Genomic DNA, 72,089 nt, shown 5'->3' on the forward strand with positions numbered 1-72,089 from the left:
GTGGAACTTGAGCTGGACTACTCACGTACTTTTCGCTGGGCATCATGCGGCTGCCTGCTCTGTTGCCTCGTAGGAGGATCTCCTTGTGGGCCTAACTTTGCGTAGACACTTCTTCTGGAATATCTTGAGTGCTTGACGGAGTGTGGACCCAACCTCGAATGCACACTGACTTGTGAGCTGAGTCGAGAATAAACACTTCTCTGCGTATCTAGGCAGGAGAAGACGTTTCCCCGAGGACCCAAACGAGAGTGCACACTACTCGAATGCACAGTTCGTGACGGGCTAAGCTGCTCTTTGCCGGGACGCCGTTGGAATGAGTCACGTTCTTCTGCCATTGTCCTGCTTCGGGACACCTCGTATGGGGCGCGCTGCATCTCGATACGTTCAAGGAGTTGGTTCACCAAGGTGGTCTACTGCGTGAGGGCGTTTGTCAAATTGGTGACCTGTGAGGGCAGGTAATGCTCGTCATTTAGATTGGAAGAGTCTGGAAAATGGGCGTCTCTATGTGTGGTGGAAGTATAGTGGACTGCAGGTATAAAGCTTGAGCCCAAAACGGGTATTCTTGTAGAAAAATGGGGTGAAACTAACCTTGAATCGATCGTAGGACCAATGGTTAGAATTTGGATCACTGTAGGTGGCCTTAGAATGGACTGGGTTGCGGATAGGTCATCAGAGCGGGTCGTTGGGCATGTTGGACCTCCTCCTGCTCGCCTTGGGCCTACATAGCAGTGGGCTATCTTGGCCATTGGTTTGCCACATCATGGCCTACTGGCTAGGTGGCTTAGGCTTGGGCCCGTTGAGCTGCCTGGCTAGCAGCAGTTGCCACGTTTTAGGCTCAAGTTTGGGCCTGTTGTGCAGCAAGGCCTGTTGTTGCATTAGGCAGGGCTTTCTGCCCTAGGCCTGCTGTGGTAGCTGCCAAGTTTTGGGCCTCCTACCCATGGGCTTGGAAATGGACTTAGGCTTCCTGCCTAGGGCTTGGTTGGGTGCGGCGCTGCAAGGGTAACGGAGGTGGGAGTGGTGCCATGGCTTGGTGGCCTTGTCGTGGCTGATGGGTAACGATGGTGATGATAGTGGCATGGCTCCGTGGCGGTGGGGCTCCTCCTGCTGTCGCGTTGAGCCTTGAGGACCTCTGTCGTGGGGCTATATCCTCGTCTTCACTCTCCAGTCCAAATCTTGCACGTACGAGATTCCGTTCGTCGTAGTTTCTAAATTTCCTACCATTGTATCCTTTCTCCAAGGATTGATCAAGAAACTTTTCTAGGAAAAATTAATTGATACGACGTGTGGGAAATTCAACGTAACAGAAAATTCAAGAAACTAATGTGAGAGGCTTTTTCGAGTATTTGAATCAGCTCTTAATGAAAACACCAATTTGTTGATGTAAATTTCCGCCGTCTTCAGTCTTGATGAAAATGCACCTGCAAAACAATCAACACCTTTGATCAGAGACCTAAGCCTCACGCACCCATGAGGTGGGGAGGGGGGGTTAGGTCAATGGATCTCCGATGCCTAAGTTAGTTTATCTTAGAGAGTAAAGTGTTTAGGGTTTTTTTAGGGTTGCAAAAGCTTTGAAAATTTGATAAAATATGGGGTATTTATAGGGATAGGGCCGACCATAGTGTTTAATGGAGAGATATTCTCTAAATATTCTCAAGATATTAAATAGGAAATAATATCTTGAGATAATGATGTAATAATCCTAATTTATTACTTGATTGGAGTCAATCTTCAATTGAGAATGTATTAAATATAGGATTTGGGTAATTAATTCTTATCTTTAATTCCTTGCCAATGGCAGGTGAGTTGTGGGCAATCATATTCAGTTGCTGAGACCTCTAGAGGTGTGAGCTGCTCGTAGGAGTATCTGAGAAACCTGCCCATTTATTGAGGGCAATCTTGTTTTTTTTGAATAAAAGTTCACATGTCGCCTCTAGAATTTTTGGGATTATTTAGGCTCCACAGTTGAGATGTCCAAAAAAGTGTAGAGTATTGCTTTTAATTATTAGCATTTTCGTTCACCATTTTTTGTTTGAACAAACGATATTATCTACACTAAGGGAGAGAGAGAGTAAGCTTAGCCTCACAATGGCCTATCAATAATGTAAGTTTAAATTTGTCTTTGGAAAGAATCGAACATAATACCTCTCCCAAAATATATTGTTGTCTTGTCTTTAAAATGTTCAGAACTTTATGATTAATATCAACTAAACATACTTAGTAAGGACTCTAATTAAGTATGAAGAATATAGTTAGGAGGCGGTCTTGTTTAAGTCATCCTATCTAATTCAAGTCATAAACCAGTAAATTAAATTAGGTTCAAGCATCGTATACTGTTCTTTACAAAGTTGATAAAAGTTGAAAGAAATCGTAACCTAAAGTCAGCAAAATTGGATAAGTTAAGAAAGATGTGTTGTTAAGCCCTTGTCAGAATGCATGCATGGGTTTCGTTATGGGAATGCTAAAGGAACTTACTAGTTTGTTTTAGGTAGATAGGGTTGGTTGGTACAGTGACTGGTGAGGAATGAAATGGGGAAGCAAAACACATTGATTTTTCTTGGTGGGATGGCTGTGCTGGAATATGCTTGCAAAACAGATTGATTTTTCTTGATGGGATGGCTGTGCTAGATTGAATGCGTGATTTCAGACTTTTCTCTTTCAGTTTTTGTGCTGCTGCCAGCTTGCTGGGATTTAAGGTTGAAACGACAATGCATTATACAAAGTGTGAAGGGGAATTTGAAATTTGTATTCCGGATCATTATGATTTTCCTTTTTCCAGATCATATATATGCATGCTTTCTCTCCCCATATATATATTGTCATCTATGGAGAAATTTTTTAATATGTCCGAAATATGACTTGGTGCAGATGTTATAATACAATTGGTTGGATATTTGAATATTTTTTTTTTTAACCACTTGTTTTATAACATTTGGTGTACCTAGCCTATAGTATTCAAGGAACGCTGAACCAGAAGCAATCACTGCAAGCATTCATATCTATCGAAGTGTGAACCTAGAATATTTAATCAAGGTCAGACATGTTAGCAGCTCATATATTATTTTCTTCTAATGCTACAGTGATCCAACTATTTTCTCAACTTATTGCTTCCAACCACTTTTTCCTATCTTAATTACGTGTTTACGTACTGAGTGAGATAGGTGTAGAATTGGGACAAGGATGCTCTGCGGATCCTTTTTGTGAGTGAGACAGGTGTAGAATATGGATGAGGATGCCCTGCGGATGGACGAGGATACTCTGCGGATCCTTTTTGCGAGTGAGATAGGTGTAGAATATGGATGAGGATGCTTTGTGGATCCTTTTTGTAAGAATTATAGGAATCCTCACATTTTATCTATTTATTATATATCGTAGAATCAGTTTTTATTAAATATTATTTTTGTTTAATTTTAAATAAAGAAATTCACAATGATTTTTGAATCAAGATGAGATTCAAATCTGTAGAACATGAGCTCTCAGTACTGTCTTGTTTTCTTTTTCTTTTTCGTCGATTGATTTGTTCCTTTTTTATCTAGACATCCTCACATTCTATCATTTCCCAGTTTGATGAAGAAAATAGTTGTCGTGTAGGAGTTGCACATCTAAATTTAATTTCTCTGTTGTGCAATACTTTGTAATTAAGTTTCAATTTTGCAGGTATATCGATTAGTCAAATTCAGAGAAGTATCAAAGACAAATAGATATCAATAGAAATGTGGGTAAAGATTTAAAATGACAGAAGCTTGCCATGAAACATAGAGAGTTATGTTTCCAACTAGCCGCTTTTGGGTATCTATCGGTTTGGCCACTTAATTAGGAGGTGATTTATTTTGGGTTGAAACCCTTTATACATTTCTATTATTCACCGTTTTGAAATCTCTGCAGGAAGAAATAATTACTTATGCTTTGTTTGCTTCAGTGGCATTCTTTTCGTAGGCTGGTCCTTTCTAGGGTTCATTGTAAGTTGTTATATGTCTGTTTGGATTTTGTTTAATGAATTGCTCTACCTTTTAACAAAAAAAACCCCCAACTTCAACAACTAATGGATCAATATTTAATGTAACAGATAAAATTGGGTGAACTGCCAATTAATTTAGTTCTTAAATTATCACCTAAGTGAAAATTAGGTTTCTAACCTATTTTTTTTTCAGAAAAACTTAATTATAAAAATCTACTAATTACATTCCTAATATTAGATTCAAAATTACTATATTCAATTTCCGTCAATTTAAGTCACATTACCTGCATGTGAATTGTGATACATATTGGAGAGTAGATTGGTAATTTTTCATAAAGAAATAGAGTATGGAGTTAACTTTGGAGGGTAAATTAGATGTTATATTTGCAACCTATATAAAATTTTAAGGGGTTATAGGCAAGAAATGACGGTATTACACTATAAAGTGTGTCAAGTGACTTAAGTTGAGTAAAAATTAGATAAAATAACTTTGAATATAATAGTAGGGATGAAAATTAGCATTTTTAATGAATTTAGGAACTTATTTTACCAAAAAATTAATTTAAGGACCTAATTTTTACTGAGGTAATAGTTCAGGTAACAGTCCACTCTTAGTGAAAAAATTCATGCAACAAACCAACTGTTATTGCTCCACATAATTTCAAATTACAATTGTGAGATATTAATTAATGTTCAAAGTCCACACTATGAGTCTATGAGAGTACTTCATAGTATAAGATATTCATATTCAGAGTCCATAACTTTTACTATCCATGCATGGGAGGTTTTTGGATTGACTTTTTTGAATATCTACCCCTTTTTCTAGTTTTATTCTTGTAGGTCACATTTAGAATGATTCTTGAAAGTTTCTCAGTTGGGACACTTTTAATGTTCATCAAATTAGCTTAATTAACTAAGCTTTTTATTTTATTTGACAGACGATAGGATAATCTACATTAAAATTATAAAAATTACAAAAAGGACGGAGAGTTTGAATCTCGAGATACAATGGCATTTTGTGCCAATAATCTACCGCAAAGAAGTTTAATTATTTCATACAGTCGAGCAGTTTTTGTATTTTTGAACATTTGGTAGGGAGGTTTAGCAATGTGAACACATATAGAGGACTTTATCACGACAACATTTTGTGCCAAAAATATATCATCACGTGTAACAGTATAAGTTTCCTTTTATGTGACAAATGACGTCGTTTCATAAACATGAAACACCAGAATGACAGTGTATTTGTTCGATATAAGTTGCTCTCTCAGAGGATGAGAGTCAATAAAGGAAAGAGGGGCCGCATAGGGTTATGGTTATTTTTGGGGGTAACCAATTTCTTGATTTTGGCCCCCTACAAGCTAGTGGGATGGCTAATCAGTTGGTTAATAGGGGTTGAGATAATGATTTAGGGCGCTTTGCGGGCAAATGATGTAATGAAATTTGGTAATTATGTTTAGCTTAGTGACCTCTGGGTTGAGGGAAGGTCTTTTCTTTCACACTTGGGGTGCTGGGCTGAAGCTTTCTTCCGTTGATTGCATCATTCCTCCATGCGCACATTGGGATTGGGTGTTGTGTTTGGAGGAATAGGATTTAATTGGATGAATACTGATTAATGGTTGCATAGCCCTGATGAGTGATGGTTGGAGAAGTAATCTCAAGTGCCTAGATCTAAGTATGGGGAATTTAAATCGATGGTGTAAGAGTGGCCAGAACACTAAGCTTGAGGGTAATTATTATCTCGATATTGTCTTAATGTTTTTTAAAATTACTTTATCTTGTGAAATGTGGCTTGTTGAGTCGGTTGGGCTAGTCTAGCTCGTCAATCATTGCTGCTAATTACTTGTGCTTGGTTAAGAGTAGTGTAATTTGCGTTGTGTGTTGCTTCTCTTTATTTCTGACGTTTAATTTTCTCATTGGTTTGTATGCATGCCCATCTCTCATCTTGTTGTTTATAAATTAGTTGCTGTTAAAGGGTTTTCTTACCTTTGCTTTGTTTCTGAAAGCTGAGCCTTTAACGTTCCTCCCCAAAATGACTATTATCTCCCAACTTGAAGCTTCATCCTCTAGACACCTAGGATTCCCTCTAGTCCCAATTTACCTTCATGGGTTAATATATTCGTTTCTCCTCAACCTGGCCAACCCTCTGTGGTTGTTGAGGGTTCTAGGGGCACCTTTACTCTGGAGAGTGGAGTTACTAGGGTTTCGACTAGTTTCTACTTGAACCTCAATGTGGAACATATGGAGAGCAGGATACTCATAGAAAAGCTTGTGGGGAAGTAGATTGAAGCTAGAACCATTAAGTCGAAGTTAGGGCTTACTTGGGGTACAAGGGTCAAGAATCCCTTTTATCTTGACCACTTTGGTCACCATTAATATGCAGTGGAGTTTACTGACCAAAAGAGCTTGAGTATGTGTTAGACAACAAACCTTGGTATGTTAGGGATTAAATCTTCCATCTGGAGAAGTGGACCACTTTTTTTCGTGATGCGGAGATGATTTCTAGTCTTATAGTCTGGGTTCGGATTCTAAGACTTCCGGTGCAGTATCGGGATGCTAAAATCCTGGAGGTGATTATGCAACTTGTGGGCACTTTCATTAGGGTTGATGAGAATTCTCTGTCGGGTCTGAATGGTTTGTTTGTGAGCGTGTTGCTTGAGGTGGATCTGAGGCTACCTTTGAAGAAAGTGATGGTTATCATTGATGAGGAAGATACCCCGGTGTTGCTGAGTTATGAGAAGTTGTTCGAAGATTGTTTTTATTGTGGCCGTAGGAGGTCGGGGGGCCACAAACGCCCGACTATTGAGGATAGAGATGGGTGGTTGCTGATGGATAGGTTATTTGAGGATGAGCTGCTGGTTTATTCAGCTGATGTTGAAATTTCTGAGGAAACCAGGCAGGAGCTGCATGAAGGGGCTATGCTGGTATTTCCTCAATCGGTGTTAGAGGCGAGAGAACAAGTTAGAAACCGGGAAGAGAATATAAGTGAGGGTTGGAATACTGTGGTTTCTTGGAAGAATAGGTATACTGGCAGGGGTCGTAGTGGTGCACGAAGGGATGGTAGGACTTATGACAATATAGTAAGGGGCAACAAGACTTGGGTCTCGAAGGCAGACTTAATGTCCAAGTGGATGCCTAATTGTGCTTTGACCTCTGGTGCAATTGTGAGGGGTGGAGCTGAGATTGAGGCAGATGCTGACAAGGGTAAAAACACGATGGAGGAGGATGAGGAGTTCATGGAGGCTGAAAAGGAAAACAATGAGCATATGCAGTATCTAGGGAGTAGGAAGAGGGGTAGAAACAGTGGCAATGGTGATGTTGGGGCTAGCTATGTCGTTGAGGATGTTGATTGATGAATTGTCTTGTCTAGAATTACAGGGGATGGGGCAGACCTGATTTTGTCCCTCAGTTTAAATTTCTTTGTAGTTTAATTAAGCTTGATGTCTTTTGTGTTCTAGAACCTAGGTCTGGTCTTAGTAAAATTTCCAAGAATGTTTTTTTGTAAGTGGTTTAATGGAATGTTTTTTGCAGAGGGGAATGGGAAACCGGTGGGCTTTGCCTGTTCTGGCATGACCAGAACTTATCTATTAATGTAATTGCCTCCTGCCCTAGATTTATCCATTGTAGTATTAATATCTTAAAGTCGGGAGTTACTTTTTTATGCATTTTTACTTATGCCTTTCCACAAAAATGCATGCAATCTCAACTATAGGAGGATTTATTGAGCTTTTATGGTATCAATACTAACTTGCAACCCTGGATGTTGATTGGAGACTTTAATAACATTTTAAGTCTCAGTGAAAAGGTGGGGGTAGATAGAAATACAAATGTGCACATGGTTAACTTTGCTGAGTTTTGGAAAGATGGAGGCCTTGTTTCTTTCTCTGCTTTTGGGGTTCCATTTACTTGGACTAATGGGCACAAAGATAACACTTTAATTTTTGAAAGATTAGATAGGGTTCTTGTAAATGCAACCTGGTTGAACACATTTCCAAATGCTAATCTCCACAATTATCCGATTTTTTGCTCGAACCATAGTCCTATTATGTTAGATTGCCTTCCAAATAACCAGTGTATTGTCGTTGGAAGTTGTGACTTCAAGTTTATGGCTATGTGGTTGAATCACCCAGATTTTATTAATATTGTTAAAAAAGCTTGGAGTATGGATTTTAATGGCAACCCTAATGATAAGCTGAGGGGTTGTCTATGAGCTTTGAAATCTCTGGCTAGAGTTTGGAACAAAGAGGTCTTTGGTAATGTCCATGAAAGAGTGCGTGAACTTTTTTGAGCAAATTAATGTACTCCAAGCCTAGAGTATGAATGATCCGAACAACCTTCATTTACTAGCCGAAGAGGCAATGTTATGAAATGAGTTGAATAGAGCTCTTAGTAATGAGGAAATCCTTTGGGGTCAAAGACCTCGAGTCAACTAGCTCCAACTTGGTGATCAGAACACTAAATTTTTCCAAACGATGACGAATGTGTTAGACAAAAGAGGAATGAAACTTTGAAAATTAAGGATAATATAGGGTTGGTTGAAGGGGGAAGAAATGGAACAGGTTTTTGTGCATGATTTTAAATTGTGTTTCACTGGTTATCCTGGTTTGAATAATACTATGATTACAAGTTTCACTGACATAATTGATACTTGCATCATTGAAGACCAGAACAGGGCTTTGCTTAGCCCAGTTAGTGATGACGAGATTTGGAAGACTGTTAATGGCATTGGAGCTTTGAAGGCCCCAGGCCCTGATGGCTTCCGTGCCTTGTTTTACAATAAGTGCTGGGATGTTGTTGGTCCTTCAGTCATAAGTTTACTCAAAGATTTCTTTAAGAATGGATCAAGCCTAAGGTTAATTAACCATACGAACATTGCGCTCATTCGTAAAGTAGAAAATCCAGAAACAGTGGTTAATTTTAGACTTATTAGCTTCTGCAACGTGGCGTATAGAATAATTACGAAGTTGATGGTTAATAGACTTAAACCGATCCTAGAAACTTGCATTTCCAATAACAATGGGGCTTTTGCTTCTAATAGGTCCATTCATGATAGCATCCTCATTGCTTATGAAATCCTTTCGACGTTTAAACGTAAAAAAGGGAGAACGGGAGCGATGGCGGTTAAATTAGATGTTGAAAAGGCTTACGATATGCTGAGTTAGGATTTCATTAGGTTGGTGCTTGATAGATTTGGATTTAACAATCACTGGATCAATCTCATTATGGAGTGTATTACTTCCACCTCTTTGTCTATTTTGATTAATGGTAAGGCCCACGGGTATTTCTATCCTTCAAGGGGAATTAGGCAAGGGGATCCCTTGTCTCTGTATATTTTCATTTTATGCATGGAACCTTTAATCAGGCATTTTAATGCTCTGGCCTTCTCTCCTAGAACTAGCGTTGGGCTTTTGACTTCGCCTACAGGTTTTAAGGTTTCCAATTTAATGTTTGCTGACCTTTGTCTCATTTTTGCTAAAGCGTCAAAAGGTGTTGCTAGGATTATTTTGAATGTTTTAAATACGTTTGCGTCCGCTTCTGGACAAAAGATAAATTTTAATAAATCTTCTCTATATTTCTCGAAGAATACTACTAATCACATTCATAATGAGGTCGCTAATATTATCAAAATCCAACACAAAACTACAATTGGTAAATATTTGGGAATAAACAATATTATTTGTTGGAAAGACCTAGTATATACAAAGGATGCTTGATAAGGAGAATAGGAAGTTCCTTTGTGGGAGGGAAAGTAAAATGAACCTTGTGGCTTGGAATGAGGTGTGCCAGCCCAAATGCAAGAGGGGTTTGGGTATTAGGAAAAGTGATATCTTCAACAATACTTGTCTTACGAAGCTTGGTTGGAAGGTGCTCACAGATTATCAAAATTAGTGGGTTCAAGTAGTTAAACAAATATTTAAGGAGGGAGAATTTTATGGAGGCTAAGGCCGGACAAAATCAATTGGTGGCCTGGAAATGAATTTTTAACGCGAGATAAGTGATTGAAAAAGAATTACAATGGATTGTGGGAAATGGGAGGAACATTCTGTTCTGGACCCAAAACTCAGTTTTTCCTTTCCCTATCCTTAACCTTTTTCAGGAGAATCAATTAACTTATCTAGATTTAAGTCTTAAGGTGCGCCAGTTTATTATGAAGAATAAGCTTAAATGCAAATGGTGCTTTGAGCGTGAAGTCTGCAACTTGGATTCAAAACACCATGATCAATGATGATATGAAGAATAAGCTGCTAAAAAGAATGTGGAAGTTAAATATCCCTAATAAAATTAAAATCTTTAGTTGGCTCTTAATCCTAAATAAGCTTCAAACCAGGAGTAAAATTCATAAATTCATTAACACGATCTGTGATATTTGCTTGTTATGTAATGTGTGCCCTGAAGACCAAAATCAGGATTTATCCCTTGTGAGTGTACCAAGCAAGTTTGGACGTATAGTCCGAAAGTGAAACCTCCTGCTAATCAAAGTAATTGTAGCCTGTTTGAGTGGCTGCGTTCCCTTCATTACCAAGATAATGAGACCTTGTCAAGTCTTAGTTTAGCCCTCCTCATATGTTGGCAAATCTGGAAGATGAGGAATCGAGTTATTTTTAATAATGCCAAAGCGAATGACTACACGAATGCCAATAAGAAAAATCTTATAGCTAGCAGGAAGCAACGGGGGCTGATTAGATAGCAACCCCCTCGTGGTGATTTCTTCAACTGAACTTCGATGGCTCTGTTAAGAACTCTGCGGCGGCTGCGGGATTTATAACAAGAGACTGCAGCTTGGAAGTTCCATGCATCCACATTCTGGGCAATCAGAATGAGCTTCAAGTCTTCTGTCACATTATCTAAACAAGATTTATAACACGGTATTTTCGCTATCGAAGCACTTCTGAATCCTTGTGTGTGTAAAACTACGACAATAATATAACCCCCTCTTTGGGAAAGGGAGCTTACATCCAGCTACATAAAGTGAGAGGGTCAACGCGCAACAAAATTTTCCTCATGGTAACCAACATTATATAAGGTAGTTTATAACTTTAGAACCGAAAGTGACTGGAAACGTTCACGCTCAAAGTCCTGGCTCCTCTCCTCCACAGTGATCTACAAGTCAAAACAGTTTCATCAGATAAGCTACAAAACATGGGTTTGAAATGTAAAGATTCTTTTCGGTAAGAGTGTAATTCCAGGTTGTAGAAACCCTACCTTTGTGAATCAAGATGATTTGCATATGGAAAAATCTATGTGTAGGTAAGCTACACTGGCCATGAAAACGAAGAAAAACGTAGACACCAACATCAGTGGTTCTGCCAGCATAAAGACTGGGTTAAAGGTGTAGTAAACCTGCCAAATAAAGCAAAGGAGAGAGATAGGTTCAGCCACTAATATACATAATATTTTAAGGGTTGTGCAGAGCATACATGTATCGGGACAATATATAAAGAACACGAATCTAGGAAATTTAATTCTGTCACTACACAGCTTCAATACTAAACAACCTAGTGGTTCAGCACAAGTTGTATGGCCATTTCAAGGGTGAACATATATATACTAGGACCAATGCCCTAACCTTGCAAACTAAAATACATGCTAATCTATGAGGCATATTTCTATCATAGGATACTATTAGGTGAGCATAACTGATCCTAGATACGCTCCCACGAATGACACAGAGACAAAGTCAAGCCTTGAAAAGTCCTGCACACACTTTACATGAATTTAAAGGGCATTAAGTTCTCCAAGTGGTCAGATCAACCTCAAAACTTAATGCCAATATAAGGAGAGCCAAAATTATAATTTTAGAGTTCAGAGTAGCAAAATGCCTCAATAAGTAATTATAATACTTGGTAAACTCCAACCAAGTGAGTGATAGAATAGCCACCTGGAAATGAGAGTTGTGTTCTGGAACTACATTTCTCTTTTCAAGAACCACCACAGTCCTTCCAGCAACATCAAGGTATGAATATTTGGTCTGCAGATATAAGAATGAAAGATATGCACTTAATCACTATCATATAGAAAGAAAAATTATTTTACTTGCATCAAAAAACAAAATTGTTGTGCGATTTAGATAATTCCAAAAATAATTAAAAAAAAAAAAAACATTTTCTTGGCAACGAAAAATAGAGTTAAAATTGCTTCAATGCACTTTACAATTACTCAGCTGTATAGAGAAGGTTTAGAATTATATTATATAATGGTGTTTTTGGACATCAATAAAGGCCTACTATCGGATTACCTCTAGATGTTGCTCAACTGAAAAAGGAACCACAGCAGAAGGATTTTTTGATCCCTCTGGTAGCACAACCTGAAATACAACAGTTCCTGAATCAGTAAATTAATATTCCCACGTCTAAGGGCAAACAAAATGGAAAAAAGATCTGACAAATCTGCAAAATATAGAACATAAATGCAAAAACATAGTACTAAACCCACTTTTACAGTTAACTTGTCTACCACCGTCTCAGCAAGAGGACAACCAAAAGTGAAATTGAGGTATCGCCTGCCATCAGGTGACTCAAAAAGGAAGTCTTCCAGTGGTAACCCATACCCAATTACAAATGTAGCTTTCCAACCACCAAATAAAGGATAGCGTGGCTCAATTTCAAGATCCGACTGAAAAGAAGGTATTGAAATAGTCATGATTAATAGAACCAAAATCAGAGTTGTATATGCAAAACGTGGGGATATTATTCTGCATTGTTTTTCTGTGTGAACTTCCCCATCCATTTGCTATAAGGATATTATGCTTCCAATGGACAGATAAAGAGAGAGCCTACGAGTATGGCAACAAGCAAGTAAAACATATGTACAAGGATAGCATCATTGCATATATAAATTGTTTCATTGCTGTGGACCAAAGCTACCTTTAGATAATCTGTACGTAAATGTGAGGATGAGATGTTTCCGATTTCATCTCGGTAGTAGACAGAATGAACCCTAGGAGGTAGTCTGGCTAGAAGATGTTTGAATGAAGAGACGCCACCAGCATGTGGCCTAGATTGATAGTCAACCCTGCCAAAAGGAAGCCTTAGAAGATTAATTTTAAGAATGAACAAACATACAGTTTTTTTATGGGCATCAACATACATATTTATTTCTGTTATTCTTCCTAATAAGCATAAGACAAACTAAAGGCTGTTTTAACATTGGTCATCTATTACACAAAGTAATTGCTATCTTTTGCATTCTTCAAACTCAGGTGTCTAATGATAAGTCTCTAAAGTTCGCCTTTTGATATTCACTTGCATAGTCCTTACGATTTATGAATTATTTATTTTGCAAATATAAGTAGCTTATTCAAAATTTTAAAACCATTCACATACTGTTATGTCTTCCAGAAATTAAATGAGGATGACTTTCTTGTATGAGATTGGTTGTCTAGTAAGAGGCCCCTTTCAGTTTGTCTTAGGCCCCAAAAGGCTCAAGATCAACCTTGACCATATATTGGAGACTCAGTTTTTCTTTTAAGTAGGGTGTTTGTATTTATTTATATCCATGTCATACATGGATCCACATACTTGTACAGAAAGCAGGATTTGCAACTCATCAAATAATGAAGAAATAGAGACATTTATGATCAACTTATCCTACAAAAATTTTACTCATTCAATTTTATTGTATCAAACTTTTTTCACCGACTGCAACCCTTTACATTAAATACACAAGATACGACCAGCAGCAGAGCTTACCTCGAAAATATTCCTTTGTGTCGAGCACCAGCATGTGCCAACTTGTAATGCTCTGTGATCTGAAGATTGCCCCAGTGAGATACTTCCACTTCGCGTACAAGCTCCTCAACAACAGCAAAGGCATTGTTATTCTCAAAATGAACAATTATTGGAGAATAAGAGTATGCTGGACGATCCTTGTATGGCCCATACTTTATTTCGGAACCAGCACGGTTAGTGGACTCCACTCTTGTAAATGACTCCACCCTAGTACTAGGCGTTCTTATAAAAGTAGTCTGCTGCTTGATATAATACGGTGACAATATTATTGCACTATCGCGGTAATAGACCAACTGAGACTCTGATTGGCTTATCTCCGCTGGGAAAGGCTCCAGAGAATGTGTCAATATGTAAAGCACCTCTAGTGTTGCAGTTTCACCTGAATTTAGTGGGTTGAGCAACGAGATAGAAAACGATTTAGCCCCATTTGGTGCATCAGGTAGCTCAGTGGGATTGACTTCCAGGGGAACATAACTTTTCTTTTTCTTTTTTCCAACAGTGATAGCTGCTTTGAGCAATGCTAGGTGATCAACCTGTGTGGGTGGAAAAGCAAGAAGTACTTCTGAAACAGGAGATGTGCCAGTGTTTTCAACCTGAAAGACAACTCCATCAATTTAATAAAATATAAACATCCCAGTCGAGTACCATGAGAAAATTATTACTTTCAAAATGGCTAATCCGTATGATCATAAAGTATGCCTGTCTACAGTGTCAAGTTGGTTACCGTTACAAGCATAGTGTCCCAAACTCGTAGGTGGCATACCAATTAGTAAAGACTAAAACTCAAAACTCTCATATTGTAAATCTATTATCCACATTAAGCCATATTTGGGCCAAAAACAATGCAGTGGAGCATGACAACTTAAATCAAACCTTTATTTGTCAGAAAAATGCTTCTTAAGAGTTAAGACCATGGTTTATAAACATAACGACTCACATCTTCCGGTATTCAAAAAAAAAAAAAAAAAAAAAAGTAGTTTATAGTCATGTAGACAATAGACAGACAATCGTACAAAGTACATTTAGCATGCCAATTTGTAAACATAACGACCCACAGTTTCCAGAATCCAAAATAAAAAGTAGTTCATTCATCCACATTATGCCAGATTTGGGCAAAAAACGATCTGAGTGCAGCATGAAAATTCAAATCAAAGACTGAACCTAAGCTCAAGCATCCACATTCATGTCGAATACGATAAATGAAAAACATGCACAAAATCTCAAACCATGATAAAGATTTAAAATTCCTAACCCATCAAAGTTTCGAAATTTTCACAAATTGGGTTCAATTCACTACACAGAAAATCCAACAATACAGAAAAATCCATACCTTTAACGTCAAGAAAACCTTCACAATATGGGAGGTCAAGTCAATCTGCAACCCAATAAATTGATCAAATCAAACGTAATTAGATATAATCAAATCAAATTTGAGTATTGATGGAGCGGAAATGAAAGGAAGGAGCTTACTCTGCGCTCGGCGTTAAGGATCTGGAGATCCTGAGGGGAAGAGGAATAAGCGAGCAGAGAGAGATGGGAGAAGATCGACAAGGCTATGACTAGCTGACCTAAGCTTCGCAGTGCTTCCATGGCTTCCGGGGAAAGAGTGTTAGCTTAGCTTGACCTCCAGCGACGACTGATCGTGGTGTATAGTGTGGGGAGCAGGGCTATTCCACGGTATTCAAGCCTTGACCTTGGGTTTCATGGGTCTTGGGCTTAGATGGACCTGTTTTTGGCTGGCCCTTTTTTATTTTTATTTTTGATCAAACGATATTTATAATAAATTAGTATCAAATTCGTCATTCATAATATTCGAATATTAGACCTCTTAATTATAAATAAAGAGAATTATCGTGGACCATAATAATGAGTTGCAATTGACTGGCTCCTCTTATTAGTTTCAGTACTTTTATTTTCCGACTTTATTGAGGCAAATCGACAGTGAAAAACGTTTTTAGAGCGTAAAAAAGTGATATTTTGGTCTGTAATTATTATGGTTCTTAATTCTTTTATCATTATATGTCATAATACACAATTTGTATACAACGAGTGATATTTTGTATGGCATAATTACTTGACTAAATTGTCACTATATGTCATGTGATACATGATTATTTAGAATCGATGATCAGTAAAAAATTATGTGTCTATTTCAATTATTACATATCACGTCATACATAATTGTATACAATCAGTGATATAGAAATTTTTACTATCAATAAGATAAAAAAAAAATTGAGCCCAAAGTATATGGCTAATGTCATTTTTTCCTCCTTACATTCACAGTAAATTTTATGAAGTTTATATTGTTACATTGATGCATTATTTGTTGATTTTGAAATTTATAGAAGTATGAAACGTAACTTTTATGTTTTACCACAAATTTCCAATCTTTTATGTTTAAATTTTCTTAGTATATCAATATGTTTATTGATATTTCTCTCAATTACGAGTAACGGTATTTCAACCGAAATCAAAACTTAAATAGTTGTTATATGCTAACTTGCTAAGTACTAAGTAGGGTGTAGAATTAGGCAGTTCAAAAACCAACCATAACGTAAAAAATATAAACTGTTGAGAAGGGAGAACAGTCGACCATTGCAAATTCTAAAAATGGATAACAACCGTAACCATTTATAAAATATTACAAAAGGGAAGAGAATAATTTTATTTATGATTTGATGAACACAGTACAGTGTACGTACAGAAGAGAATTCGAAGCAGTTTAGACAATTTTTAATGAGTTCAGGACAGTCGGATATTTTTAGGGAAATTTGGAAAATTAACCATATTTTAGATTCTAAATAGAATTATAGCCATTATTTTAGTTTTATGATAATTCTAATAAAAATAGATGTAAAAGTACTAATATATCTTTAATATTAGGGTTTCTCATAACAAAAACAAACCATTTTTTAAACTCTCTTGCAACCTTCTGGTTTCTCAGTTTAAACCAAAAGAGCACTCTTTGCCCATTTTGCATAATTAAGCAGCAGGGATGTTTTGACATAAAAAAAAAAAAAAAAAAGGCAGCAGGACGCAGCAGCCTTTTCAAAATTTTGATATTTCATATCATGGTTTTAGTCAAAACTTTAATGATTTTCATGTTCCAATGCAGGTGAATATATTATGAATCCTTCGACAAATCAACAAGTTGATTTAAGAATTAGAAGCTCCTATAAAGCAACCATATCAGTGTTTATTTGACACTTTGCATAAGCATGTTAGTATGTGCTAATTAATTTTTCTCTAAAACTTTTTCCTAATTTTAATATATTTGCAGGTTAGTTAGACATGCTAATTAATTTTTTTTTCTTCAGAATATGACTCAATTTGTGACCGTGGTCCACTGCGGCTGGAAGAGTGTTAATAGCCAATACACAGATGGTCAAGCGAAAGCAATGGTAATGTCAACCAAAGTTACTCATCAAGATCTTATACATGGTATATATAAACGTCTTCGTGTTAGTCTGAGTGAATTTAGAATCTCATTATATTATCAACACATGAGCAACTTAGGGATGCAAAATATGATGGAGATTGTAGACAATGACGATGTGAATAGTTGGGTATGTGAAAGTCTTTCTGCAAAACCGACAAGATTCCGTTATATGTCACAACATATCCTCTAAATGAACTTGAAGATGAACACCCAATTGCATGCAATTCCGCATCACCAACAGTGGCAATTCAAGAGAATGATGACATTTTGGGTGATGAACAACCAAGTCAAGTTCTTCAAGACAATGCCCAGGTTAGTGAGACTTCAATAGATGTGAGTTTTGAGTTAGACATATTCTCGGTTTTGGTGTTTCTTCAAGGTATTGTGTGTGAATTTTTTAATTTTTTTTTTTTCACATGGTTGACAACTATGCAGGTATCTTCCATTAATCATTATGCATTGCAAGTACATGAGGCAGACTTATATCATATAGTTGCCCTAAATGCCAAGACATGCACATGTAGAAGGTTTGATCTCGACCAACTTCCATGTGTCCATGCAACTGCCACATGTCGAATTCACAACACATCAATGTACAATATTTGCTCCAAATTCTACACAGCCGATGCAGTTGTGCTACCGTATGCGGAGCCCATTTGGCCGGTTGGAAACAAGAGTGAATGGAGTGTGCCGGAAGAGGTGCAGAATAAAGTTGTGTTACCTCCAATTAGACAAGTTGTATTTGGAAGACGCAAGACAAACATAATCCCATCTCAAAGTGGGGAAAGGATAGTGAAAAAGTGCAGTTGCTATGGTGGGACATGCCACAATCGTCAAACTTGCAAGAATCCAATTAGACTCCATTCCAACGCATGATGTAAATGTTTTTCTTTGGAATTTATTACATTATTGGCTTTTATATTATTCGGGATTTATTACATTATTGGCTTTTATATTTTCAATCACCAGTTTAGCAGAAAAACCTCACACATATTTTAGATTAAAAGGGTTTTCGCTCCTCTATTTTTAGATTCAAATTTTGCTTCGAAGATTCAGTTTTTGATTAATTTTTATGTTTAGTTTACTGGGTTATATCTTCAATTTTCATGTTCTCTGATTACAATTGAATATCTATATCTACTCTCTCTCTCTCTCTCTCTCTCTCTCTCTCTCTCTCTCTATATATATATATATTGATAAAAAAAAAAAAAGTGTAAGAAATGGAGGGTTTCGAGAGAAGGGGTACTTGGTAGTATTCAAGAGGCTACCTCTTTTATGCTTCAAGATCTCAACTAATTGTTGTTTTTTCATGGTTAAGAGCAATGGGGAATTTTTTGTCATTAAGGGTATATTAGTACTTTTAAATTAAGTTTTGATTAGAATTATCATAAAACTAAAATGATGGCTATAATTCTATATTTTTCCAAATTTCCCATATGCAGTGTAGGTACTCAACCAACTTTGGAAGTTACGAAAAAAATAAAAATAAAATAAATGTGTTCTAGAGAGTGATGCACCAAACAATGCCCTTTTCCCGTAACAGCAGCAACTGAACTGAATTATCTCTCTTAGATTAGATCCTCCCCTTTGGACTCGGGACCATCTCCAACCTGCCTTTCATCATTGCCATCACATTTTTGTATGATATTCTACGCTTAGCGGCCTCGTTTGGTACGTTGGACTGTTCTGAGTGATATTTGAGAGAGAACAGTGAGATTACTGAGTCGGACATGGCGTGCGTGAAGCTGGGATCCAAATCTGAAGCGTTTTACCTTGATGGCAAAACTTGGTACCTTTTTTTTTTTCTGGTGCTTCAGGGTTTTCATTTGTTTCTATTTATTGCTACCACATTTCTGGTGCTTCAGGGTTTATCATATATTCATATGTACGACTGAAAATATTTTGATGGTTTGGCTTTAATTATTTGCATTTTTAATTTCTGGTTTCTGGGATTTTCTCATTCCCGTTAGTTTCTTGTAGAAAATTGCTCAATTGGGTTTCTTTTTTGGTCAATGATTTATGAATTAATCAAACATTATTTGTTGAATTACTGACTTCTGCTAATACTGAGGATGATTAATTGATGGTTAATTTCGTTTTACCAATACTTTTGATATGCTGAGGTAGATACATTTCACTGTTTCATTGATCCGGGACTGTGGACTGTGAGCATCATTGTGTGTGTGTGTGTGTGTGTGACTCTGCACATTGTACGCGTAAATTGTGTATTCTGATATATTTACCTATGACTAATCATAAGAAAGCTTTCTTATAGTAAAGCACCTTCCTTCCAGTATCATTTCCCGGCATTGTAAAAAAATTTCACTCCGTTGTACTTTGTTATTTTTCTGTAAAGTCACTCAAAGGAATCTGTCATATGTAAGCCGGGATCTGTGATCAATTGTTTTCTTGTGAAGAAATGTTTGAAAATTTACCAGTGGTTGCAGGGTGAACTGATATGGTTAAGCATAATGTACAACTTCAAAGATACAATGTAGAATGTTCTCACGAGTAGACAAGGATAAGAGGAAGGTGCATTGATTTAGTTCATACAGAGATTTAGAAGTATAAGTTTTTTGCTTTATAAATTGTTTGTGTTCAAGAGGAAACCAAAGCATGGACTGAGTCTTATGAACAACTGCAGAACCGTAGAAATTTCCACATCGAGACTTGTATCATTGTGACAAGAAACTGTCTTTTTTTTTTTTTTTTTAAGAGCAATGCCTTATGTACTTACATTCATCTGTTTCAATCTTCTCTGAAAATTGTTGACTTAAGTAATATCAAAAGGGTGGTGCTATCTACACATCTCTTTTTACCTTCCACACACCCCTGTTAATTTCTATTATTTGATCCTCGTCAATTATTCAATTCGAAGGCCGGAAATTGAAAAGTGTGTAACAAGGGGGGTGTGGATAGCACTACCCTATCGTAAAGTGTATGACTTAACCTTGCTAGTTTTTTGCTAATGCTTTCTTGCCAGGCGGGTTTTATGTGGTTTGGGATTGAAATTGAATTTTTGTATTCTTTTGTCACATAATTTTCTGCTCTCTGCTGTTAAAACTCCTTCATCCTTGATCCTTTTGAGGTCACTGGCCTGCTTGAAACCTGTTGCCCACTTTTGCTTCATGTAGCGATTGTTATATGCACATCTGCACATCGTAGTCGTCATTTTTCTGTCAGAAGATCCCTCAATGGCCTTTTTTTGAGGATAAAAGATAAGTTTCCGATAGCAGTTGATTTGAATGGTGAGATCAATGTACATTCTCCTTGATTTACAAAAAAAGAAAGCCTAATTAGCATACAGAGAAAAAGATTTCAGGCAATGTAACACAAGTGAAACAGACGAGTGAAAACCAAACTTCGACGAGACAAATATTATTTCTGCATTGATGTCAATGTTTGTGCATACCTTGTTGCTCTCTTACTATTAAAAAAATACGTAACAGTTATGCCTTTGTTAATAAGTTCGACCTCTATGTCCTTTGTCTTCTGTACTTGAGAATAATATTCTCTTTGGCAGGCTTTGCTCAACTGGACTTGCTAGTGATGTCATTGTTGAAGTTGAAGAAACGTCCTTCCATCTCCACAAGGTGAAATTTACTTGTTCAAGCTTAAAATTATGTTGTTCTTTCGTTTCTCATCATGAACTCTACACAATATATTAGTACTAAGAGTTCGTTTTGAAAATTAAACGCCTATCCTTTACCTTGCCTCTCAAATTATTGTAGATTTTATTCCATTGACTATATAGGCGGCTCTGTGTTTTCTTTCGTGCCTATGCTCATGAGCTTTAATTTTTCTACCTTGTTCGATATATCCACCAGTTTCCATTGCTATCCAGATGTGGATTACTAGAAAACATTATTGGAGAACTTTCGAGCGAGGATGATCAGAAATGCATAGTGCAACTGCATGACATTCCAGGTGGAGCCAAAATTTTCTTGCTGGTAGCCAAATTTTGTTACGGTGTAAGAATAGAACTGAACGCGTTGAATGTAGTTAGTGTGAGGTGCGCTGCTGAGCATCTTCACATGAGTGAAGAATATGGAGAGGGAAACCTCATCACACAAGCAGAGGATTTTCTAAACGAAATCTTCAGCAATTGGAGTGACTCCATTAAAGCACTTGAAACCTGCGAAGAGGTCTTGCCTCATGCAGAAGAGCTTCATCTTGTTTCGAGATGCATCAATTCATTGGCAATGAAAGCGAGTACCGATCCAGGTTTATTTAGTTGGCCTGTGTCGGGAAAGGATGCCTTGCAGAGCTCAGAGGGTGCGGTGTTTTGGAATGGAATATGCACAACAGCAAAGCCACATCCAGTCAGTGAAGATTGGTGGTATGAAGATGTCTCATTTCTGAAGTTTCCATTTTTCAAGAGGCTGATTCGAGCGGTTGAATTAGGAGGCATGAACCAAGAGAGGAAGGCTGGCTCCATAATGCACTATGCAAAGAGGCACCTTTCCTTGTTGGGTAGGCAATCGAGTTTCCATAATGGAAATCGTGCTGCCCCGTTATCAACTGTTCCTGCTGCATCTGATGGAGAGCAAAGGACTCTCCTTGAGGAGATTGTGGGATTACTTCCTGCTCAGAAGGGCGTTGTGCCAACGAACTTCCTGCTTAGGCTTCTCCGAACATCTATGATTTTGCAAGCTAGTGCATCATGTTGTGAAAGCTTAGAGAAACGAGTTGGGGCTCAATTGGATCAAGCAGTTCTTGAAGATCTTCTGATACCAAACATGGGGTACTCAGTGGAGACCCTATATGATATTGACTGCATTCAGCGGATTCTTGACCACTTCATTCTCATGGACCGTGATTCAATTGATTATACTTCTAGCTGTATTGTTGATGAGGGCGTTTCTCATTCGCCGACTGCAATAACCTCGGTGGCTAACCTGGTTGATGGATATCTGGCTGAAGTTGCACCTGATGTTAACTTGAAACTGCAGAAATTTCAGTCGCTAGCTGCTGTTATCCCGGAATATGCCAGACCATTAGATGATGGAATTTATCGTGCCATTGATATATACCTCAAGGTAAAGATGCTCTAAATTCTGTTCATACTCAAGATTATTTGATAACTTAAGCGCTGCGCATGTTTGGTTCTTGTAGTTTTGCAATTGAAAAATACAGGAACGAAAGTGGAAACATTGCGTACTACAGGGACTTGAAAACATGTTCACTTTTGGATATTGCATCCATTGAAATGTTCATATTTAATTACTTCTTCAACATATTTAATCTGTTTGATAACTTTTTCTGACTTAGCATTCCATTGCTTACATTTTTCTCAAGTTCAGGCCCATCCTTGTCTGACAGACTCCGAGAGGGAACAAATCTGCCGGCTCGTGAACTGCCAGAAGCTCTCATTGGAAGCCAGCACGCACGCAGCGCAGAATGAGAGGCTACCGCTTCGCGTCATTGTCCAAGTTCTATTCTTCGAACAGCTTCGCCTGCGCACATCAATTTCGGTTGGTTCTTTGTATCTGAGAACGTCGAGAACTCACAAAACCAAAGTAGAAATCTTGCGCTTGCTCGAAATGAGGCACCTGCTCAAGCTGGCACTGTGCGCGATCATGTTGTAACAGTTGATGACATGAGGGAACGAGTTTTGGAGCTTGAGAAAGAGTGCTTGAGCATGAAGCAAGAGATTGAGAAGCTGGTGAAGACAAAGGGGAGTTGGAACACATTCTTGAAGAGGTTTGGTTTGAGTCTCAAGTTAAAATCTGATGCAAAAAAAGCACCCAAACCCTGCAGTAATTCCAAAGAACAACCAACATCTATAGGTCCACTTGTGAATGGAAAACAAAATTATGAAAATAATAAATTAAGAGATTGATATTTAAAAAACTCGAATTTTAATTCAACTTTGTTTTTATTTATTTGGGATAATTTCTTATTCATTTTTTCCTACCCCTTTTTGTTCTATTTATTTAATGATTAGTGTAGTGTTTGCTCTAGGATATGCCTCTGTAATTATACTTTTTGTATTACATATAATTTTCTCATTCTCAATTATATAATGTTCATCTGCCAATGTATGTTCTTTCAATACGCCAATTTTTTTTTTTCTTTTCTTAATTTCAGCCCCCAAAACCATTGTTTTATTAATTGAACAATTACTTATTTGTTTATTCGTCTTGATAAATAAAATTGAAAATGACCACCTTGGTCATGTTGGGATTTTATTTTCTTCCAATTATGCCTAATATTTTAATTTCGTAATCAGATTTCTTGTTCATACATTATTTCACTCTAACGAGTATATGTTGAAGAGAGAAAAATTCAAACACGGTAGCATTTCAATTCTAACTAATGTGGTTGTACCCGTTAATGAAACCTACCAAAGTTGTCTAGGTGAAATATAAACCAACATTAGGGGTGGTTTCGGTATGGTTACCGTACCTAAATTCCCGTACCAATTACCATACCAAACTTTTGATATGGCAAAATCTATTATCATTACCATACCAAACTTTCAGTATATCGAATTTCAATATGACAACTAGTTCGGTTGGCAAAATAATGGTAATTGCCACTTTGTTTTAGGCCCAATTTTGATTTTTTTTTTTCTATCGAATTCAGGGCGCAAACTTTTTTTTTCTTTCTATTTTTATGGCTTTGTCTCATATATGGTCGCCTAAATTACAAAACCCAAATAGAATCCCTGCAGTGAGAAACCACAGGCAACAAGCAAAGGCAAGAAGACCAACACCAATCCTCGTAGAGAATGAGAGATAGAGTGTGTTGAAGAGAGAAAGTGTGGAAGGAATGAGAGGCAATGAAGGGCTTTTTCTTAAATATTATAAATATATATATATATATATATATATATATATATATATATTATAAGGTGCGGTTATACGATCAGTAATGGTATCGAATACAATATCGTGCCAAAAAATTTTGGTTTAGTACAATACCATGCCATTACCAATTGGCACAAAATCGGCATGATACGGCTAGCATAGTAATTTGGCATAAATTTCACTCCTAACTAACAATATGTTTGGACAAAGAAAATAAACATGAAATTTTGACAAAAATCAGAATTTATAAATTGACATGCTTCAATTGTATTGTTTGGATTCATAAACATAGAAATTTAAAATTTTCACATGAAAAAAAAAACTTGGAATTTGGGACCTCTAGTTCCCAAGTTTAAGCTTCATGTAAATAGGTGTCATTTCCAAATATTTTATTTTTATTTATTTATTTTTTTTTTTTTTGGGTTAGCCAAACAAGGAAATTCACAAATTCTAAAATATAGAATTCCGTCAATTCTATTTCCATCATTTTGAACCTGGTGGTTGCTCGCTCTTTGGTTAGTGATTCACCGGCCACTACATCGATGAAGAAACTCTCCAGAATCTGCTTTTTGATCAGTGATTCACCGCCCACTACATTCAGGGATCCCACCTTATTCTCAAACCTGGCGGCTCGGTTGATTGGCACTTTGGTAGGCTCATCTTGCATACAAATTCTGGGGGTCCCATGTGCTGCATCCACCAAGAACATTTCTTCCCTTAAGCGTAATTTCTTATTAATTAGTTTTAAATTTCCTCATCTAAACATAGTATAAGGGAGATTCAAATGCAGCTACATATCCGCTCTAGCCATATGAACATGCACATTAAATAAAAACTACAAAACTTGTCCAAACAGATGTAAATTGAGAGGGAGATTTAAATGCGGTTGCATATTTAAGTCGCCATGTCCTGCAGACGTACTCATATTATAGCATGTGTATCCATTCAATGGACTTTTACAATATGTTCATGAAACCCACTCAGAGTTTTTTCAATCAATCTCACCACGTGACTCAATTGAAGAGGTAATTCTTCTTATACAACTTATCTTCTGTTTTAAAAAAGAAAATTCGAAACTTGATACAAGCGTTTAAAGGAATCCAGCAAATTAAAAATGCCATCAAAACCTAATTACATAAGCTTGATACAAGCGTTTAAAAGAATCCAATAAATTAAAAATGCCGTCAATACCCACTTTAAGTTTCTGATACGGCACAAAGAAGTAATTTATCCACTGATTAATTATAACTAATTTATCCACTGATTAATATTATACTCTATGTCCATGACACATAAACCTTGAACTTTTCCAATTATGAAAATTAGTAACTCGACTGGGGAAATTCAGACACAGTGAGATAATTAAAAAAAAACCTAAAACCCTAATTAGCCGAACTTAGTGGGTAAGTTTCCGACAAGACCGAGTATTTATATGTTTTTAGCACCCAGCAGCCGTCTTATCATAATCTTGACTGTCTCGAGTAAAACAAACCTAGACAGCGACAGACACGGGAATCCATTTTCCCAAATCCCCAAATCCAACAACCCCCAATTTCCGCCATGGACAGACCGAGGAAGCGCAACCACCGGCGGAACCTCAACCGCAGCTGGGAGGACATGGAACAGAACTGTTTGGCTCAAGTGTTCATCCGAGTCGGACTGGAGTCGCTCCTCCTTTTCATCCCGTTCGTGTGCAAATCCTGGTACCGCGCCACCAAAAACCCCGCCTGCTGGGAGCGCATCATTTTCCCCGACGCCAATGACGACGTCACCGATCCTTTCAGCCTCAACGACGCCGTCTTGGACCGCCCCTGGACCACGGCGAATCGAACCGAAAATCAGCGTTTCGACGTCTTCATCCGGACATTCGCGCGCGAAAATGACATTCTGTGGCGACACTTCTCGATCACGAATTTCATGAAAATGGTCATCGACCGCAGCGGTGGCAGCCTCCGGTTCCTGAAAATCCCTGGCCTCCTCAGCCACTACATGTTCGCGATCCACAAAACCCTCCAGCACGTCGGCAAGTGCTGCAAGAACTTCGCTGGGATGCAGCTGACAAATGCAGCGATCGGGCCAAGCGTGGTGGAGGCGATCGTGACATTCGTGCCCAACCTGAGCTTTCTGTCTCTGAGGGGGTCGCAGATCCCGAGGGAGTTGATGGTGATGCTGCTCAAGGAGATGAAGAACCTGGCGCTGTTGGACGTGAGGGAGTGTGTAGGGTTCGACCAGCAGGACGAGGAGATTTTGCGGCTGGCTTCGGAGATTCCTACGTTTCTGTGTCGGGGGGCGAGGATTTGTGCCCAGGAGCACCTGTTGCGTATGTCGGATGGGTCATTGGTTCATGTCATTGCCCTGGATTAGTCAGCGAGATTGCTAAAAAAGAGAAGAGTGTACCAGTTCTATACCGACCAAATCGGAATAAATAAAAGACTGGACTTTTTTAGTTTTATTATTATTCATTTCGTTATTTTAATATGCAAATGGACCATAGACGTGAGTTTGATCGGTTGGTTAAAGTTGTGTGTTCGAAATCTACCATATCCAAGTTCGTGTGTTATCTAAATCATATAGTAGTTTTTTGTAGGGGTATGCTATCCATACATCTTATTTTACTTCTCACACACTCCTTGATAATTTATGTCTGTTGATCTTCATCAATTTATCTGATCCGACGGCCGAAAATTAAAGAGGTGTGTGAGAAGTAAAATGGGGTGTGTGGATATCACACCCTTTTTTTTAAGGTTTACTGTTGAACAAAGCCAAATGGCATTTTAGCAATGGTTTTGGGTCCGATGAGCGTGGCGATTACAAGCATCAACAAAACAAAAGCTGCCATGACTGCACTCAAATCATCGACGTACAAGCAATAGGGGCAGAGACCAGGACCGTCTTTGAGATTTTTAGAGTCTTGTGTGAAATTTATAAAAGGACCCATCCTTAAAATGATTTTCAAAAATAATTGCTAGAAGACAACCTAAATCACAACAAACTTCAGGACTCACTGATTGTAAATCATCTTTAGAGTATTATTGTTGGCACTTCAAATATCTCATTGTGCACTCCAAATTTTTACATTAGAAAGAAAAAAAATTTACACTTATAAAAAGTGTACAACGAGATTTTAAAGTACTAATAAAAGTAATTTTTTAATATATACCATTGTTACATATAAATTTCAGATGTCAAAAAATATTGGGGGCCCTTTAAATTTGGTGTCCCTTCAAATTTGGGGTCTAGTGTGATTGCACGTTTCGCTTCCCCTCAACACTGCCCTTGAGGAAGACACCCATTTATCTGGTACGGCCTTCCGATGATCTCACAGTGTGGGGCATGGTGGGGCTCGGTCACAGGATTCAAGGAAGCAAGGACATCGCGAAGGTGAAGGACGATGGAGTGGGAGATCAACGAGAGCCGAAATGCACTTTCCAGAACGGGACCCGTTGACGCCTACAAACCAAAGAAGACGTCTCTCGAGGAAGAGCTCAGGGTACAAGCTTTCAAATAAGCCAAAAGCCATAAGCAGTTGAAAAGTGTTTTTGAGAGCTTTTTGATTGATTTTGGCAGTTACCAATTCGATTTTGTAGGTTTTGTAGCAGAAGGTGGACATTAACAAGTACAATTACAAGCCGATTCCTCGCTCAATTGAAAGCAATAAATAAATGACTGATTACCATGTGGTTTTGTTTTGTTTATGTGATTGGCGGGAATTAGTTCAAGTTTTTTGCCCAATCAATAAGCAATTAACAATTTAACATGATGTTTGATGTTTCATTCTCTCAACTACACCTTCCAGGATGGATTCTGCACAACCTTCTTAGATCTAGCTTTTGGTTAGGGTGCTTTCTTCAGTTTGGGGCGATGTATTCCTTCATGGCGGCTGTTGCGGTGGTGGCAGCGACGTGGCTACCGTTGTGCTGATGGAGATTAGGGTTTTGATGTTGTGTTTTCTTACTTTGTCTACAAGCCTAAGTGTATGTGAGCCTCCCATTATGTATTGGGTTGTTGCTCTCTCTTTGCTTGGGCCTGTTTTTATTTTAAGTCTTGCTTTTCTTATGTAGGATTTTATGTTTTTATATTTTGGTTGGGTTTAGGCCTATCTTGCACAAATTGTATTCTCCCTTCCATGAATGAAGCAATGGAATTTTACGGGATAATTTTCATTGTATTACTTCTTTGAAATATATACAAATACAATCCTTATTCTATATGAAAACAATAATCAATAAAGGACACAACAATTAATCCTTCCTAATAAAGGATTCTTAATATTTACAATATATTTACATACTTATTTTAACAACTCACGTTTACACTCCTCCTTAAGTTGGTGCATAGATATCTATTGACCCTAAAAACTACCAAGCCTACGTGGCACACAGGCTGAGTAACTAATGAGCTAACTACGTCTTTCGATTATGTCTGGGGCGTGCCAACTCGTCGGCCGAGTTCGGCCAAGGAGTAAAATATATTGATGTGGCGTTGGGCGTGCTATTGACTTCTTAATATCAAATTCGGCTTCTAGAGCCTGAAGACAAGGCTTCTACGAAGTTCAATATCAAATTCGGCTTTCAATGTGCTGAATGTAGTAACCTGTAACACCTCACATCGTCGAGAAGGCTTATGAGATGACCTCTACCAACAAGGACTCGAAAATCCTTGTCGACCAAGACTTGGATAAATAACCAGTCGGTCTCAAAGCAGTGTTGTTTATCCAAACTGAAGGTGCTCCTTGATCGGCTGATTTTATGCCTCCAATACTGTTTATCCAAACTGAAGATGTGTTAGCGAAAGAAATGGGAGAAGGATAAAAATCTTAGGATTGTTAAGAAGTTTTGCGCAGGGTAATTTGTGCGTTGATTTTGAGGAGGCTTTCAAATGTTGTCTGCGACTCTGTATTTATAGCACTCATATCTTCTACTTGGCACAACCAGATAATTTTCTAGAGTCCAATTACAACTCTAATTCGCAGACTTGAAATTGATATGTGTCAGAGGCCAAAGAATATCCTTCAGATTGCTGTTCGTGACTTTTTAAACAAGATAAAAACCTATATAGGCTTATCACATCACATCAGAAGCTTAGCCCACCTAGGCTTCTTATCTCATCATCAAAACTCCATCAGTAGCCTTACTTTATCCCATTAAGCTGTCATGCATAGTCAAGACTCCCAATGCATACTATAAAGCTTCTTTCCCACGACACCTGTCCAGGTGCAACCATGCATGCAATTTAATTGCAATATCAGCGAATCACTTGAGATGCCATCTTCCATCAAATACCACTTTGCATAGGAGTCCTAGTTATGCATGTGTCACGTGGCCAAAGCAATACCACATATGCAAAATGTATCCCCGATATCTTTGCATGCTGTTTTCTAACGCCATGCCTTAATGCATATCCCCATATTCCATCATCATTCAAATCAATTGGGATTTAGACAAATATTAGGTTTAAATAATTTAATATATTACTAAGAGATAATATCATGATTAAAATCATAATATTATTTCTCAATAATAATTGAAAATCATTTCAACCACTTTGTTATTCAATGGTCTAAAATTTTGCTCATTCAACGGTCTCGATTACTTGGACCGATGATGTAATTTTGGGTCCAAAAAATATCACACATGCCCAACTTGACAAGTGAGTCATAGGCTTGGCAAACAGGTCGTGTCTATCGTGTTCGTGTCGTTTTCGTGTAACACTTGTTATCTTAACGGGTCCTTAACAGGTCGGGTCACTTTACCCAACTGTTATGACCCGCTATGACCCGTTAAGAAAAATGTATTTTTTTTCTTAAACTTGCACATACCACACATTGCCACATAAATATTACTTCAAAACATTAAAGCACATTTTTCATTTAAGTACTATATCTACACTTGAAAATAAGAGTCTAATAAACAAACATCTATACACTGCTAGTCTATTACAAAATATTAAATGTGCAAAGATATGCAAAATGTGCAAGGATATACAAAATATTAAATGTGCAAGGATATGCAAAAGGATATTCAAGGTTGTGAAGCTTTTCTCAAAAGTTTAAACCTTGTCAATGGAACTCAAAGCTTGAATGTAATTCCTTTTACAAAATCCTCAATTTTCATCGATCATCATGACATAAGATTTTGTGGTATCTACTTGTGCAAATATTTTAAATTGAAGATCGAATTCATTCATTGTATTCATATGGGGTCAAGGAGTGTAGCTGTAAAAAATCAACAAAATCAGAGTTAAAATAACCGTTAAATCATGATTTTTCGTTGATAACCGTTGAAAAGTTTTGTCCCGTTACTTGATCTCTGAATGTTTTTTTTTTTTGCGATTTTTGGCGTATGCGATCTTGAAGCATATACAAACAACTTTGACGGTTGGATCATTGAAATTATTTTCATATAATGCGTATCCCATCAAAACGATAAATTCACTAACACCTAGAGTTTATTTATAATTTCATCAAGTATAACATAAGATCCACTAGGGTAAATATTTTAAATTGAAGATCAAATTCATTCATTGTATTCAAATAAGGTTAAGGAGTGTAGCTGTAAAAAATCATCCAAATCGAAGTTAAAATAACCATTAAATCGTGATTTTTCGTTGATAATCGTTGAAACGTTTTGTCCCATTACTTGATCTTTAAATGTTTATTTTTTTCAATTTTTGGCGTATGCGATCTCGAAGTATATACAGACATGTTTGACGGTTGGATCGTTGAAACTAGTTTCGTAGAATGTGTATCCCATCAAAACAATAGATTCACTAACACTTCAAAGTTTATTCATACTTTCATTAAGTATAGCATAAGATTTTGTGATATCCACTAGTGTAAATATTTTAAATTGAAGATCAAGTTCATTCACTATATTCATATAGGGTCAAGGAGTGTAGCTATAAAAAATCATCAAAATCGGAGGTAAAATAACTGTTAAATCATGATTTTTTGTTGATAACCATCAAAACGTTTTGTCCTGTTACTTGATATTTGAATGTTTATTTTTTGCAATTTTTGGCGTATACGATCTCGAAGTATATTCAAACAAGTTTGATGGTTGGATCGTTGAAACTAGTTTCGTAGAATGCATATCCCATCAAAATAATAGATTCACTAACACTTAAGAGTTTATTCATACTTTCATTAAGTATAACGTAAGATTTTGTGGTATCCACTAGTGTAAATATTTTAAATTGAAGATCAAGTTCATTCATTGTATTCATATAGGGTTAAGGAGTGTAGATATAAAAAATCATCAAAATCGGAGTTAAAATAACCGTTAAATCGTGATTTTTCGTTGATAACCGTTGAAAAGTTTTGTCCTATTACTTGATATCTGAATGTTTATTTTTTTGCAATTTTTCGCATATACAATCTAGAAGTATATTCAAACAAGTTTGACGGTTGGATCATTGAAACTAGTTTCGTAGAATGCGTATCCCATCAAAATAATGGATTCACTAACACTTAAGAGTTTATTCATACTTTCATTAAGTATAACATAAGATTTTATGGTATCCACTAGTATAAATATTTTAAATTGAAGATCGAGTTCATTCATTGTATTCATATAGGGTCAAGGAGTGTAGCTATAAAAAATCATCAAGATCAGAATTAAAATAACCGTTAAATTGTGATTTTTTGTTGATAACCGTCGAAAAGTGTTGTCCCGTTACTTGATCTCTGAATGTTTGTTTTCTGCAATTTTTGGCATATGCGATCTCGAAGCATATACAAACATGTTTGACGGTTGGATCATTGAAACTAGTTTCGTAGAATGCATATCCCATCAAAACAATAGATTCACTAACACTTAAGAGTTTATTCATACTTTCATTAAGTATAGCATAAGCTTTTGTGGTTTCCACTATTGTAAATATTTTAAATTGAAGATCAAGTTCATTCATTGTATTCATATGGGGTCAAGGACTGTAGCTATAAAAAATCATCAAAATCGGAGTTAAAATAACCGTTAAATCATGATTTTCCTTTGATAACCATCGAAAAGTTTTGTCCCGTTACTTGATATCTAAATGTTTATTTTTTTCAATTTTTGGCGTATACGATCTCGAAGTATATTCAAACAAGTTTGACGGTTGGATCGTTGAAACTAGTTTCATAGAATGTGTATCCCATCAAAATAATAGATTCACTAACACTTAAGAGTTTATTTATACTTTCATTAAGTATAACATAATATTTTGTGGTATCCACTAGTGTAAATATTTTAAAATGAAGATCGAGTTCATTCATTATATTCATATAGGGTCAAGGAGTTTAGCTGTAAAAAATCATCAAGATCGGAGTTAAAATAACCGTTAAATCATGATTTTTCGTTGATAGTCGTCGAAATGTTTTGTCCAGTTACTTGATCTCTGAATGTTTTTTTTTTTACGATTTTTTGCTGATGCGATCTTGATGCATATACAAACAAGTTTGACGGTTGGATCGTTCAAATTAGTTTCGTAGAATTTGTATCCCATCAAGTTCAATGGTGTCTCTATATATATATATATATATATTTATTAAGTAGATTTAAATTTATTTATTTTGTATGTATAACACTTAAGAAATTGAATGGTACGTATATTTAAGCCGATCTAGTGGTCACCAATTTTTAATATTTAATTTAATATATATATATATATATATATATATATATATATAAAATTATTGTGGTTTTTAGGGGTATAAAATTGTTAAATTAATATATATATATATAATTATTATAATATTTTTTTAGGGTTATAAAAATATAAAAGTAATATTTTGCTTATCGTGTATTGTGTTACCCACGTGTATACCCGAACCAACCCGTTATCTTAACAGGTGCTTATCGGGTTACCCGATAACGACCCGATTGTTATCGTGTCAACCCGAACACCTGTTAATTTCGTGTCGTGTCGTGTCGGGTTATCGGGTCGTGTCAAGAATTGCCAGGCCTAGTGAGTCACCAAACTTTCGACTACACACTGCATGAGTAAGAACATCCGCAAGTTGCTCCTCTGAATCCACAAATGGTATTGATACAATCTTCTTTTCAAGCTTCTCTTTGATAAAATACGATCAACCTCTACATGTTTCGTTCTATCATGTTGTACCAGATTATTAGCTATATCTCTTGCTGACTTGTTATCACAATACAACATCATGGTATCCTTCGGCTTAAACCCAAGTCCCCAAAAAAGTTTTCGTAGCCAAAGGATTTCATAGATTCCTTGAGCCATACCTCTATATTCGGCCTTAGCTGAAGATCGTGACACCACCTTCTATTTTTTACTTCACCATGTCACCAAATTCCCTCTAACAAAGGTAAAGTACCCAAAAGTAGACTGTCTATTAGTTACATCACCTGCCCAATTTGTATAAGTAAACCCTTCAATTCTCAAATGCCCTTTTTTTCATACAAGACTCATTTTCCAGGTGCCGACTTCAAGTATGCCAAGATACACATAGCAGCAGCCATATGATCCACATTCAGTGAATGCACGAACTGACTCATAACACTCACATCATAGGTAATATCAGGACGAGTATGCGCCGAATAAATCAGTCTCCCTACAAGCCTCTGATATCTACCTTTATCAACCAGTTTTTGATTTGGATCCAAACACAAATGATGTTTCTCAACAATATGAGTCTATATCGGCTTACATTTTAGCATATCAGTCTCTTTTAATAAATCCAGTACATACTTACATTGAGACAAGAAGATACCTTTAGACGATCGAGCAATTTCAACTTCTAGAAAATACTTCAAATCTCCTAAGTTCTTCATCCCAAATTCGGACGTAAGGTTTCCTTGTAACTTGGACATCTCAACAACATTGTCTCTTATTATAATCATGTCATCTCCATATATAATTAAGGCTGTCACCTTATTCTGTCTACGCTTCACAAATAAAGTATTATCAGAATGACTCTGACAATATCCATTCATTTTCATGACTTGAGTAAATCTATCAAACCATGCACGAGGCGATTGCTTAAGTCCATAGAGTGACTTATGCAACCCACATACTCTGGTGTTCCCACCATTGCTATATCCCGAAGGAAAATCCATATATTCTTCTTCCTCTAAATTCCCATGGAGAAACGCATTCTTCACATCAAACTATTTTAATGGCCAGTCCATGTTTGCAGTTAAAGAGATGAGAACATATATCGTATTCATCTTGGCAACTGGGGAGAAAGTCTCTTGGTAATCCACCCTATATGTTTGGGTATACCCTTTAGCCACCAACCTTGCTTTGTATCTGTCTACCATTCCATCAACCTTATATTTAACTGTAAATAACTACCGGCATCCCACTGTCTTCTTTCCTACGAGTAGTATCATCACCTCCCAAGTATTATTTTTCTGCAATGCCAACATTTCCTCATCCATTGCTTTTGCCCACTTTGGATCTTTTAGAGCTTCCTCCGGTCGAGTTGGTACCTGAATAGACTCCATATTACTCACCAAAGTTTGACACTCTGATGCAAGCTTGTTGCATGATACGTAGTTGGCTATCAGATACTTCACCTTCCCTTCAGGAGAAAACCAATCAGAAGGCACACCTCAATTTGTCTTGGTGGCAATTTATAAGTACTCACATTATTACTTGGATTAATTACACAATCATTTACGATACTTACCTCAGGCATATTCAGAAATGATATATTGGGCGACACTTTAGAACTAGAGAGAGAGGGTGTATTGGGCTCGGCAAGAGGCTGCTGAACAACAGGGCTTTCCTCAATAGTAGCTGGCCGAGACTCTCATATGGGTTCCGTTAGACTCAACCGTAAATCATCAACATCAGCCACAGCACCTACGACCGAATGGTCTGTACACTCAGTACCCATTGTACATTAGGCACTAACAGTTCTAGGTTCCGCACATTGCTCAACAATCACATGTCCTTCTAGATCCAACCAACTCATATTATCAACAGTGTTTTCCCCCTAGTTATATGAAGTTGAAGGTACGGAAGTGTAAAAATATTTCGTTTCAGAGAAGGTCACATCCATGGTTACATACATATGCCGGGTCTTAGGATGGTAACACTTATACCTCTTTTGGTGAGACGAGAAGCCCATAAAGACACACCGTAGTGCACACATATCCAATTTACTACAATGTATTTTTTGAATATGAACATAAGCCACAAAACCAAAGACTCAAGGGGTGAGAGTATTACTGGACACCATTGGAGCATGTTGAGTGAAGACTTGAAGAGGTGTTTGAAAACTAACCACTCGAGAGGGTATATGATTAATGACGTACACGACATAGGTAACAGGTTCAGGCCAAAAACACTGAGGAACCAAGCCCCCAATAAGCAAAGCATGAGCTGTTTCCAAAATGTGGCGATTTTTATGTTCCGCAACCCCATTTTGTTGTGGGGTATGTGGACATGTGGTTTCATGGAAAATTCATTGATCACAGAGAAACGCTGACAACTCAAAATTGATGTATTCTCCTCCGTTATCAGAACGGAGAACTTTAATAATGGAAGAATATTAGATCTGAATCATCTGAGCAAAGGATCGAAATATGGCACTAACATCACGTTTATTTTTCAACACATAAAGCCAAGTCATATGAGTGCAATCATCAACAAATGTAACAAACCACCTAATCCCTGAAAAAGTAGTAACTGGAAAAGGCCCCCAAACATCGGAATGAACAAGATCAAAAGGAAAAGGTCATATTTAAAAGATGCATGCCCTAATTGATGATGCAATAATCATACTTCTTGTAAATTACTATCACGGAACATTGGTACTGCATAAACTCTGCTAGGAACGACATCATCCACATAGTACAACCCATATCTCTTAGTGCCACGTCCAATTATCTCCTTGGTCTAAATATGACGAAGTCGACAAAAGGACGGATACGTTAGAACAGCACAATCCAATTGTTCAGTAACCTGTGGTATGGAAAGCAAATGATGTGATAAAGATGGAACAAGTAAATATCGGTGTAAAAGGAGAGAGGCTGTGAGATACACGGTGCCAGCACCAACAACAGGGGCATGGGTACCATTGGCGGTTGCAATATATTCCTTATGAGATGTTGTCATATATTGAAACATATTCTTATCGTATGTCATATGATCCATTATACCAGAGTCTAGAATCCAACCAGTATGAAGCTCAATATCGGAGGCCAAAAGAACATGTTTTACAGTATCTACGGTGGAAGACGAGTCACAATGGGTAGGATGAGTCAACAAAGTTTGACTCGGGTCATTAGAGGTAGTCTCGGCCTCCTTAGCTTTTGGTGGAGTAGTAGCCAAGGAGGCACGACCTCCATTATTTCGCGCACTCCCACGCTTCTTTGTACGTAACTTTTTCTTCAATTCTGGAAACCAATCAGGCACCCCATGCTTGGCAAAACACATATCCTTAGTATGACAGGTTTGTCCATAGAAAGTACACTTCAAATTATCTTTATTTTCTTGGGTAAAGGGACAAGAATTTAAAGATTGATTAGAAAGATTATTAGGACGAGGGCAGCAGTTAGCCGAAAGGCCATGGCCATGGACGGCAACCCTTCTTGGTTGTGACTCTCATCCATCATAGTGGCATGTCGTTGTGTTTCATGCTGAACAACAGAAAACACCTCCTCAACAGATGGTACAGGTTGAGTACGTAGAATTTCACTCCGTACTTTATCAAAGATATCATCCAAACCCGCCAAAAAAACATAAACATGATCAATTTGAATTTCTTCTAGAAGGGTCTTGAGATCCGCAACACACTCCATCTTGAGTGGTCTCTTTTGATCTAACTTTTGCCAAACGAACTTGAGGTCAGTGTAATACACACCAACCGACTAACCCTCTTGACGGAGTTTGAAAAATTTAACCTTCAATTCATAAATTTGAGAAATATCTGAACCATCATAATAGGTCTGAGCCACCTCTTCCTAAACTTCTTTAGCAGTACGCAGGTGAATAAAAAATCCCATGACAGCAGGTTCCATGGAATTGATCAACCACCCTTTTACTATTGCATTCCTTGTCTCCCACGTTTCATACTCAGCATTGTCCTCAGTAGGCTCATTGGTACTCCCAATCATAAAGCCCTTCCTACTGCGTCCAACGATGTACATCTCTGAAACCCTGGGCCAAAGATGATAATTTGATCCATTTAGTTTCACGGTGTTTGGTACAGCAGACGCATCATTCTGAATAACGACATGATTCAATACTGGATTATTGGTTGGGTTATGAGCACTGCCCTCCAATTTCAAAATACCACTGCCTTTCGCAGACGCCATTTTGCCTTACACAAATCTGGACAGCCGACTTGGTACTCTCATGTTGAAACGGTGACACATCATGCTGCTACACACACACGGGGCAATATTACACACACACCGCCGAACTGAGTTTTGCGGGAAGAGTTATAGAAAACTAGTCGACTAAGCATAGCGGAAAAAAAAAGCTAGGGTTACTGCAGCCTTGGCTCTGATGCCAAATAGAATTTTACGGGATAATTTTCATTGTATTACTTCCTTGAAATATATACAAATACAATCCTTATTCTATATGGAAAGAGTAATCAATAAAGGACACAACAATTAATCCTTCCTAATAAAGGACTCCTAATATTTACAATATATTTACATACTTATTTTAATAACTCACGTTTACATAAGCTTTATTTTCAACCAAAAAAAAAAAAAAAAAACTACACCTTCCTCTTTTGTATCCTCCATAGCGATTCGGGCTCCACATTTAGTCATTTGCACTTCAAATTGAATATTTTACTATTTTTTTCTTAACTTTTTAAGTGCCCCAGCCTCTTCTGCGCGACACCATAACCTGAAAATTATATTTTGCTACCCGAGTAGCTAACCATCCACTGAGACATGAGGCTAAACTAGATCAACAAACAAGAAGCAAATTATATATCTATCATCAGAAAATCAAAAGCACGAGGCGGCAGTCTTGTGTCCGGTGGGATGGGTTTTTGTGTATAGGTTGGACGGGTGTCCCAATCGGACCTCAAAGGTTTTTGGTGATGTCATATGTCAATCCTAGACGTATCTCAGAGGCACCGGTAAAGCCACATTAAGGGCTACCCTGGGCTATAGCCAGGTAGTTTTCGGTAGAAAGTAAAATTTTACATGTAATTTTTAGTGATTTTTGAATGTAGCCCACCATATATTTAGTCATTGATTCGAATATAATAATAATAATAATAATGTAATAATGTAAGTTAAAAATACTTAATACTGAAAATTAAAACCGAAAATGAAAATGGGTCTCGCCCAAGCATTCGAAACATCACGTACTCCAAGAATGTGTGTGTCTTGAGATGAGTCCAAAAAATAACTAATTAATAATTACTATAGTAGACGGCTTATTTGTCCACTTGCTTAACGAACCTAACAAATCAGCCATCGGTATTGTAGACATGTAAATTTTGTTGCATACAGATGATGCATTACAAAGCTCCACGTGGCATATGACTCATCACAAATGGACAAGTTATCAATGATATGTGGCATAAATCAAGCAAAGGAAGTACAAAACCTTCCTAAAACTTGGCAAGAGGAAATCCTTCTTAAAATCGGCAAGGGGCCCAAATTGCTCCTAAAACTGGGAAGAAAACTAAGGTATCTTCACAAAACAAGCAAAAATTGAAGATTGCTCACAAAATAGGCAACAAGCCCTATACTTCGACCACGCAAGGGAAGTTAAGCCACAAAATATGCCTAAATTCTCCCTTAGATGAATAAAGACACAAATCAAAGCCAAATCCACCCAAAGGTATGGCTTTGGAAGTCTATAAATAAAAAGTCCTTAGACAAGCATAAGGGTCAAAATTTTTTTACATTTAGAAGAACCTCTGCACAAATCTTTGAAGACTAATACGCTGCCAAAGCTCTCTTTGAAGAACGCACAACCAAAGCCAAAGCTTTCTTTCAACCAAAGCCGAAGCATTCCCTTGAAGAATCAACAAGCATTTGTGCCGATTCCTTCAAGACCTTGTTGCAAGCTCAAAACTTGTAACGACATTCGTTTCAAGATCAAGTCGTCAAGACCTTTTGAATCAATGAAATCCTGCATCAACACCACTTTTGTCGCAAGTCACACAAGCCATGAGGTGAAGACCATCCACGTATTGTTTCAAGCTCAAAACTTAAAGCAATCGTTGAATCGTTCATCCAAGATCAAGTTATCGTGACCCTTGGATCAACAATCAACCATCTACATCAAATTTGAAGACTAAATTACAGGAAAAGTTGTAAACAGAGATTGTAACCTACAAATTCAAATCAATACAAACCTACTTTGTACACGTGTTTTTGTTTCATTCAATCTAGAATTTTCGCGTTTACAAATTTGGCACGCCCATTAAGACATCTTTGCCTCTGATCTCTATCTTCAAATCCACAAGAAACACAAATGGCATAAAAAAAGGATCAAGTTGTTCCTGCAATCAATGCGAAGAACAAGGGCGCCTTACCGTAAGTGGTGGCAATTTGGATGTCATAACCCGAAGCAAGGCAAGAACTCTCTTTGTCGTGCCTTCCACCCCTACACCAACTCTGCCGAATGAGCAAGAGTATCCAAGTCACAAGCCCATAATCACCTTGGCCTCACTAAGGGCGCCAAGAGAAGAAAGCCCGAGAAAGTACTCTGAGTCATTGACTTCCAATGCCGACTCAAACACTAGCCCGTATCTCGTAGCCATGCAAGTCATGACTACTAGTACGACTTCCATCGAGGAGCAACTGGCTGAAATGAGCGAAGTGATTACGAGGTTGCCAAAACCATAGAGGAAATGGACTTGCAGATTGCTACACTCATCAACCGGCTAGAGGCGCATCATGACAACAAAGCTGACCTGAAGATTGATCAAGCCGAGGAAAAAATGAGCCTTTGATGGAGCAAGCCGAGGAAAAGCTTAACCAAGCAACATCATTCATAAGATATCTCTCTATCCAACAGTTGCAAGAGATGATCGCAAGCACCGTCAAGGTGCAATACGAAGGAAGCTCACGGTACTCCATGCTGTACTTAAAGCCTTACTCCAAGAAGATTGAGGCCTTGAGGATGCCAATGGGTTATCAACCACCCAATGCAATTCGATGGAAAAGGCAATCCTAAGCAACATATTGCCAATTTCATTGAAACCTGCAACAATTCTAATACGAAAGGAGACTATCTTGCCAAGCAATTCGTACGCTTGCTAAAAGGTAACTTCTTTGACTGATACACCGACCTTAAGCTCGAATCCATCAACAGCTGAGACCAGCTTGAAAGGGAATTCCTCAACCGCTTCTACAACATCTGCCGCACCGTAAGTGTGGAGCAAAGAATAATCAAGAGGCGACACGTGAATTTTTAGGTGCAGATGACAAAATTACCCTTGAGACACACCGGGTTTCTTACACGCGAGCAGTGGAGAATCATCCATCAACCGAGTCAAGAGTGCCCAAAATAGGTAACAAGTTCAAATTTATCTCATTCATCTTTACTCCATATCATCTATAAGGAAATCATTCCACAACCTTTAAAACCTTCAATATAAATTAAATTAATTAGGCTAATTAATGGATTAATTCCTAATTAATCCATTAATCACCAAATTAATCACCATTACACCCCAAAAAACATCCAAGGGCTAACCATACTCTATAAATAAGACTCCATTTTCTTTGAAAGACTAGTTCCACACTCTTGCAAAACTCCCAAAAACTCTCCAAACACTTTTCTTTCTAAATTCTAACTTTGGCATCGGAGGTTCTTCAGCCAAAGCTCCCCTCCCCCCTCCCCCAATTCATCGTGGGCGCGTAAGGCTCTTGGCCTTGACCTAAGGTGTTAATTGTTTTGTAGGTGCAATTTGTCCAAGAAGAAGAAGGTAAAAATTTGCATCCACAAATTGGTGCTTTCATTGAGAGTTGAAATTCACACTCGTAAAAAGGTTTTTTCTCTATTTTCTAGTCCACTTGTATTTTTCGTACATTCTTACTATTAGAATTCTTTATTTGCAAAGATTTTTTAATAAAACGAAAAAGAGAAATACAATGGTTAGAAATTTAGAAAATTCCATGAAAATTCCAATATAAAAGAAATGGGACCGCGGCGATCCACAAGACTAAATGTGATCCTAAGGGGAGCTGCACCACCACCACAAGGTTCCATCATGGGAACCACCGCAGTGGCCACCTGCGACGAGGTCCATGGCACCACTACCACAGGCCGAGCCGTGCCATCAAAGCAAGCCTAAGTCGTGTCATCCAAGGCTCATGGCACCAAGGTCATGACCCAAGCCATGTCACTCCAAGCCCTAGCCTCGCACCCACGTGTGCCACACACCGAGCAGCTCACTCTCGTGTTCCAACTTGTTTCCACTAAGCAGCTTACTCTCGTGGCCTAGCCTACTCCCGTTGAGCAGTCTGCTCTCGTGGCCCAGCCTACTCCCGTGGTCTAACCTGCTCCTATCGAGCAGCCTGCTCCCACAGCCCAGTCTGCTCTCGTGACCTTCCAAGCAGCCCAAATTGGTCCAAGACTAGTTCAACCGTCTTGGCTCTAAATTTCCGGACTAATGATCAAACCGGGAGCATTTTCACCATATTTTTCTACGGATTTGACATTTCCTAGCTCAAATATGGCACCCAGAGTCTACCACATTTCCACTGCTCATGGAGAAACATTTCTTCCAAGCTCTTCCAATCCAAATGGTGAACAACACTTGTCTCGACAAGTCATAGAGTTGACAAACACCCTAGCACAGCAAACGACCTTGGTGAGCCAGCTCTTGCAGCGCATGAAGATGCAACATGTTCCAAATGAGGTGTTCCGAAGAAAGACAAGGGCAGACGAAGAACCTCTCTAGCATTGTCTTGACAAGCAACCACTCGACCTGCCACAAATTGAGCATTTGGGCAGAGTACACTCCCGATTGGGCCCCTAAGATAGTGTATAATCCCTTTTTAGCGCGTAGAGGAGTGTGCACTCTCGACTAGGCCCACGGACGAGCATACACTCATGGTTGGGGCCACACTCTAATAATCAACATGAGCAGCCTTCCAAGCGAAGTGTTCATTCGCAGCTAGGCCCGCAAGGAGCATCCTCTATATCACATCGGAGTAGGCAGCATGACGGGGGGAGAGAAGTAGTCACTCAATCCAGCTCAAGTTCAACCAGCAGCCTGCGAAATCGCTCGCCTGTTAGGAATCCACCATATGCACTGCTCCCGCGGCATAGATGAGCCAAACATGTAGAAGAGCAGCTTAGACCAGCAGGTCAAGACTAGGACAGCCGAGAACTCTGCCACTCCCAACAAAAGAAAATTCAGGAAGAAGTAGAAATACTCCCGACCTGGCGATTGCGCAATTTCCCGCGCAACGAAGCTATTGATAATGCGTTCCGATAAGACATAACCAACATGAGCGAGTCATCTTTCAATGATAAGATCGAGCAGACAGGACTACCTCATATAGATTGCTGGATATAAAGACTACTTTTGTTCCGAAAAATGTAGCGGTTCAGCCTAATGGCACGCCTGGGGCATACGAGTACTAAAAAGACACACTAGCCCAACTACCAAGAACCAGGGGTAGGCTAAGGATTATTTTGGTTGTCCTAGCAGTCCAGCTTTCCTCATTTGCACTCAGACAATGATTTCCATGCTCTCCAGCGCGAGAGAATAAACTAATTGCTCTCTCGTACCAGAGGGTAAACCAATTCCCCAACACCCAAAAAGGTCTCTCCAGCGCGAAAGGATAAACTAATTGCTCTCCAATACGAGAGGGTAAACCAATTCCCGACACCCATATGGATCTGCTTTCCAATGTGAAAGGATAAACTAATTGCTCTCCAATGTGAGAGGGTAAACCAATTCCCCGACACCCAAAAGGGTCTGCTCTCCAATGCGAAAGGATAAACTAATTGCTCTCTGGTGCGAGAGGGTAAACCAATTCCCCGACATCCGAAAGGGTCTGCTTTCTAGTGCGAGAGAATAAACTAATTGCTCTCCAATGCGAGAGGGTAAACTAATTCCCTGACACCTATATGGGTCTGCTCTCCAGTGCGAGAGGATAAACTAATTGCTCTCCAGTGCGATAAGGTAAACTAATTCTCCAACACCCATCTGGGTAAGCTCTCCAGTGCAAGAAAGCCACATAGCTCAAAGGATCGAATGCTTGAAGATCAAGTAGGAAGCAAAATGGTCAGGGGGCAGCAGCCATTTTTTGCACTCAACAATTTGCTCATCCAACACTTCATCTTCAGTAGCTCCGATCTTGGTAGTTCTATCCTTGACTGCTTCATCTATAGCAACTGAGAAATCAAACTCAAGCAGTTTCCTCATTTTCGACAAGCAGCCCAAGTCGTAACCCATGCCACGTCATTTCCTCAGCCTATGCCGAGCCAATCCTTGGCTTCAATCAAGTCGAGCATCACAAGCAATAGCCCCTGCCACACTACCTCCACGGCTCATGCCAATCCGATTCTTGGCCCCTGCCAGCCGACTTGCCGCATCACCCCTACGGCTGCACCGCGACAGCACTATCCAAGAAAAAGACAAGGAAATTAATTTTTTTACATCGGTGCGGCGTGGAGACGAAGCAAGCAACGAAAGATGATCTTTTGCACGGGCAAGATGTAAAAGATTGCTTGAGGAGGGAGAACAAATATCCTCTAAGCTTTCTCTCTCTTGTAGGGTAGAATAAATCGCTCTCCAAAGTTGATTTAACAACCCACTTAAGGTGGACTTAAATAGGCTTTGAGAGAAATTTATTTCCCTTTCCTAGAAGGATCTAATTTCATATTAAATAGGGAATCTAAATCAAAATATGAAGCAATCCTAAAGCAAGAAGATCTCTATAACTCCTACTTTTTCCTACGAGCAGCCCAACAGGTGTGGGGGCATTTGTGGAGCCAAGAGTAATCAAGAGGCGACACGTGGATTTTTAGGTGAAGAGGACAAAATTACCCTCGAGACACACCGGGTTTCCTACATGCGAGCAGTAAAGAATCATCCATCAACCGAGTCAAGAGTACCCAAAATATGTAACAAGTTCAAATTTATCTCATCCATCTTTACTCCATATCCTTTACAAGGAAATCATTTCACAACCTTTAAAACCTTCCATATAAATTAAATTAATTAGGCTAATTAATGGATTAATTCCTAATTAATCTATTAATCACCAAATTAATCACCATTACACCCCAAAAAACATCCAAGGGCCAACCATGCTCTATAAATATGACTCCATTTTCTTTGAAAGACTAGTTTCACACTCTTGCAAAACTCCCAAAAACTCTCCAAACACTTTTCTCTCTAAATTCTAACTTTGGCATTGGAGGTTCTTCGGCCAAAGCCCCCCTCAATTCATCGTGGGCGCGTGAGGCCCTTGGCCTTGACCTAAGGTGTTAATTGTTTAGTAGGTGCAATTTTTTTCAAGAAGAAGAAGGCGGAAATTTGCATCCACAGTAAGCATGCTGAAGCTAACAAGTATAAAGCAGTGGAAGGATGAACCTGTTATCGACTACATCAATAGGTGGTGTTCATTAAGTCTAGATTGCAAGGATCGACTTTCTGAAACCTCCGCCATTGAGATGTGTATTCAAGGCATGCACTGGGGGCTATACTACATCCTCCCAGGCATAAAGCCGAGGATATTTGAGGAGCTAGCAACTCGTTCCCACGACATGAAGCTGAGTATCGTCAATCATGGGAAAAATGAGCTAATCGCCGACTTCAAGAAGAACAAGGTGTTTTCTCTAAAGGTGTATAAGATTGGGAAGAATCCCGCCAAGGAAACTTTTACAGTCAATACCTCATTTGTGCCCGTCAAGATCTCTTCCAAGAACAAAATGAAGGAGATGAAGAGAAGTGAGCCTTCTTGCACCCAAGACAGGTACAAAAACACCTTGAGAGAGCTGAAGCAGAAGACCTACCCTTTTCCGGACTCTGACGTGGCTAAAATGTTAGACAACTTGCTGGAAAAGAAGGTGATCGAGCTACCCGAATGCAAGCGCCCTAAAGAGATGAATCGCGTTAACGATCCTAGGTACTATAGGGAAATCAAACTTGTGATGGTTCGACAATCCACTGAATTGGAAGGAACAAGACTGTGATTGGTGTTATGGGAACAAATCATCCATAAGCATCAAAGTTAGAACATTCAAGTTCGAAGACATGGTTTTCATGAAAACGTCAAGTTTTCATAGGTGTATTGTTTTATGAAAACTTCAGGTTTCAAAGGCACTAAATTTGAAACTAAAGGTTCAATTTAGTTTATGAACGTTTAGTTCATAAAAGAGAAGTTCCTGCAAGAACATATAATGCAATATGCTGATTTAAGTATAGTGAATTTGAGTTGCTTTAGGAACTCATGTGTGAGCGCTTCGGGACTACGAAAGTGAGTCAACGATTCTAAGAAGAGAAATAAATTATTGAATCGTTAATGTCCAAAAGTGTGCTTCAACCAATAATTTTGGATTAATTATCAGATTAATGGACTGCTAGTCACTTTTAATTAATTCAATAGATCAGGACCATTCGAGGTCGATCGTAGAAGCACAATAATACAAAGTTTCAGATGATATTTTGGGCTAGACAGCTACGGGCCATTCGAAAGAAAAGCCCTAAAAATTGGTTAATTGAGCACCAAAAATATGCGTGCGAGCTGAAAAAAAAAAAATCAAGCCAAAAATGGCTTTGGGCCAAGAACAAAAGGTAGCCAAACAAAAAATTGCTGGTTGCTGTCCAAAATAAGGCCCTGCATCAAGGGCTACATGGTAGGCTCGGGTCATGGTTACAAAGCAACCCAAATGGCTGCAAGTGGTAGTGGGTCGGGAGGAATAGCCCAGTCAGCAGAGGAGAAAAGAACTTAGGTCGGATTGGTGCTGGCTGCTGGAGTTGCAAACCCAATAACAACTGTAGATTGTGCCAAGTCACATGGGGATGCAGCTGCAGGCTGCTGAGTCACATGTGGGCCGAAGGCAGAAGCCCAACAAACTGGCTTCTTATAAGGCTGGCACAGATTGGGATGCTGCAGGCCTAATCGTGAAGAACCTAGGCGTTTGGCCTGGTTTGTCACTGCAAGCCCATATACTTTTCTCTTTTTTACTTCTAATTTCTGGGGTTTGAAAAAACCCAAAATTGCTTCTAATTTTTTTTCAATTCTTTGACTCACATATTCCACATACTAAAATTACATAATGCATGAAACGTGTGTGTGTACATATATATTGACAAATATATGAAACATATACAATATATATACACACACACACACACACACACACATATCAAAAGGTAAATATAAATGTAAGGGAGAACGTTTTCATGCTTCAAGGTCGTTTCAAATATCTTCCTTTATTTTAAGCGTACCTGATTGGCAAAAAACAACAAAAGCCTTTGAATTTGTAGAAGATCCATCTCGAAAAGCCGGAATTGCATCTTTAATGCGTTGTATCACGTTCAACACAGAAAAATTAAATTGAATCAATAGCATGTAGATCAATTCAAAATAATAAATTAATCACAAAAAGAATGATTAAAAACGTAATACTCCTCTAATTGAAGATAAAACTCTCTTGTTAGCGCAGCTTCAGGAGTGTGCTGATAACGTATTGTAGGCATAATTTACTGAACAATTATGGAGGCCATAGAGAGAGGGAAGGTGCGGCATAAAGAGAGAAGAGAGATATGTAATTGTAAGGTGTGTTCTATTACATCTCATTGTGTTTTTATTTATAGTAGTAGGAAAGGTTAATTCCTTACCCTTTTATGATTACAACTTTTAATAGATAATCAACTCCTCATAGGAATATAAGAAATATCCAAGATATACTAGGATTTACACAATCACATTCCTAATCTAATAAGATTACAACAAAGAAAGTATAATGCCACAAATTTTTTTTGTCATTAAATTATTTCCTTCTACAACTTAAACACTTCTAATATTTTGTTACGTGAGCTTAGTCATTAAATTTTCTGAAGTGTGATGAACAAGTTTCTAGAACGGACAATCAGTTGAGCAACTGGTCGGAAGGACAGAAACAAGCAGCACGTAGCAGCACCACAAGGAAGAAAGTTGCTGCCTCGGGAGACCGATTGGTCTGACTAGCCGGCCGATCGGTTTCGCACGTTACCTATTTTCTTTCGTATTTTTAAAGCTAATTTAGAGGAGAGATTTTTCGGTGTGATCAAAATACAGGATGATACACCACGTGTCACTATTTAAATAGTAGGATATATGTGTTAAAAGGTTAATAACTTAAAAAAATATAATTTTCCACCACTTATATAGATACATGTGATGTACGACCCGTATTTCGGTAACAAGAAAAAATTTCTCCATTTAGGGTTGGTTTGGAGTTTTATTGTGACAAGTGTTAGATAAACTAGGGTTAACAGGAGCAAATGAGGTTTTTATGTAATCAAAGGGGCTTTCCATACTAGTGAGATATCTCGATTAACATCAGATTGAATGTAAGCACGATTCACCTAATCACTAGAATTTCTTGTGTTCTTAGCCTTCATCTGATTTTGTGTATGACATTTTGACTGTCTGTTGTCCATCGAAAAAAACGATTTTGGTAGAGCATGTTTGTACAACAAATTGTATTTACATTTTTGCTTACGCGAGAAAAATGTAGTACGGCAGTGTGCCGATTCCCCTGCCCACTTTTGACCATCTTTTGACAATCGTTTCCTTTTAAATATCTGGTTTGAGGATGATTCCTTGTGTATATAAATCACATTTTATTCCCTGCTCTCAAAAGGGTGGATAACCGTGACTTATCATCACTTGTCTTCCTTCAAAAAAATAAAAATAAATAAATAAAAAACACAAAACAAAATTACTCATGAATTGAACAAAACTTTGTCAAATGAATTGAGAGCAGTGTAAATTACAATACCATTTTGACAATTACATACTTTCCGTACCATTTTTCTTTTTGTACGCCACCCAATAAAAACACAAGAAGAAATACATGATGTTATAAACCCTAAACCCTACTCTTCCTTTTCTTCTTTCCTTCCCAATTATACCTTTTTTCAACATCTCATTCTCTTTTTTCGGTTTTTATTGATTTACATATACAAGGCAGGAGGCCAAACCACATCCAAAAAAACCTCTCCTTTTCTCTTCAATTTATCTCCCTCTCCCCAATAAAAAATGATTAACAAAGGATGAGCACACAGCAACCCTATATGATTACCTCGGCCTTGGTTGGTCGGACTAGCCGCTGGGCTGATGGACTGCCCAACAATGTAGCTTGAGATCTAGTAAGCATCTCGACCATTGATGGGGTTTGATAAGCCTGAACAAGACTCGAACCGTCAGTAGAGTCACCTCTAGCTGTCGCTCGTTGCCATGAGTGTGAGCTTAATCCCGAAAGGATGTATGCTCTGCCAGATGCCTCGTACACCTGCCTGCTTGCCATCCTCTCTTGCATTTCCTTGAGCTCAGCGTCCAATGCTACACACAGACGGTCTTGGGATTTTGCTGACACGGTGTCTGACAATACCCTTCGACAATGTTCAAGGGTTGAAACTGCACCAGCTAAGTCTCCCAGCTCAGCTGCAGCTCGTGCTTGAGCCATTGCCTCGGCCGCCTGGAGCCTATTACGTTGTCTGTCCACTTCTATTGACACTACTGCTTGCCCAACTACATCAGGTCTCTCAATTCTAACTTCTTCACTCTCTATTGTCGCCATTTCTTTATTTAAGGATCCTTGTAAATGCATTTCACCTTTATCAATGACGTTACATTGCTACAAGACTCTGTTGGGACATTTACTGAAACCAGAAAATCCCTCTCTTCATCAGCATACATACCTCCAACATCAATAACCCCTTTCTGCCCATCAGCCATCACACAACTTGGGTAGCTTCCTGCTTTTAGTGAACCGAGGCGGAGACTTGTGTTCACACATTCAACTGCCACCCGCAGCTCTTGCACCACAACACTCAAAAGCCCCCCAATGCATTGTGCAAATGCATCCTGGATGACAGCTTCTGTCTCAATGAAAGAAAATGTTCCCCCAGATATCTCTGAAATCGAGTGCATCGATGATGCATCATGATCTGCACCAAATCCAAATGCATGCACTGGAATCTGGAAGCCTGTATTGTCACCACCATGAATAGACAAAGGGAGGAGCAACTTATAATTTGGCTGAGATTGGTTAGGCCCAGAGCCACTGACAGTATAAGTGTCCTGCCCATCTGACAACAGTATTATACTGGCAACAGGATTCTTTCCCCTTCGATCTTCCAATACCTTGCCACCCTTCCTTAGGCCCTCGGCAATGTTGGTCCCACCATTTGCGACCAGAGAATTAACAGCTTGCAATGCCTGCTGGCGTCCAGCATCAGTCATCCGGCGGAGGGGAAAGAGGCGACGTGCTGTTGAAGAGAATGCAATAACCGAGAGTCTGTCATTGGAGCCAAGATTCTGTATTACGAACCCCATAGCCCTTTTTAGCAATGCAAGCTTGGTTCCTGCCATGCTACCACTGGTGTCAAGCACTGTGACTAGGTCTACTGGAGCACGATGATTCTGAGAAAACTGAGGAGGCAAAGTGGACTGATTTCTGCTAGGATTTTGTCTTGTAATTGAAGTAGCCGCTTTCAGATGGATCAAAACTGTAAAATTGCCGCAAGAATTGGATTTTGAAACAGCTGAAACCTCTGGGAATGTTTTGATCTCTATCGTCCTAACCAAATTGTCATCTGCACCATTTTTATCGCACAAGCTTCTCTCAGCAAACACAGGTTGGTCTAAGGATTCATCATCATTAAATACAGCTGGCTCATGGGCCTGGTAAAGTGGCATGATGTGTGGTCGGCTCAAGTCTCTTCGAGGAGGAGGAAGTCGGCGAACCAGAGTCATCAAAGCATCATTTTGGGGCCAACCTACCGGACCAATAGCTGCCCTTCCAGGGGGAGGATCCAAACTAGGACCCTGATCTGGGATTTCTTTCCACTTTGCCCTACAAACTGGGCAAATTTGGTTGCCATGTTTCACGTTTGATGTGATGCAGTGAAAATGAAAAGAATGTGAACACTCAGCGGTGAAAAGAGCATGGCCACCTCCTTGTTTCATTTTGGTTAAGCATATCGAGCACGTTTGCTGAAAACACAAAACAAGTGTCAGAAAGAGAGCATAAATAAGCCATATCAATCAACCAGTATAGATTATCGCACTGGTATCGTGGAACTTTGAAAATTTAAACAATCTCAAAGAAATTATCATTTATCAACGGTGTGAGGGTTCCAGTACATTGAGGAATTCAACAGTATTGTGATGAGTACAAGGACAGCTATAGTATCGACATACACACACAACACATTGACTTAATTATTAAACAAAAATTATACAGAAAAGGCTAAGTAAGATCATGATACGTCGCAGCAAGTAAAGCGGGGGCAAAAACGATCAGTACATCAATAACTTGTCATGCCAACAAAAAGGAAGGAAATTTTTTCAATTTCGTCTTAAGTTTGCTGTACATTCTCATAATTGTGTGGTAAGAGATGCCTTTTTACATAGGATAGGTTAAGCAAGTGGAATTATCACAAACAGATAAATAAAAGGGAGTGATAGATCCACTGGTAAGCTGATAAAAGTCAAAGTTAGGTATCCAAGTTCCCAACATGCAAGGGGCATAATAGGAAAGCATCCAAATTTATCATGGAAGCCATTGTACAGGTAACTAAACCCAACAATTTGCTCAATTTTATGCCTTGAAAATCAAACAGGAAAGAATAAATACCCTCCACTTAATTTGAGAAAAGTGAAAACGAAGTTGAAAAAAGAAAAAACACAACAAGTGAAAAGGAAAAACAATTTTTAAGAACGATTTTTATGGTGCTCCGGAGTATCCTGTAGTTCGGGGTTTTTAACCGTTAGACCAAACCAGAGCTCTGAAAAGAGCCAGAGAAACCAATATATCAAACAAAAGGGAATTAATAAGATGCTTTATGGGACTACTTTCCCCTTCTTTTTTTACTTGTTTGAGGAAATTTACTGCCACTGCCAGAAAGCTTGCAGATGATCAGTCAACAGAGAAGGAGGAAAAGGAAAGGTAAACCCTTTAGTCTTTTTTTTACCATTTAGGCAAACAAGAATGGTCCTTAAAGTGAATTGTGCATTAACCCCACATGCTCAACACAGGAAAACAACATAAACATTAATATTCACATTCAAAGATTTAATTGTTTCCTCAAAATCTGCTAAAATATGATCTTATCAAAGACCTGATGTCTTTTGAGGCCAAAAGAATTGAGACCTGATCTGTAAATTCTAGAAATGATATTCATGAAAATATGGAGGAGGTCAAGATGCATAATTTTTGGAACCAAAGTCTAAATTAGGCACCATTTGTAAGCCATTTTGCTTCTGAGCTGAAATTTATGCCTGACTTCTCTAAACTAACACAAAGGAACCACAAAAACTTCAATTTCTCAGCAACCAAACAGAATAAACTAAAACTGATAAGAACCCATCAATTATAAGCTCACACAAAGGAGGAAAATCCATTTCATTTGTGACAATTAGATAAAAAGACAAACCTTTGAGGATTTGCTTCCATTTCTGGAGAGATTCAAACCATGAGAGGATGGAGTTGGAGTGGTAGGCCTGGAGGAGCCATTGGCCCAATTGGCAGGTGAAAGCAAGGCAGCATCAGACAACCTCTCAGCTGAGTCCACAGAGGAGGGAGATGAATCCTCTAGTGTTTTGGGAAGATATAAACACAGATTCAGCCCCAGTGCAAGCTTTACTTTCCTCCATTTGCTCCCCATTTTTAACTTAAAATGTTTCAAAGGTTAAAACCCGGAACCCAAAATCTCTGCTTTGAGCTGAGGCTCAAAGAAACTTAAGAGATAGCACAAAAAAGACTGAAAATGTAAGCAAAACTCACAAATCCCAGATCTCAAAGTGCTTAAATTAAGCTGCTTTTTTGGTCTTTCCCCCAGCTGGGAGAGAGTTGTTGGAACGAGAGAGAGATAGTGGGCTTTAACAAAAGCTGAAATGGAACACGAAAATCGAGAGAGAGAAAGAGAGATGTATTTAATGGAGGTGTTTAGAGGGAAAACTAGAAGAAACTGGGGTTGAATTGTATTTGCAGAAAACAGAAGCTAAATGTCAATACAGCGCAACCGACATAGTTGTACTAGTCTTCTTGTTGGTGTCCGTGGCCGCCTTAGAGAGAGAGAGAGAGAGAGAGAGAGAGAGAGAGAGAGAGATTGATTTTGCTTTGGCATTAGTGTGTGTGTGTGTGTGTGTTTATTGAGAAGATCTTGACCTTGGTTTGGTCCTTTTGTGGGTTTTATTAGAAAATGAGCTTTAAGTTGTTTGAACCAAAAAAAAAAAAAAAAAAAAAACTTCAGTTAAAAAACGGTAAAAGGAGTTACACGTACTTAAATATAAAGAGAAATGCTATGAGCATGAAGATGTTGTAAAACAATTAAAGTTTTAATCAAAATAGTCAAAATTAAAAAATACTCTCTTTATTATAGTAAAATATAAAAAAATTAATGAAAATAGCTTGAAAACTTTGAGTTTTAATCAAAATAACAAAAAAGTATTGTAAGTAAATAGTACCAAGAGTGAATTTTAAAGTAAAAATGTATTTTTCGTTAAAAGTAAATAATACCAGAAGTATTTCGTTAAAACTCCTAAAATAAATTGTCATTCTTTAAATTTAAAGAGTAATTATTTTGCTAAATATAAAAAAATAATAAAATCCAATGGTGAACTCCTGAGAGAAAGGAGAAAAGAAAGAGAGAGAATGGTGGAAAAGAGTAAATTGTTGTTTGATCACCTAAATTATTACTTTAGTTGAAATTGATTTTCTAAACTATTTTTTAGTAAATTAACCTCTAAACTATTTGATATTAGACAATTAATCCCTAACCGTTAAATTGATGAAATTTTACTTATTTTACCGTCAAATACTAACACGTAACCAGCACGTGATTCACTCTTAAAAAGAAAGTCGGGCCAATATTTGTCAAATGTAAAAGCACGTTTTGGTTGAGTTGGGCAAAGTTGGGTGCTTCTGTATTATATCTCACTTTATTTTTCGTCGAATTATCATTTATTGAACCTAACTTTTTTTTCTCTTTTTTTTCTCATTTAATATTATATCTTTCAGTTTCCGTGAATTTTCTGCATAACAAGAAAAAGAAAAGTATATCTTAAAAGTGCTAATGTATATTTAGTTGATTAGAACAGTAACTTGAAAAATAAAATGTTGTATGTATAGTCAACTTCAAGTTTTGCCTTTCATTAAAAACAAAAGAAATTCATTTTTAATCTTCTTGGGGGTAAAATAAAATACTGGTTGCTGTAAAAGAGAAAATATATTGCACCGTTAAAAATTGCCTCTTATATTTCGTAAAAGAATTAAGTTATAAGAACCTTGAAACCTAAAAAATCTCTAACTAAGTTCACGAAGAATGGCTAATTAGAACTCGTTTGACAGTGCTTTTAAAATGACTGAAATCATTTTTAGTGAAATTGATTTTGGGTTTTAAAAACATTTTGAGTGCTTTCCAAAATCTACCTGGATAAGGATTGGTTTTAAAAATATTTTCACAAAAAATACTTTCAGTTATTTTAAAAACATTTCCAAACAAGCATTTTATGACTAGCCAAAAAATAAAAATTGTCGACCATGACCATTTTTTTTTTCTCAACATTTATAAATATGTTATTTTTATCTTGCATTGTCAATTTTGGTGAGAAATAATTAAGGATTGTTATTGGAACAAAAATAGATTAGTACCTTTTGATAGCATTTACATTCTGTATTACTACGTTAATATTAGCCGATATTATCATATTTTAATAGAGTAGTTAATTAAATTTTGATAATATATTAAGTACTGTAAATTAATACGGTTCATTTTATATATAAATATAAACAAATGACAATATTTATGCAGCAAGATTTAGTGTTAGTGGCTGGTTGTCAAATCCCTCTTTTCTCCATGATCTCTGAAACATATCTTTTACTTTGGCTGATAAAATAAGATCAAAATGTTGAGTGGATCATAATTTACTTGACAAAAAGAAATCCCCCATTACAAAATGTATGAATCAATTTTGTATCATGAATAATGGAGTTGGGGGCCATGGCCCCCGTGCTGCTTATTATGCATCATCATGATGAATCATTGTTGGCCATGGAGTCAAATGGTGCCATTTCTTTTAATCATGCAATTTTTACATTTTGTTTTATTTTAATTAGGAATATTTCTAATCACCTGTTGTTAAGTGATAGTAATGTTTGTTACCTTATTTATTGTCGTTGGATGAGTATAAATTTCTAAATATGTCCAGTAAATAGATATAAATCTCAAAATTTAAACTCATCTAATAATAATTAGTAGAGTTATAAGTATTATCATCCCTTAAAAGTGGAGAGCAAAAATACCTTCTTTTTATATTCCTACACATGAGATGATATGATAAGTTTGCCACACGTGCACATCATGACAGCAGTCGTTTTGTGGGTTCTCATGTCAACTCTGTTGACATTACGACTTAAATCTTATCATCACATGAGTTGGATTTCTCTTTTGTTTTCTCTTTTCTGTATTTTCCTTTACTTTTCCTTTTTATTTAGCTTTTTCCTCTTTGACTTTAATAGCAAATGAAAATGAAATTTAACTAAAGAAAAACATCATTAGAATGATATATCGTTTTTCAGTTAATATGGGTTATTGATCTTTTGGTGAATTTTTCATCACATTCCATTGGGATTTTTCATAAAGTAGAAAAAAACATTTGGACCTAGAAATGGTCATATTTTTTGGAAGAATATCAAATACAAATTTCTAAAATATTCCACAGATGAAATTTGTTTATATTCCCAAATTGTTTTATTTTCTATAGATTCCTTCAACAACCAAATGAGCCTTACACAATTGCGAAACACATAAAGAGAATGACATGTTTATATAGGGGTCATTTGATAATTGTTTTCAAATTTTTTTCATTCTTTTTTTTTTTTTTTTTTGAACTGAAAACTCATTATTTGATAAATACTTTCAATTTTCAAATATTAACAAGCGCATAAAATTATTGAATGTTTCTTTGATGTTTTTCTTGGGTACCATGGGGTAAAGCTGAAAAAGCCTTTCTTCCAAGAGCAACCAGCCAAAATATTGGTGTGAACATCCTCTTGCCTCTTGCCTCCAAGAGCAAAATTTTCTTTCACCCCATCTTTTTTAATTATATGGTTTCTTCTTATTATAATCAACAAGAAAAGGACGAAAAGAAATAAATAGAAGAAACTTTTCGCGACAAAGTAGGTTTAGGTATGCCTAGACAATCATCTTGGACTGTCGATTTCTTAAAATAATAATACAAAATAAAACAATTGTAAACCAACCATGCATGCATGTTTCATTTTCCTAGCTAGAACAGTAAATAAATTGTTAAACAAATTTCCCAAAACGGTGTATTCAAAGTTCCAGAACTTGAAATACTCGCTTCTGTTTTTATAAACAAATATGTTACTCGGTTTCGTGTCTATTCCAAAACATACAAACCTTGGGTCGGTGAACCATGCACATCATCAACCTCTAGAAATTGGCATATCGATTCAATGGTCAAAAACTGGCACTTGGGAATATTCAACAAAACCCTGACTAATAATAGTAGGCTATGGGCAACCATGCATGCACGTGTTCTTCGAGGAAACTCGTTCTTGAAATTACATATATGATATATACTCTTCTTGGAAGACTACGCACTGAGTTGACCGAGTAAATTGTCTTAATATGATATACATTCGTTTAATATTTTTTTCATGCATCGGGGGCTTTGTATTGATTGATTCTTCTGTCCGAAAATTGTTTAGCGAAAATATTCATCCACGCTTTACTTTTTCCTTTACATTAATGTGTTTAAAATTTATTATAATATAGTTCGGTACAAACAAGTCAATTTGATATATTTTGGTACAATTATTTTTGTACAATTATGTATTTACATACTTTTCTTATGTATCAATTTTTTTTTTTTTTTATGTTTTCTCATTTAGATTTATTTATAGTTTTAAGAATTAAAATGTACATATTAATAAAATCAAAATTTTATTATGGAGACATTAAATAACAAAAAAAGAATGTGAATTTTAATAAAAATACACTTCAAAAGATTAAAATCAATATGTAATCTAAAACTATTTTTCTTTTAATTTCAATCTTTTTCAAAGACTAATCTTCAAAAACCCCTTTATGTATTCCCCAAATTGACCAAAAAAAATGAGGTTTATCAATAGGGGTGGCCTTGGTTGAAAATTGAAATTAGGTCAAAAATCAAATATTCCCCTTCCCATTACGTTTGGAATAGTATAACAGGAAAGTACAGGCACATACACAACTTTGGTCTCTCTATGCAAATACATTCTTTCATCTCTATCTATAGTGTCAATTGGGAAGTGGGGTTATTGCAAGTTTGAAAATGTGGGTTGGAGGGAGCTGAGTGCTCAGAGAATTTGTATCTCCCATTATTTCAATCATTTGGTAAAGGTCTACTGAGGCATCAAGAATTTTTGTCCAGTTGTTCTCTCTACTAAGGAAGTACACAAGTTCCATTATAAAATCAATTAAAAATATAGAGAATAATTTAATTTCTTATAAACATATACAAAATCTATTAACATTCCGACGTGAGATTTGCTCTCAACATCTTGCTCTATCTCAATCACAAGAACCTTAAAGACGTGACACCTCATGGATCAGCTTCTGAAACTGAGAGTGCACACAGCACAGCGGTGCCCCAAGGCATCCAAGCACCAAACACTAAATCCAAATAATCAAAAGACTTAACCATCATATAATGAGGTGAGTGGAGCTCCCTTTTCCCGCCACTTTGCCATGGCCTCCTCTCATACATCACAAGATAATATACCTTTTTAAAAGGAAAATTCAAATCCTGTAGCTTTTTAGAAATGCAAAAGTTATTCTTTCCCCCACAAAAGAACATCAATAAAGAACCAAGAAAGTGAACCCTTTTCATTTCCCACCTCCTTTTGAGAGCACACATGCATGCCTCACACAACAACTAGCCCTAGCTAGCTACTGAGTGAGAACCAGAGAGAGAGAGAGAGAGACATGAAGGGCTTCCTATTGCATTGAGTGGAGATGCATTATAACAAAGAAAGAATCCTCATAAAAACCCTTTGTGGGGAGGGTATAGGATTCCCTTTACTATCTCTAAAATTTGCCATACTTTCTGGGGCAAGTCAACGAGAAAGCTGACCTTTTTTAATATCCAAGGGGAATAATAATCCCTTCTCTTATGGTGCTCCCCACTTGGGTAGTGAAAGTGATTAAGGGCATTCGATGTCTTGCATTAGAAAATACTCAAAATCATGCATCCATTGCTTAGATAACTCATATTCTCTCTCTCTCTCTCTCTCTCTCTCTCTCTCTCTCTCTCTCTCTCTCTCTCTCTCTCTCTTATTGGATAAATTAAGTATACTAAATATTCCCTTCATTGGTGGCTCGTCCTGCTTTGTTTTACAGGCTTTCGCTTCTTAAATTAATAATTGTCTCACTTTCTTAGTTTTTCTTAACCTTATGATGTTGCTTTCTGTTTTGCAGGTTTAGACTTTTCTTTTTTTATGTATTTTTTAATTCTTTTTTCTTGTATTATGAAGGGTTAAGTTTATGTCCTCTCACTAGGTATATATATTTTTTTTGTTATCGATAAAATTCTTTGGTACTGTCTAATTTTTTTTTTTTAAAAGTATACTAAATATATACATTAAGTTGAATTTACCGTTTAATCAACTCGATCAATAGTTCTCAATTATCCACGAATATTTTGGCATATCAAATCAATTGAGAGATCAAATTTCTTGAGGCATATTGGTTTTTTATTCTCGTTTCTCATAGAACGCATACACACATAACAACTTACTGTGTCAACTAAAGAATTTAGAGAATATATATATTATATGCTACGTTTACTTTAGTGGGTAGACAGAGATTATGTACCAAAAGCATATTTATGCAAAAGTCGAGAATTCTTTTACTTGGTAGATTGGAACATTAATTATTACATGTATGCTTTTCTTTTATACTCTCTTTAACTAAGATAATATTAGATGGAGGTTAAACATGCATATCCACGACAGGGAACAAACAAATCGCCCGAGCAGCTTTCCTTAATTATGATGTTACATGTAATTGATCATCTGCAAGTCAAACCTAATCCATGCATTCAGTGGGCTCCATATGTTTAAGATCATGCCTAATTTGGAGTTTGTGCAAGTCGCTTTCAAACTTTTTCACTGTTTATTTGTATCTTTTTAAGCATATTCATGTATGTTGATGTGCTTATGTACATGTGGGATAGAATTTTATTTGTATTTGTAATGTCGTGGTTGCAGCACTCCATATTTTAACGTAACGTAGTCCGTGATTGATTTAAATTTTGATCGTACAACATTTCAATTGCAAGAAAGCTCTCAGCGTCAATAAGAAACATAGAGATTATAAAATAATAATCTTGTTAATTCAAAAAGGAAAGCTGATGCAACACCTTCAGCGCATTCAACTATTATGAACAAAACCCTAAATAAGATTAATGAGAAAATGGAGGCGCTGCTTCTCTTTGACGTGCTGCAATTACTTGTTCGTTTCAATCTCTTCAGCGAACATTGCTTTACTTGTGCTATACAATTGGGGAAGCAACAGTTAAAAGATTTAGCAAATCATAGTTTCATTTCATATCCAAAAAGTGGCTTATTCGGTCTCAGTTATGAAATTACAGAACAATATTTTCATTTTGCATAGCTCAAATAAAAAAGGCATCAATATATACAAGATTTGCCACTAGACATGCATATTACATGCTCAACTTGAGAGAATTCTCGGCGTCGGTAATCCAAACCTATCATGCAGTATGTATGTCTTAAGTTTTGCTAGAAAAGTTAGAGCTTAGTAGTTTGGTTTTTTTATTTTTTTTATTTTATTTTTTATGTTGGGGTATTTTTAGTACCTACATCTTAAGAGTTTACTATTGCACCTTGTTTGTCTAGAATTCAATCTTTATAAATGCATCTTGTAACTTAGTAGAAGAATTAAATCTTGAGAAGATGTAGTATTTTGATTATGTAACCAGTCTTGGCAATATGTAGTATTCTTATTTTTTTTTGGTAATAAATAAGAATCAGACTCTGTAGTCAATTTTTCTTCTTCTTTGCCTTTAATTTGTTAACATGTTCTTTTCGTATTGTAGACTCAATAGAAGTGGTATTCTTCTCACATATGATCTCTGACGTTTTCGAAACTGATTGGTTTGGTCTCTCACTTTGAAAATCTATCAGTGTTGTCATCCATGTTTATCCCACACTCCCTGCCATCCAAATAAAGGAAAACTAATGAAAATGACTTGAAAACTTTGAGTTTTAACAAAATAAAGGGTAAAGTGAATAGTACCAGGTTTGACATTTTAGTATAAAAATATGATTTTTTGTTAAAGTGAACAATACTATAGACTTTTCATTAAAACTCCTAATAACAAAACTTATGTTAATATACTGACGTAGCACGCGTGTGGGTCCCATAACTCGAATTAAAAGGCACTATGTGGATTAAACAAAAGAAAATAGAAAATGTGACTTGGACTTGGTCTGGCCTAAGCTTGCAGAGGGTTTAACCCAAGCCTCAACCCCTTACCAACTAGCCTGGTCTAGCTAGCACAATTGAAATTGGACTCTGATTTTAAAAAGAGTAAGCTTCCAGCCCACTCTAACCCAAAGCAAAATCACCAAAATCTACTTCAAAATTATTGGGATGAAAACGGAAATGTCAAACCCTATTTACTATAAAGATTGAAATATCAAAACAATCTACGAGATTCAAAACTCTCTCTCCCTCTCCTCTTCTCTTCCTCCTATTTAATCGCGCAATCATCGGTCGGAACAAATGGAAATGTTAGTCGAGACTTGAGAGTACTTGCAACTCATTGTTTTCTAATCCCATGTTTTCAGGCCTTTGTCCAACTTAGCTCTGCATGTATCCTTCCATTGTGGGAGTCAATCAAATGGAACTTTTCATTGATGCGTCCGTTGTGTACCACATCGGCAAGATTAATTTCCACGTATCCTAGTGATTCCTACGCATGAGGAGATGATACAGAGGAATCTGAGCATTGTAAAGCATGTGGAGAAGATTACGGCATTTATAAATATAAGGGAACAATGGTATTTTCATACCTTTGCTCGGATTAGGGCTCTGCTTTTGCTCTTGAGCTCGATACGAATCTTGTCATGCAAAGGAGGCTCATCAAGCATAAATTGGAAATCTTCATTCCAAAGTGGATTGCGGGATTTTCTTATCATCTGCCAACAAATAGAAGTACCGTAAGTTAAGAAAATGGGTAACTGGAACCACGAGAATGCTTACGAGATTTTTCAAATCCCTGTTTTGGAACCATGAGAAATCTACGTTCACAAGATGTTGTTCAAGTTAAAAAGGAGCTGAAAGTAATCAAAGTGAAAGTTCACCTTAGTTTTCTTTACTTCTCCTCTAAAGCAAACCAAAGCATAAGGATTGCTGTGATGCTCCCCTTCTACGTCCTCAGCTCCCTGGATCAAAATGGATAGTACACCAGCTCCGCTGAGGGACTCATCACTCTCTAATGACTTTCCACTTTCGCTTTTCCCATATCCATTACTAGTTCCATTATGCTTACTGCTTTCTGATTTGAAGGGAACAAAAGCAACCTCCACTATAACTTGCCCCCGACGCTTCTTGTTTTGAGGATCATTGATATTTGTGTTCTTGACCAAATCTAGCACAAATTCCTTTGTCGCACCGGGTGTTAGCACTTTCAGAGGAACTAACTGCATTCCCAATTTGTCATGTCTACCAACCTGTCAACACAAAAAATGATCAAAACTGAAACTGCACCTTGTTCACAAATTCAGAAATTAACAAACAAAATCTTTCGTCTAAATCTTACCTACAGACTCAGAGCAGATTTAAGAGTAACTTATGGAGACACCATTTAAGTACTAATGATTAATAGAGAAAAGATAATGATTTTACTCTTATTCAGTAGACGTTGGTAGAAGCTTATTAACGACCAACTTTGCAAGAACAAGTATAACGAACTCTGATGATATTCCGAATTATTGTTCCACGAATATGCCTTCAAACACACACGCTAGAGACCAAAAGGGCTTGAGAACCTATACTGACATACGAACAAGACATCCCTTTTCTAAAAGGACATACGGCTACATCATTGATAAGCTTCATATTCCGTAGCAGTTAGCATTAAGCAGAGGTCAATGCTAACAAGGGTTCACATTATTGCAGAAAATAACAAAATCAAATGGATGAAATATCAGAATATTATTATGTAGTATTTGAGCCAAAAGAAAATGCGAGGGGAAAACCTTGTCCCAATCATAGAGTTGTAACTCAAGAGCTTGAGTTTGGGGGTCTTTCACAATAAGCCTGAACTTCTCATTCCACTCAGGATTCAACTTATTCATCTTGACGGTGGTTTGCTTTGCGGGCAACTTATCTTCAGTGAGGTTTAGTTTGACGTAAGGATCGGAACTTCCCAAGATGTCCATCTTCAAAAGTTTCAGTGCTCGGACGACCTTTACATGAAGTATCCCTACAGGCTTCTTGGCCACCCTGTTAAAAGATTTAAAGGAAAATCATTTTTGTGAAACAAAAAGTATATTTATAGATCATTGATAGAAGTAAATTTATTCCCGTCATCTTGTGATGGCTCCACGTCTGCGAAGCCTGGTTCCAGATGATTGATTCATTGATTAAAATAGGTATAAGTAAAATAATATATAGAACTAAAAAAATTTAAGGTGAAAGACTGAGCTAGATGTCTCAAGGCCAGCTATGCCATCTCATAAATACTCACATTGAAGCATCAAGAACAGGTATTTCCAGTGTTTGGGGCCATAGGTAGAGGCTTGCAACTTGCTTTTTAATGGTCTCCTGCAAACACGTAGACGATTAGTTAAAGCAAATCAAATCAACATCTGAGCAAACATAAATCATCTAAACAGCTATCCAAAACTCAGCTAATGTATAATCACAATCCTACCCAGAAAAGGATTACTGGTGAAGCACCTGAACAAACCGATAGAGGCCTGGTATGGCCATGACGTCCCCTCCCAATATTTTGATTCCAAAATCGACATGTGGCTGCAGATAACGGGAGAAAATCATCGTTTAAATGTAAGCTATCTAAACCAGTCAAGAAAAATGCAATCTAAAATAAAAAGGGAAAAAGATGAAAAGAAAAGTTTGCTCTTATCGGACCTTCTCCAATAAAGACACGATAATGCTTGCAAAACATGGAAACGTTGGCACAAGAGGTTTCAGAGTAACCCGTGGTGCTGCAAATACTTGCAAATCCACTAACTGATACTAACAACAATCAGTATTCTGAACAGAATGAATCAAGCATATCATAATAAAAATGAACAGTTTCTTCTCTTTAAGGATTGCTTTTACCTGAACCGTAATTCTTAGAGACAATAACTTTAACACCACAACTATGTTGGGATTGCCAGCCCATCTAAATGCCGGTTCTATGATTAATTCATTCTCATTAGTCTCATAAACTTTTAGACCTGAAAGATTAAAAAAAAACGAAAATTATATAATAGTAAATCTGGAAGGGTTAATGCATAAACGAAAATTCTTTTTGAATTTTATCCATGATTTGTATACATTATGCCATCAATGAAAGTGCCCTAAACTTCTGAAGATTCATTGCATTTAAAATTTAACTAAGAGGATTAATAAGTGCTATATAAGGCAACCAAAATGCCTTTTATGCTCGAAAAGTAACAAGTATTCATGATTAGGATATGAAAGTGAGTAGACTAACCATAGATTATGGGTGGCAGACTTCCAAGACTTAACTTGTCAAATTCAATTGCCTCAACGCGATACTTCCCAATGTACTCTGCGAAGATAGGTTCTGCCGTGTTTCTTATTGTACAACAAAGTGCCTGCGCAATAAATAAACCAAGTCTCAAAAAGCAGTGTAAAAAAAAAAAACGTGTTAACTAGATTATCACCTTGTCAAGGTAAGGCCAAATGTCGGAGAGAAACTTGTTTAGCCAGTCTACCTGCACAGGATGCATATAACCAACATAGAGGTGAAGAGTTAGCAGCAACGAGAGAAAGAAAGGGCAAAAGCTCAATGTAATAAGATTGAGAGGGGATACTAACTCGTTCAAAATCGGAAAATTTAACCCACATTGGTATTTCAGGTAGAAGACCTTGCAAAGTGCTAGAATCTAATTCGTGCAGCGGCCTGATAACTGGATCCTGCAACAGTAAGTAGGTTGAGCACTATACGTACGTAACACTTCACGGTACTTTTGTTTAGCAGTGTTTGATGCTTATAGACTCGAGGGGAAAGCAGGGGAGGTGAAATTAATTTAATTAGTGACGTGAAAGATGAAAACTTCACGTGATTCTTAAGAAGAGATTCAAAGGCAACCGAATGCAGCCGGCATATTGATTGCAGTCAAGAAACAAAAGGGTAAACGGAAAACCAATTACTTTGCTTTTGAATCAGCATAAACTTTTCTCTCAACTAATTGAAGACATAAAGCTCAAAATTCAAAAATAACTTAAAAACTGGAATTTGCAGATTCCCAGTTTCTTCTGAAATTCAGAAGTTCATGTGAGATGCAGGACAGGCAAGTTTAACCAATTGTTTAATCCAAAATCTCTCTGAACACAAAATACCCCATTAATTAAGCAAACACCATGAACAACAAAAAAACCGCAAGGACTTTTCCCACTTAAAGATTCTTGCACCATCTCAAAAACCCAGAAATCAAAAGCTTCAAATAATAAAAGACTTTACCTTCACTTCCCCAGGCTCTGAATAGATGAAGAGATAGAAACCCACCAAGAGTCCCACCAGACTTCCAATGCCAAAGCCGACAATTCCAAAGAGAGTGCTTAAAATTCCCATTTTTTTTCTCTGCTACTTCCAAGAAGATGCAGAACAAAAAGAAGAGCAATAAACTCAGTTTTAGTTTACAATAAGATTTAATGGCGATCGGTTGTTTTTGAAGTTGAGAATTAACTTGGGAGGGTGGGTACTGAAGCAGCTTCTTCTGTTTCTTCTACGTTTGAAACTTTGAATTTGTTTTATTTCTTTGAATTGCCTCGAAGGAAACGGCCATTTGGCTGATCATCAACGCCTCTCAGTAGTCGCTACGTGTTAGTCCTGACTTAACATGTTTTTGCTTTGCTTTACGTTCTCAATGTTGAAATGACATTTATGCCCACACTGGCCAATTCATAATTTGTCTACAAATTCGATAATTCCTTTTTAATTTATTTTATTATTTGGTTTGGGATGTCTTATTCTGCAATTTTTCTTCCATGACAAATAACAATGAGTGGTCGTAATTGTAAAGTTGACATAATCGAAGAACTTTAAGAGAAAAGAACAGAGAAATATTGAGAGAAATGTATAGCAGTAAAACTTTTACTTCATCAATCTGTGTTGGTTTACAATCTTTACCTATATAGGTGTTTTCCATACCAATTTTACTGAGCAACTAATCTTCTTTTAACTACCTCCTTAAACCAATTAACTATCTCCCTATCCCAATTAACTATATCTCTAACCATCAATATTCTAACTATCATAACAGCGTATTTAATCTCTTAACAAGTGGCTTTGTTTTAACCATTGATATCCTTCTCACTTGGATCACTGTTTTGTACTTCATTCTTCTTACAGTAATATCAAAAGATTGTATCTTACATATAAAGATCTAGGGGTGTGCTATCCACACATCCCATTTTACTTCTCACACACTCCTTGATAATTTTTGTCCATTGATCTTCTTCAATTCATCCGATCTGATGGCCAAAAATTAAAAAGGTGTGTGAGAAGTAAAATGGGGTGTGTGGATATCACACCTCAAGATCTAATAGATTTGTGCAACGGTCAAATGTTGTATAAATATCGTAGCACTGAGTGACACGTGCCATTGTAGCCGCACTCCTAATTTTCAAATTTAGGATATAATGTGTAGTGTGTCAGAGTATTTAACTACATAAGTGTATTTTGGATCAGGAACTTGATGACTTGATTTTTATTTTGTTATTAGAGGATAGAGACACATTGTAATTTTAGTATAAAGGCACTCATTTTTCCCTTCAATTAGTTGAAATTCTTGACAATATTTTTATCAAGGCTCACATAAAAGCTCCCTGTCCGTCTTTGTCTTCAAAACTATTTATGTAATCCCATGTACATTACATTTACATTAAATCAGGGATCTTGCAATAATTATCGAGATTTGTATCCATTTAAGTATTTTATTTACAAATAATAAATTTAATTATCTTGGATAGTAATTAAATTTCATTCTTCGCAGATTACGCTTTATTGCAGTAATGAAAAGTAATTATGTCTATCATCTTGATGTGGGTTTGATCCCTACTAATTTATCTCTCTTAACAATTAACAATTTAACTCACTAATATATAGTTTGTCAAAAGAATAAAATTACATCCTTCTTTAACAATAAAAGAAGATTTTATTTTTGACCATTCTGGAAATTTAGCATTTTGTGTAATAAATGTTACACTTCTAAAAAAGAAATAAGAGCTATCTTTTTAATAAGCATTGCTTTGTCATTGTTATAAATAATGGATCAGGATCCTCTCCTCATCTTTGTATGGGGATCCTTTTAACTAACAAGTGTGGGCCGTTGGATGAAAATCCAACGACTATAATTATTATAACTTTAAAGGGACTCCCTGTTTGTAGCCGTTGGATTTTCATCCAACTGTCCACACTTGTTGGTCATGAGGATCCCCATACAAAGATCAGGAGAGGATCCTGATCCATAAATAATTATGAAGACATCCCATCAGAAATAAATAATAATGCAGACACATTTTCTTTGTTTGTGCTTATCTGTAATTCCATCAGCCTATCTAGACAACTTGTCCTCGTTTTGATGATATTGAGGACTCTAGATTTATGTGTTGAAGTCGATTGAGAGATTCGAACCATTTAGTTTTCTCGAACCATTTAGTTTTGATTTTACAATTTTTATTAGCTCAATTCACTGTTTTAATTCATCAAAATTCAAAAATTTGAACTATTTGGATCTCTTTCTCTCTCTTTTGAACAGTTTAAATCTCTTGCTCACGGCCTCCTAACACAAAAATCAAGAATGAATCTCATTCTCTTGAAGCTTGTGGCCCGAAATAGACCCAACTTTTTATGGAATAACAATCTCTATTTTCTTAATAACTTAAAAGGATATTGTTCATACTTCAAAGACAAATAGACAAAAATATATTTCATAAAAATGATGGAACAGGTCTGTATTATTTAGGATATCAAAACAACTAAATACAAGTGTTTTGGGAGCATATTGTAATTTGCTATACTTCGAAATGCAAGGGATTAAGTACAACTAACCTATATTTTCTAGGAAAACTAATAAAAATGGTTTGAAAATTTTAAATTTTAATCAAAATGACAAAAAGGTGTTGTAAGTGAATAATACCAAGAGTGACTTTTTAGAGTAAAAATGTCATTTTCGTTAAAAGTGAACAGTACTATGAGTGTTTCGTTAAAACTTCCTATTTTCTATCTTTCAGTAAATAAAAAATTGATACCATAAGTGAATACATACGACACCAAAAAAAGGTAGGACTAGACAAGGTGTTTTTCATTCGGCTTTTCAGCTAAATTATAATAAAACACAAAATGCTTGATCGGTAAGGATATAAAATATAGAACTTTAATGTTTGGAGTTTCTTTGTAAGTGTTGGAATATTACACATCTTTCAACAAAAAATGAGTGGTCTAGATCTTTCGGTCCACAAACTCCGGACACAAAGATCCAAAGTGGATCTCAATCCGTAATTTGCTCTACTTTGAAATGCAATGGATTAAGCACAACTAAACCTATGATTTCTATCTTTCAGGAAAATAAAAATTGATATCATAATTGAATACATAAAACATGGAAAGAGATCTTTCTAGATCTCTTCCTCCAACGCTCAAGGATCAAGTGATCCAGGGCTTTGAAATTTGATCTAATGGCTAAAAATAGAGAAGTTAGTAAAAACTTTTTAAAACTATAATAATTTTTAGCCGTTGAGTCAAATTTTAAAGTCCCAAATTACTTGATCCTTAGACTTTAAAGGGAGTGATCAGGAGAGAATCTATTTCCATAAAACACCAAGAAAAACCAACAAAAAAGAAGGTAGGACTAGACAAGGTGTTTTCCATTCGGTTTTTCAACTAAATAATAATAAAATACAAAAAGCTTGATCAGTCTGCAAGGATACCAAATTTAAAACTTTAATATTTGGAGCTTCTTTGTAAGTGTTTGACTATAACATAACTTTCAACAACAACAAGAATTGAGTCGTTCGAATCTCTTGGCTCGTAGGCTTTGGACATAAAGATTCAAAGTGAATCTCACTCTGTAATTTGCTCTACTTCAAAATGCAAGAGATTAAGTACACCTAGACCTTGATTTCTATCTTTCAATGAAAACAAAAAATTGATATCATAAGTGAATACATACAACACCAAGAAAAACCAACAAACAAAAAAAGGGTAGGACTAGTCAAGGTGTTTTCCATTCGATTTTTCAGCTAAATAATAATAAAACACAAAAAAAAAACATGTCTTCAAGGATACAAAATACAAAACTTTAATATTTGGAGCTTCTTTCCAAGTGTTCGAATATTACGTATCCAACAAAAAAATATATATATATTTTTAACGTGTTCTGCTTACTATATTGCTTGATGGGTTGGCAAAATATTAAATTTGGTTTAGATGCTAAAGTCGATAATCTTCTTATGTGAAGTTTGGTATTGAATTATTGTGCTCTCATGCACTAAAACTAGTTTTGTAAATTTGACATTTTTACGGTGAAAGATTTTGTCGTTGGTAATTTGGCTTATTTGGATTTGTGGCTTGTCATGCAGTTTAGGTTTTTTTTTTTTAAGCAAACTCTTCCTTCTTGTTGTCGGTTATTAGTTATAGATATTGCTCGGATTTCATAACTTCATGATAATCTTATGTAATCTTTTTTTTTTTTTTTTTTTTTTTTTTTTTTTTTTCTGGCTTATGCCCCCCTTGCCAACAAAAAAAAATAATAATAATTTGGTCAGTAAGAAAAATTAATAGAATATGCCTGTGAGTACAAACCGAATGAATCTTTTAGGTTGGGAGAGAAACCTAGGATACTTCTAATGAACAACAAAATATATGTACCCTTGATTTATCCGTGCCTTTTTTATTTTTTTTTTTTTTTTATTTTAATTAGAAATTCTTTTGGACAAACCAACTTTGTAGACGCTCTTCTCATTGGTGTGCTTTACAGGAAACTCCATACACGCAAATGCATTTCTACAACAAAGAAATATGACTTGTTTAAATGTGCTTTTAATATGGCTGAAAGCGTTTTTAAAGAAAATGTTTTTAGGTTCCAAAAGTACTTTAAGTGCTTTCTGCAAGAAGCACTAGTTATGTGATTCTTCCAGGAAGTACTTTAAGTGCTTTTCTAGGATTTACTTGCATTTTTACTAAGGATTGATTCCAAAAACATTTTCACTAAAAGTACTTTCAATTATTTTAAAAGTACATCCAAATAAGCCCATAAACTCGACACTTTGCGGTTGGTTTGTCAATGCTCATTGCACACTAAACATAATAAGAATATTAATTTAAAAAAAATCAAGATTATTAATATGTAGGAAGAAAACAAGGTTGAAATTTTAGAAGACTTTGTACTATTATATTGCATGAGGGAAAATCTAACATTGAAATTTGAAATGAAAGTTGAATACGACTCTGATTTGTTTTTTTTATCTTTTTTTGAAGCTTCTTCTTCATTTTTTCCTTAAAGGATAGCGTTGATGAACAAGCTTCTCTTATTATAGTTGATAGGGTGATAAAGCGTTGATGAACAAGCTTCTCTTATTATAGTTGATAGGATTTTTATCATATGCACAAAAAGGGTTAAAAATACGTAAAATATTTGCAAGAGAAACAAGGTTATCGTTCTCCACAAGGATTATTAATTAACCATGAGCTTGTGGTCCAGTGGATGACGAGGCATTCTTAAAACTAAAAACTGGAGGTCTCAGAGTTCGAAACCCGCTGTTGGTGTGAAGCCAGGCTTGTGGCCAGAGGGAGGCTAAAATGCCTCTGTGAGTCTTCCCGACCCATGGAAGGGTTGGATAACTGTGGCCTACCACCTGTTGTCTCCCTTTTTAAAAGAAAAAAAAAATCCCAATTAATTATTTAAAAACAAAGTTTTGGAAAGATTGATTTATGACCTAATTTAATAAAAAAAGAATTTAATTAAAAAATTTTTAAAAAAATTCTGCAATATTAAATAGAAGGAAAAGAAAACAATTTCTGACCTCAACTTAGCAAAAGAGATTAGTTATGCATATTAATAATTAAAATCAAATGAATTTTTATTGAAAAAAAAAAAGGAAAGAAAGAAAAGATTGAAAACACCTTGAATGTAAAAATCTGAAATCTCTAAGCTTTGGCCAAATTCCCCTTTAAAAAATTGCATCCAGAAGAAGAAAACTAAGGCCGGCCCAAGGCTTTATTTATACTACTACATTATAAATCCTTCCTAGAAAAGGTTTTAGAATAAGACTAATAAACAAAATAAATTAAGAGAAAGTAGTAAACATAATCCCTAGTTGACAAAGAGAATCTAGCAGTAGATAAAACGGCCATGTTTTGGACCCTATGCAACTCCAAAACAGACCCAAGATAGCTCTTCTTGAAGCTTAAGTTGTCCCAAACACGTTTCCATAAGGGTCCTTCATCAAAAGACACCTTCTCAGACACCCAAAAAAAACCTAATTAAGCGTAAAAATGTGTTGACATTTGCTTGTCAAATGTCTTTGTTTATCGTCTTGTGAAACACATATATTAAAACTCTCAACAGTTAATATAAACAATTAATTTTCTATTTTTCAAGAAATAAAAAATTGATATCATAAGTGAAAACATACAACAACAAAAAAACCAACAAAAAAACCAAGGTAGGACTAGGCAGGGTGCTTTCTATTCAGCTTTTCAGCTAAATAATAATAAAACACAAAAAGCTTGATTTTCAATGTGTCCAGAACACGGAGTGGTACACTATATGTTATTAGGTGAAGTGCCGACTTAGTCTTTGAACTATCATCTCAGTGAAAATTAGGTTCTTGAATTATTTTTTGGGTAAAATAAGTCCCAAAATTCATTAAAAATTGCTAATTTCATCCTTACTATTATATTCAAGGTTATTTTATTCAATTTTTCGTCAACTTAAGTTACTTGACACACTTTAGAGTAATACCTTCATTTTCTTGCCTATAAGCCTTTAACATTTCACATAAGTTGCGAGTCTAACGTCTAATTTACCCTCCAAAGTTAACTTACACTATTTCTTATGAAAATCTACCAATTTACTCTTCAAAGTTAACTGCATACACTATTTCTTTATGAAAAACTACAAATCTACCCTTCAATGTGTATCACATACAAGTTACGTGACTTAAATTGATGGAAAATCGAATATAGTAGCTTCAAATATAATATTAGGGATGTAATTGGCAGATTTTTATAATTCAATAACTAATTTAAAAAAAAAAGTTTAGGGACCTAATTTTCACTGAAGTGATAATTCATAGACTAAATTAACAGTTTACCTATGTTATTATAGAATTAAGAGGAAGTTCGTATAATGATATATAACTTATTTACTCTGTTATGAGCATATTGAAAATCTCTTGTCCACGACTCCACATGGATAAAAAAATATAAAACTAATATTTGGAGCTTCTTGCAAGTGTTGGAATATTACTTATATTTTCCAACAACAGAAAAATAATCTTTTTACACTGTTCTGAACTAATCTTTTAGGTTTGTGGATACCTAGGATAGCAACAATTTTCTGATTTTTTAATTAGAACTTTTTTGTGGACATCTTGGTGTGCTTTACAGGCTGAAACTTAGTGTTAAAGAAAACTCCATCTGTTAAAAGGGTATGATATCTATATATTCTTTTTTACTTCTCATACATCCTTTATTAATTTATGTCATTTGTTATTTTTTAATTTATTCAATCCAGTGGCTGAATATTAAAATGATGTATGAGAGGTAAAAATGATGTGCATAAATTATGTGCTCGAAACTCTCATAATAAATCGGTTCTATAACCAAGAAACAAACTTGGTACTTTGGAAGACTATGTATTATTATTTTATATAAGGGAAAACCTAACATTAGAATTTGGAATGAAAGTTGAATATGACTCTAATTTCTCTCCTTTTTTTTTAAGCTTCTTCTTCATCTTTTTCCTCAAATGATGGCGTTGAAGAATAAGTTTTTCTTAATATAACCGGAGTTAAAGATGATTAACACACCAAACATAGTTTGTGAAATTACTAAAATGTCCATGCATATGAGTGGCACATAATTTTTTCCGTCAACTAATGGATGAAAAATATAACATATCCTTTTTTTTTTTAACAAACTTGTATATATAATGAAGCTTTTAAGGGATGAGATTCCCTTTTTTTTTTTTTTTTTTTGAAACTTTCATGGAAAGGGTTTGAGCTAAGTTTATTTTAATAAAAAAACCATGCTATAATTTTATTTAATTAAAAAAAACTTAAATTTTAACGAAAATGACATAATTTTAATATTAAAAAAATTAAAAAAAAAATCTGACGCCTGGACCCACGAGTCCTCGCACAAATTGTTTATGAAATATTCTACACTTTTTATAAAACTTAATGGTACTACATTGTTTATGAAACTTACAACGTTGTTTATGAAACTTACTACACTGTTCATGAAACTTCTTAACGGCACTACACAGTTTATGAAATTTAACGATGCTACACTGTTTATGAAACTTAATAGTACTATACTGTTTATGAAACTTAACGGTACTACATTCTTCTCTCCACTCTTCTTGAATTTTCTTGGCATATTCTCACATTCCAAACACAATTTCTTCTTCTAATTTTCTTCAATACTCATCAAATTTTCTCTGTATCTCTTCAATTTCTTAACTTTCTACACCAATTACTTAATTTTCTTCTATTGTCCGCCCATCTG

The 72,089-nt window shown here is 36.6% G+C and overlaps 4 protein-coding genes, 1 long non-coding RNA gene and 1 pseudogene across 6 annotated transcripts; 3 read left to right on the forward strand and 3 right to left on the reverse strand.

Annotated features, from left to right (window-relative positions):
- Window positions 1-10,426: 10,426 nt before the first annotated feature.
- LOC125468888 (dolichyl-diphosphooligosaccharide--protein glycosyltransferase subunit 1B-like) lies at window positions 10,427-15,353 on the reverse strand. The gene is made up of 9 exons (XM_048565542.1): window positions 15,154-15,353; window positions 15,014-15,058; window positions 13,645-14,276; window positions 12,820-12,967; window positions 12,389-12,568; window positions 12,192-12,260; window positions 11,835-11,924; window positions 11,159-11,296; window positions 10,427-11,056 (listed from the first exon to the last, which is right to left on the reverse strand). Exons 1-8 carry the CDS (start codon window positions 15,271-15,273, stop codon window positions 11,168-11,170), a joined length of 1,413 nt encoding a protein of 470 aa, XP_048421499.1. The 5' UTR covers window positions 15,274-15,353; the 3' UTR covers window positions 10,427-11,056; window positions 11,159-11,167.
- Window positions 15,354-18,659: 3,306 nt separating this feature from the next.
- Window positions 18,660-23,477, forward strand: LOC103936647 (annotated as a pseudogene).
- A 2,020-nt stretch (window positions 23,478-25,497) lies between these two features.
- Window positions 25,498-26,301, forward strand: LOC108866598 (putative F-box/LRR-repeat protein 23). The gene has a single exon (XM_018645524.2). The coding sequence runs from the start codon at window positions 25,498-25,500 to the stop codon at window positions 26,299-26,301; it is 804 nt and encodes a 267-aa protein (XP_018501040.2).
- Window positions 26,302-27,216: 915 nt separating this feature from the next.
- LOC125468695 lies at window positions 27,217-28,100 on the forward strand. The gene is made up of 2 exons (XR_007251070.1): window positions 27,217-27,427; window positions 27,525-28,100. It is a non-coding gene; the product is annotated as an uncharacterized LOC125468695 (long non-coding RNA).
- Window positions 28,101-47,783: 19,683 nt separating this feature from the next.
- On the reverse strand, window positions 47,784-52,173 carry LOC125468872 (E3 ubiquitin-protein ligase WAV3-like). Its single transcript, XM_048565483.1, is given in 3 exon segments — window positions 47,784-48,644; window positions 48,647-50,051; window positions 51,494-52,173. Coding segments are annotated over 3 exon segments (2,157 nt in total). The 5' UTR covers window positions 51,725-52,173; the 3' UTR covers window positions 47,784-48,123.
- Window positions 52,174-59,640: 7,467 nt separating this feature from the next.
- LOC125468744 (synaptotagmin-3-like) lies at window positions 59,641-64,203 on the reverse strand. 2 transcript variants are annotated; one of them, XM_048565071.1, is made up of 12 exons: window positions 63,816-64,203; window positions 63,170-63,268; window positions 63,016-63,066; window positions 62,823-62,946; window positions 62,444-62,562; window positions 62,249-62,350; window positions 62,057-62,131; window positions 61,845-61,921; window positions 61,354-61,600; window positions 60,457-60,825; window positions 60,166-60,291; window positions 59,641-60,065 (listed from the first exon to the last, which is right to left on the reverse strand). In XM_048565071.1, the coding sequence occupies exons 1-12, from the start codon at window positions 63,924-63,926 to the stop codon at window positions 59,937-59,939; spliced, it is 1,629 nt and encodes a 542-aa protein (XP_048421028.1). In that variant the 5' UTR covers window positions 63,927-64,203; the 3' UTR covers window positions 59,641-59,936. The 2 variants fall into 2 exon arrangements, with proteins under 2 accessions (XP_048421028.1, XP_048421029.1); XM_048565072.1 differs by having other exon boundaries at window positions 62,031-62,131; window positions 63,198-63,268; window positions 63,816-63,884.
- Window positions 64,204-72,089: the final 7,886 nt, after the last annotated feature.

Source organism: the organism of the source record quoted next, unplaced genomic scaffold (assembly GCF_019419815.1).
Source record: "Pyrus x bretschneideri cultivar Hongxiangsu unplaced genomic scaffold, Pyrus_bretschneideri_v1 Contig4, whole genome shotgun sequence".
Taxonomy (NCBI): domain Eukaryota; kingdom Viridiplantae; phylum Streptophyta; class Magnoliopsida; order Rosales; family Rosaceae; genus Pyrus; species Pyrus x bretschneideri.

What these genes read in the sequence shown, in the direction of transcription:
- LOC125468888 (XM_048565542.1), bottom strand. Translation starts at nt 15,273, where the DNA reads ATGGAAGCACTGCGAAGCTTAGGTCAGCTAGTCATAGCCTTGTCGATC. An exon ending in AGGTTTTCTTGACGTTAAAG is followed by an intron (nt 14,277 to 15,013) that starts GTATGGATTTTT and finishes GTTGTCTTTCAG; the next exon opens with GTTGAAAACACTGGCACATC. An exon ending in CACAAAGGAATATTTTCGAG is followed by an intron (nt 12,968 to 13,644) that starts GTAAGCTCTGCT and finishes TCCTTTTGGCAG; the next exon opens with GGTTGACTATCAATCTAGGC.
- LOC125468744 (XM_048565071.1), bottom strand. Translation starts at nt 63,926, where the DNA reads ATGGGAATTTTAAGCACTCTCTTTGGAATTGTCGGCTTTGGCATTGGA. An exon ending in AACTCTATGATTGGGACAAG is followed by an intron (nt 60,826 to 61,353) that starts GTTTTCCCCTCG and finishes TTGTGTTGACAG; the next exon opens with GTTGGTAGACATGACAAATT. An exon ending in GAGCCCTAATCCGAGCAAAG is followed by an intron (nt 60,066 to 60,165) that starts GTATGAAAATAC and finishes CCTCATGCGTAG; the next exon opens with GAATCACTAGGATACGTGGA.
- LOC108866598 (XM_018645524.2), top strand. Translation starts at nt 25,498, where the DNA reads ATGGACAGACCGAGGAAGCGCAACCACCGGCGGAACCTCAACCGCAGC.